Source organism: Macadamia integrifolia, chromosome 11 (assembly GCF_013358625.1).
Source record: "Macadamia integrifolia cultivar HAES 741 chromosome 11, SCU_Mint_v3, whole genome shotgun sequence".
Lineage (NCBI taxonomy): Eukaryota > Viridiplantae > Streptophyta > Magnoliopsida > Proteales > Proteaceae > Macadamia > Macadamia integrifolia.
In genome coordinates, this window is record NC_056567.1 from 23,419,087 (window position 1) to 23,478,518 (window position 59,432).

Here is a 59,432-nt window from a genome sequence, read left to right on the forward strand (position 1 = left end):
GCCACCTCGACCTCCATCTGCAGCGGGTCAAGTGCAGAGGGGCCCCGCTCCAGTTCCGACATCTCAGATTCGTTGCTTCAACTGCCATTCCTATGGGCATTATGCAAAAGACTGTCGGGTTCGACCAGCCTTGCCCTCCAGTCAGCCCTCTGCGTATCGACCTCCCTTACCTCGAGGCAGTCAACCGCAGGGAAGGATGTATGCCTTATCAGCCGAGGAAGCTGAGGCTAGTACAGAAGTTGTAGCAGGTACATTTTAAATTAAGAAGTTCATTATGATTAATATTGATGACCTGCTGAAATTGTATACATTGTTATATTAGGTGTCCTACCCATATCGGGCCTACCAGCCTATGTTTTATTCGATTCAGGAGCTACTCATTCATTCGCATCTAAGAGATTTGTAGGGAAGCTTGGGATGTCACCCAGGATCCTAGACCATGGAATGATTGTTAGTATGCCTACTGGTAAAATTGCACAGTTGAAGGAAGTGTATGGACCGTGCCCGGTGGAGATTAGTGGGAAGAACTTTGATGCGCAACTCATTAAATTCAATATGCAGAATTTTGATGTTATATTGGGTATGGATTGGTTGTCAGCTCATCGAGCTAATGTGATCTGTGCGGAAAGGCTGATTAAGGTGACAGATGTCGAAGGGAAAGAGTGGGTGTACCGAGCAGATACAATGAAAAGGGTGAGGAAGGTCCTCGTCTCCGCTCTTCAAGCGGTAAAGTTGCTAGAAAGTGGATGTCAGGGTTTCATAGCCTCGGTACTCGATGTTGATGCAAGAGTTACACCTCTAGAGGAAGTAAAGGTGGTCAAAGAGTTTTTCGATGTTTTCCCAGATGATCTGATGCATTTACCACCTGACAGAGAGTTGGAGTTTGCCATAGACTTGATTCCTGGAGCAGCTCCAGTATCAAAGGCTCCATATAGGATGGCACCAGCTGAATTGAAGGAGTTGCAGATGCAGTTACAGGAACTATTGGAGAAGGGGTTTATTCGCCCAAGTGTTTCACCTTGGGGTGCCCCGGTGTTGTTTGTCAAGAAGAAGGATGGTAGTTTACGTATGTGCATAGATTACCGAGAGTTGAATAAGCTAACTATTAAGAACCGGTATCCATTGCCACGCATTGATGATTTATTTGATCAGTTGCAGGGAGCCAGAGTATTTTCGAAGATAGACCTTCGGTCTGGCTATTACCAGCTCAAGATAAAGAGTAGTGATATACCCAAAACAGCATTTAGGACTCGATACGGCCATTATGAGTTCCTAGTGTTGTCCTTCGGGTTAACCAATGCGCCGGCAGCATTTATGGATCTAATGAATCGAGTATTCCAGGATGTACTCGACAAATGGGTAATTGTTTTTATTGACGATATCTTGATCTACTCCAAGACCGAAGAGGAGCACACTCAACACTTGAAAATGGTGTTACAGAGATTGAGAGATCAACAGTTGTTTGCCAAGTACAGCAAGTGTGAATTCTGGCTTGAACAAGTTGGATTCCTGGGGCACGTAGTGTCTAAAGCCGGAATCGAAGTAGATCCTGCTAAGGTAAAAGCAGTAGTGGAATGGGAAAGTCCCAAGAATGTTACTGAAATTAGAAGCTTCCTGGGTTTGGCTGGATACTACCGACGTTTCATCGAGAATTTTGCTCGGATGTCAGCACCAATGACCAAGTTGACTAAAAAGGGTGTAAAATTCGACTGGGCAGAAGAATGTGAGAAGAGCTTCCAGGAATTGAAAGAAAAGTTAGTGACTGCCCCTGTGCTGACTATCCCTGAAGGCACAGGTGGAATGACGGTCTATACCGATGCTTCCAAAGTTGGGTTGGGTTGTGTTCTCATGCAACGCGAGAAGGTAATAGCATATGCATCCCGACAACTAAAGGAATATGAGAAGAATTACCCCACTCATGACTTGGAACTAGCGGCAGTCATTTTTGCCCTTAAGATCTGGCGACACTATTTGTATGGAGAGAAGTGTGAGATATACAGTGACCACAAGAGCCTGAAATACTTCTTCACCCAGAAGGATTTGAATATGAGACAGAGAAGATGGCTTGAACTCATGAAGGATTATGACTGCGATATTCAGTATCATCCCGGCAAGGCTAATGTAGTGGCAGATGCATTGAGTCGGAAGACACAGACTGTGTCGCTTTCATGCTTAGCAGTCAGCTCACCACTTGTGCAAGAGGCGATGCTAATGGACGAAACCCTCTTGTATGAAGGGGTAACCCTAGAGCTTGAACCTCAACCAGAAAACCTTAAATGGTTGACGGTATCTTTATCGGCTCTACAAGTGCATCCGGCAATTAGGCAAGAGGTGATACTGAAGCAACCTTTGGATCCTGAATTGCAGCGGATCAGAGTTAAGGTTCAAGACCAAACAATGAACGACCCAGATTTTACTTTAGCCAGTGATGGGGCATTGATGTTTCGAGACAGATTGTGTGTACCCGATGATTTGGATATACAGGATAAAATCGTGAGAGAAGCACACAGCTCCGAGTACTCACTTCATCCAGGAATTACCAAAATGTACAAAGACCTCAAATAGAGTTACTGGTGGCCAAGCATGAAAGTCACCATAGCTTTGTATGTGGCGACTTGTCTTACCTGTCAGAAGGTGAAAGCTGAGAGGCATCGACCTTATGGTACCCTTCAGCCACTCCCAGTACCAGAATGGAAGTGGGAAAGGATTACAATGGATTTCGTCACCGGACTACCAGGTACACCTAAGGGAATGGATGCGATATGGGTGATTGTGGATCGGCTTACCAAGACCGCTCATTTCATTCCTATCAAGACCAAGTTCTCCCTGGCCAAACTAGCACAACTTTACATGGACAACATAGTGCGTCTACATGGAGTGCCAGTGAGCATTGTTTCAGATAGGGACCCAAGGTTCACCTCCAGATTTTGGAAAAGCCTGCAGCGTGCCTTGGGATCGCAACTGAACTTGAGTACAGCTTTTCACCCACAGACGGACGGTCAGTCGGAGCGAACCATACAGATATTAGAGGACATGCTCAGGGCATGTGCAATGGAGATGAGTGGCAGCTGGGAAGAATATATACCTCTTATGGAGTTTGCATATAATAATAGTTACTAAGCTACAATTGGGATGGCTCCATATGAAGCGTTATATGGCAGAAAATGCAGAACTCCTTTGTATTGGGATGAGGTAGGTGAACGACGAATGTTAGGACCGGAGATGATCCAGATGACTTGTGACAAAGTCGACGTTATTAGAGAACGGATTAAAGCAGCTCAGTCCCGTCAAAAGAGCTATGCAGACACCCGCAGGAAGGAGATTGAATTTCAGCCAGGAGAAAAGGTATTTCTCAAGATCTCTCCTACTAAAGGTTTGCAAAGGTTTCACAGAAAGGGGAAGTTGAGCCCAAGATACATGGGACCATTTGAGATCTTGTCCCGGGTTGGCTCAGTAGCCTACATGCTTGCCCTGCCACCTTCACTTGGAAATGTTCACAATGTATTCCATATATCCATGCTGAAGAAGTACGTGCATGATCCATCTCATGTACTACCCGTGGAACCAGGGTACCTAGAAGCTGATATGACTTATATAGAGCAGCCAGCTGAAATTTTGGACCGGAAGGTGAAAACCCTTCGCAACCGTTCCATTTCCTATGTAAAGGTGCGATGGGCTGGTCATTCACTTGAAGAAGCATCTTGGGAGGTAGAGGATGAAATGCGAGCCAAGTACCCTCATCTTTTTGATCAACCAGGTACGCAATTTCGAGGACGAAATTTTTCAGAAGGGGGGGTAATGTAATATCCCGCTTCTTAAACCCGGTCTGATTTCGCGGTTGAACCGGTTGAACCATGCAGGAACCGAGCCAGAGGATGTTAGAGCGGGTTCCTTATGGGCTATGATGGCACGGGTGACCTTAAACACCGGCTGGCCCGACAAGTCCGAGCCAGTGCCAGAAGAGACGGGAGTACCCAAACCGTGTACGTGCACCCACCATAAGGCTATGTACGGATAGAACAGGTATTATATCCGTATTTTAAGATTATGTACGTATGCTACATTGTATGCTTGGGGTAGGGTCCGAGCCGAGGTCAGAGCCCGGTCAAAATCCCAAGTTTTTACTCTCGGATGGGTATGACCGGTGGGTACCCCACCCACCTGTGTGACCCATCCGACACTATTCACTTAAGTAGGAATAGTATATATAAGACTTTATGATTTCCTTTTTTCCATTTATTACCCCCGTACGTTTGGGAGAAAAGTACAGAGGAGAGAGAAAAAGAAGGTGAAGAAGAAAGGAAGAGGAAGAAAGGGAAGATTTCAGCGGCGCCGAAGCTCGATCTTGCCATTCCGGTGCCGGAAGAGTAATCTTCAACTCGAGATCTACAGTTGGAGGTAAGAAAAGCTGGGTTTTATGAACATTAACCCTACCCACGCTTTAAACCCTTGATTCGAGTATGGTTTCTCAAGATCTTGTAAACACCCTTTGAAATGTTGAATCTAAGGTTTAATAGATGATTATTATGTTGATCTTGAAGGATTTGAAGAGATATTGACAAGGTAGAAGGAGCATTGTGAGTTGGAAGTGATTTGGAGAGTTCGAAGTCATTTTTGAGCAAAGAAGGTAAGATGGTTCCCCTCACTCGAATCTAACTTAGATCTAAGCTAGAACCATCATATAGGACTTTAAAGGTGTGAAGAATGGGTGGGGAAAAGCCCTATTTGGATCCCCAAGGAATGGAGGAAGTGGAGAAGAAACTGGGGTTTTTCCGCCAAAACCGGTGGGTACAACCGGTGGGTCCCTACCCACCTGAGACACCCACCCGAGAGGGCCAGGGGGTCCCTGGCCAAACCGGCGGGTAGGACCGGCGGGTCCTACCGGCGGGTCCCTACCCGCCGGTCCCAAACCGGCGGGTTGGACCGGTGGGTAGACCACCCACCTGAGTGACCCACCCGAGTGGACAGAATTTGATTCTTAGGTCCGATTGAGCCCAAATCGGACGTGGGACCTTCTTTCGACGTTCTAAACACGATTTTGACGTCGGATTTCATTAATTTTGATTCTAAAATGGTGAAGTACTAACCCCGCTCAATTTTGTTAGGTTCACCAAAGCATACCCGATTCGCTCCGGATCTCACCCGTACCGAGCGGGACTCCTTGTACGCTACAAGTAAGTGGAGAGAGAGGACGTTTGGCCTATTTCAAGGCATTTGTTTGGCATTCATATAACTATATCTAATTTAGTCATGTCATCATGAATATGCTATATAGATTAGTCATTTCACACATTGATGTGCATTTATGCTATGTTTACTTTTCAAATGCAAATTGAATGGGATTTTATATGTCAAATGTGTACATCATGTTGCATAATGCATTGATAGACTAGATGCCGTGGTCGGCTTGGAAACGAATGCATTGGTGGCCCGTGGTATGGGACACGGAGGCACTATGCAGTCGTACTACATATAGGAGCATGCGGTATTAGGATTCTCACCATCCCGTGCTACGACCCTTCTCAACAGGGGTTAAGGTGTTGGGTTGCCACTTGGGGGGAAGCAGGGGTCGCGGTTGTCGGACACTGTGGCGGTTAGGCATTACGCCCGGCGAGTCGTGTAGGACAGCCGGCAACCCCGGTGGTATTTCAAGAGGGCCAATCGTACTGCTTTTAAATTGCTGGAGTCAGCACTGTTATTTCATTTATTTACATTTCTGTTGAGAGCCGGTGGACGGCATTGTCTTTATTTTTCCGAGTACTCACGGTGGGCCTTCTCCAACAGCCCTATGGGCGTATCGTAGGAGGGAGTTCGCGGCTCGTACCCGGAGTATACGCGCACTGTGGTTGTAGTAGCACTAAAACCAAAGACTTAGTAATGTTGATTAGGTGTGTGTGATATAAAATGACTTGCATGGCATGTAGTGCATATGATGTGATGTGATGTGATGTGATGTGTGGACTGTTGTGTGTGGTCCACCTCTCTACTTACTGAGCTAGTGAGCTCATTCCACGTGTACACCCCTTTTTAGATGATTTTGCAGGTCATGCATCTGAGGAGCAGGGGGTGGGTCCCACAGTCGAGTTTCCTGATGAGGACTGGTGGACCCCTGAGGAGTTTGAGCACGGCGTAGACTGCGCGTGTGAGAGCTGTGTTGCGGGGCAGCGGTTCTGAGGCCGAGCTGAGCTCCAGCCTTGATACCGATGCCGGGCTGTGTACTCTGATGTTTTGATAATTTCCTGTATATATCTGATATTCAAACTTTATTCTTTTTGTGTATATATATCATGCCTTCGGGCCCAAATGTATATAATTATGGTATCGCCATTTGGGTATCAGGTATATGGGAATTATTACAGGTAAAACTTAGTCTTCCGCTGATTTGATGAGTTGATGTTAGTGTGTGTATGCTGTGGTGGAATACAGTATCTGATGATCCTGGCAGGTTTGGGTTAACCGGTGTTAACTCGGTCACCGCTCTGGTTCAGTGTGAACGGGGTGTGACAAAACTGGTTCTTCTTCTCCTACACCTTCTGATATGCACGAAGCAGGTATTCGGATGCTTCATTTGGCAGAAGAATCCAAGTTCCAGATTAATAAACGATTCCTTATTCAGGAATATCGTTCCCCAAAGAATGAAGGAAAAAGAAAATTATTTGAAGAGCATTATCCTTCTAATTCGGATCGTCAAATGCTTCATGAGAAATGGGTTTCTCATATGGAAACTCACCAAATTAATCTTCCTTTTTTCTCGTGGTTAAAACTGTATCTTCTAGAAAATCGATCCTCTAACACTTCTCAGGTTAGTGAGATTAAGAAGATATCTACCACATTTACTTCTCAGGAAGGAACAGAAATTGATTCTGTTCATCCTCCTTTTCAAGCCTTAAAAATAGGTGACCAGAAGTTTGCAGTGCCAATTAAGACTTCCAGCCAGAATACTAGACCTTTGACTGAAACTCAGCTTAGTCATGTTGTTGAACAAAACAACTACACTAATCTATGTCTCCAGTCAATTGGCAACCAAACTGATCGTATTGAGACCATTGTAAATTCTTTACATCCACATACCCCATCTACATCTCATACGAGAACCAAGTTTGACTGGCCAACCATTGCTTCTCAACCTAGAAGCACTCCTCCTAAAGAGTCGACTTCTCAAACTAGAAGTAATCAGTCTGTCTTGTTTAAACCACCTCCTGTCCTGACCATTCCTCCTAAGAAGAAAACTGAGTCTACCATTCTTGATGAAATTGTGACTAGACTCCAAAGACTCCAGGTCACAAAGGACAACCTTAAACAACTTGAAGACAGCCAGGCTCTAACTCTCTCTCTTGCTGATCTATCCGATTCTGAAATCGAAACAGCAGAAAGAGAATTCCAATCTATGCTACCTAATTAGGCAGCAGTTCCTGAGTCTCTTCCTCAGCTAAATCAAGTTATGGGAAGAGCTCGAAAAGTTATGCCTACCGCTCAGACAAATTATTATTATCCTCGACCTTCTCCTGCTAATTGTCAATTCGAACTTGAAAAAGACAATTCCAGTTTCCCTGTCGATGGTAATACTATTTTTGAGTGGAATATTGATGGTTTATCAGAATACCAAATCATCAATGTTTTGAAACGGATGTTAATGTATGCCACTGCTGCAAAGCTCAATCATTCATCCGATTCTGATGTTGCTAAAATGATAGCAACTGGATTTTTCGGCCAACTCCGTGGTTGGTGGGACTTTTACTTGTCTGAAGAAGTTAGACAACAGATAATCGGTGCTACAACCAGTGTTCCGCAACAGATGACTGAACAATTAGCTGATGGCAATTACGCCCAGCGAACTGTTTATGTTAACCATGCAGATGCGGTTAATACTTTGGTTTACACCATCACTCTTCACTTTGTTGGACCAGCTGAAATTCTAGCTGATCGAACAAGAGAACAATTAATGAATCTGAGATGTCCTACACTATCTCATTATAGATGGTATAGAGATGTCTTCTTTGCTAAAGTCTTTTCCAGAGATGATTGTAACAACGCTATATGGAAAGAAAAGTTTCTCTCTGGATTACCTCCTTTATTTGCTCAAAAGGTCAGGTATAGACTTAAGGCAAAACATAATGGCACTATTCCCTTTGAGCAATACACATACGGGGAATTAGCTGCTGAAGTTTGCAATGAAGGTCTTCAACTCTGCACAGACCTTAAACTTAAGAAACAATTGTCTAAAGAGAGACAAGCTGGATTCCGAGAACTTGGAGATTTCTGTGAACAGTTTGGATTTGAAAATGTTCGTCCTTCAGGTCCGAAGAAACCTCATCGGAAACTCTCTAAGTTTTCCAAGCCTAAATACCAGGCTAAACCTTATAAATCAAAGCCTAAGCGCTTCTTCAAGAAACCTTTTCTAAATCCCGTCCTCAAAACACTTTTCCCAACAAACCCCCTGTTTGTTACAAATGCGGAAAGGTAGGACATTATAAGAACAACTGTCGAACTAAAGCACGAATTAATGCTTTAGAAATAGATGATTCTCAAAAGCAAAATCTTGAAAGAGTCTTACTATATAGCTCTTCTGACCCTGAACCAGACTCTGAATCTAATTCAGATCAAGATATTGCTCAACTTGAGTTCGATAGTGATTCCTCTGAGTCTAAAGCCCAGACTCCTCACTATAGTTGTGATCCTTTTCAGGCTATGCTTAAGGAAAATGGTTTGATGGTTCTTTCTTCTGAAGAATCATTTCTTCTCAAAACCATAGATCAAGTTACTGATCCTGCTACTAAGGCTCAACTCTTACAAGAGTATATAACCTTAGTAAAGGATAATTCTCGGCCTAGCCCTGTTCCTGCTCAATCCAAGGTTCAAGATTATAGTTTCAAAACTATAATTAATCGAGTCAAATCTACATCTCTGTCTCGTGAACCTACTTTACAGGAACTTCGAAAAGATCTCAATGACACTAAGACTGAAGTTCAAAATCTTAAGCAACGTATTCAGATTCTTGAACTTTATAATACTCAGAACTTCGAGCCATATGTAGAAGAAGAAGCTTCCTTCAAGGATCTACTAGCAGCTCAACCAGTGGCTAGTACCTCTGCATCTCCTGCTGCAGTTTCTTCTGAAGATGCTCAAGTTTTAAGTATCCAACAGGTTCAAACTCATCGATGGCATGTTATGATTGACATTGTTGTAAACCATGAGTTTAGCCTCAAAACCATCGCCTTAATTGATTCAGGCGCCGATATTAATTGTATCAATGAAGGCCTTGTACCTTCAAGATACTTTGAGAAGACCACTCAAAGATTAGTTACTGCTGATGGATATAGAATGGAGATTGGGTATAAACTCCCTTCTGCTTCTATCTGTTGTAATGGACATTGCCTGAAGACTCCTTTTATTATGGTAAAAGGACTTGCTCAATTCGTACTTCTAGGCACTCCATTTCTATCCCAGTTGTATCCTATGCAAATTGATAATATTGGTCTTCACTCGATGATTCAAAATCATCCTATTACCTTTCATTTCATCGAACCTCCCAAGGTTCATACGGTGAATGAAATCAGGACTCAAGTACAGTCCAAAGAAAAGTTCATATGCTCTTTGTCCTCTGAAATCTACCAAAAGAGCATACAGCAAAAAATTAATGATCCTAGTTTTCAAGTTCGAGTTGAAAACTTTCAAGCTCAACTTGAAAAGGAAGTTTGTTCTGATATTCCTACGGCATTCTGGTCAAGAAACACTCATATTGTTACTCTTCCCTACACGTATTCTGATCACGCAGATCTGGTACAACTAATAAAACGTTAAATCATTGAAGAGTCATTTAAATCAGATATGGACCATTGCATTGGTATCAATACACGTGTCACCCCCTGAAGGTGGTATTGCACGGAATTGTACGAGATCGGAATTGCAGACGATTTTTTTCCATTTTAATTAGTAAGCCTTATTTCTTCTTTACTAAAAGAAATATTGCGAGAAAAATTATTGTTCTCCCAATGACAAGGATTAATAATTTTATGAGATGTCAAACCATTGATGTACCTAACAACAATAGAATTCTTGGTTGTTGAGCTTATGTTGAATTAAAGGAATAAAAAGAGATGAACAATATATTCACATGCTATTGAGCAAATATGAGATAATATCCCATTCGAAATTCGAAATTCGAAATAAAATTGTTCATAGTGTTGCAATGTGCCTTGCCTCGAATAAGAATAACATCTTACTCAACTTGTTCTTGGGATCTACCTCTTATTTGGCCTTTTACCTGGATCCAACCATCTAAAATTTGCCATGTCAAGCCTTGACGTGGCATCGGTTACAGTTAAATCTCAACGGTAAATTGAAAACTGAAAACTGAAAACTGAAAACATTTTTACTTTTATTCATAGAGACCTCTAGGCTCTAGGATCTACACAATACATATATGATCTACATCCCATCAGACCGCCACTCTACTACACAGTAATACTACATCATGGAAATGAGACTTATGGGTTCAACAGAGACGGTAACTGTGTCCTCAAGGTGTTCCCCCGTGGCCACCGCCGGAGCCATACCCTGACCCATAGCCAGAGCCAGAGCCACTGCCGTTGCCCGAACCACTACCACCACCACCGCCGCCGCCGCCGCCACCTCCACCACCGCCTCTACCACCACCGCTTCCATACCCACTACCACTCCCAGAACCGTACCCAGAGCCACTACCGCTGCCAGACCCATACCCGGAGCCTCCACCTCCGCCACCTCCACCACCTCTGCCACCTCCACCACCTCCGCCAATCCCACCACCACCACCTGAGCCGTATCCAGATCCATATCCAGATCCGCTACCAGAACCATAGCCGGAGGCACTGCCGCCCCCACCACCACTACCTCCACCTCCACCTCCACCTCCACCGCTTCCATCCGCCTCTCCTTCCTCACCACCGTAGCCAGAACCACTACCAGAGCCATAACCAGATCCATATCCAGAACCCGAACCAATGCCAGAGCCACGACCACCACCACCACCGCCACCCCCGCCTTCACCACCACCTCCCCCTCCTTTAGCAGCAGGTCCGGTGTAGATAGAAGGCCTAGCGGCTAAGCAGAAGTTCACAAGGAGTAACACCAAGAATGCAAGACCCAGTACTCTTGAACTCCCCATGTTGTCAATTCAAAATGGGTAACTAAGATTATCGACCTTTGCCTTTTGATACACTCAAAAGACTCCAAGTACAATGCTTCGAAGATTGCTATGAAGGAAAATTTAAGGTTGGGTCCTCTATATATAAGCACTTGAGGGGCCACGTTTCCTAAGCTCTCTCGACTGATCTAGTAGCTTCTTCATCTTTTAAGAGGGGTTTGGTGGAAGTGGCAGTGCGGCGGTGGCTATTAGTTGGTGGAGGTGGTGTTGGTGGTGATGGCGATGAAAGTGTTGTCTCTTCTCTTCTCCATGCATTTCTATATTCACAAATAAAGATTCTTCTTCCACTTTTGACTTGGGGAATACAAATTTCTATTTGGTCCACCATTCACATTGTCCATGCTCTTAAAAGAGGGAATAAAAATTAAGGCCATGGCCATACACTCACCAATCACCACCACCTACCTTCCCAATTCGTTATGATGAATCCATGGGGTGAGTGGTATCCACTTCAGAAATACTGACACGTAGAATCGCATAGTGGGATTGGCACTTTCTCCTTGAGCCAGTACTTAAGATAGGAAAACAATTACGTATGATTATATGATATATTTCTGACTCTGATTCCTTATCTATAGAACTCGACGAGTCAATAATCTGGCATGACTCTGGGAATATTGTGGAGGGTCCAATACTTAGGGAGTAGTGGTTCGTCATCTTAGTATATGGAAATCAAGACACGTCCAATGACATGATTAGGGTCAATATATAGATCGATTTTGATTTGATTTCATCGATTTTGATGTGAGAATGAATGAAATTGAAACACGAACTAATTAGGATGTATCGATTTTGTCTTGGGTTTTTCTCATAGCCTTATAGTATCAAACATTGGGCTGTGTTCGGTCATCAATATAAGAAAATAAAATAAAAAATTGTATTATTTTTATTTTTTTAAGAAATTCTCATTGTGTTTGGTATGTCCTAAACCAAGAGAAGATTATCTTTCTAAATTTCAAAATTCACCTTGAGAATGGTGAAGTTTTCTTCTATTATAAGAACTTTTTTTTTCTTCTTTTCTTTTCTTCGATTAGTAACCAAACGAAGATATTTTTTTAATTTGTTATCATTTCATTTTTTTTTCTATTCTTTTTCTCTTCTTCTCTTAGCTACCACACAAAGCTTGGGGCTATCAATCCCATAGGCTCATGGGCCAACTTATCACAAATGAAGGAGGGCTTGAAATGGGCTGAAAATTAAGTAACTGATTTGGTCCATTATGGACGTTTGGGTCCATGGTAGTAGAAACGAAGGCATGGGACGATCTATAGATGCTCGGCTTGGGCCTTCTATTGAACATGGGTTTGATTCATAGGTAGTAAACTCACATATGACACGTGGATTTTTGCCGTATCTGAACTTTTCAATAAAAAAATTTATAATTTAGCATATCGATCCAATATTATATGTGTTTTACACGCGTATAATACATTTTATTCTTATTAATACATTTAATTTGGGACAAAAAAAAAAAACACAACCCCAAAAGTCAAAATGACACTTATCACTTTCTATAGGTTTCTCGATTTTGAGAAAAAGGTGGATGACACACGTCTCTTTTTCTTATTTATTAATTCAAACTCATTTTTTCATATTGCCCTCCCTCTCTCCTTTATATCTTATATACCATTTATTTAACTTCATTTCAAGCTTGTCCAAAATCTATTAATCAAATGCCTTATGTGTCCACCGTCCTATTCTTATCCATTAGCCTATGAAGTCTACTTAATTATAATTTTATCATCTAATATAAAATTTTACCTTAATTACTAATCAACCGTTGGTTATTAAAATTGAATTATTGAATATCTGAATGGACCTATACGAGATTTGATTTAGTTTTAGAATACAAATCAGCATTAGTAGGGATTACTGTGGATTTTCTTGTTTGATAATATAATATCAATAATGATATTTTAATTTGTTAAATGATTATTAACATGCTATTATTATTATTATTTTGAAAAATATATGCTATTATTTGCTATGATAGAAAGTGGTTGATGGATCACCTATCAACATTAGCTATGAAAAACATGATTAAACTTAATTAATATTAGATCTAAAAATAAAAATAAAAAAATTGAGAAATGATCTCCAATTAGAAAGCTAGATTGGATATAGGTGTTTATGACAGAATGAGATATTAGAAGTAGTTGTGAACAACTAGTTTTAGTTCATTCTTAATACCAAAATAAATCCATATTTTTGTTCTCAGATTCTACATAGCAACCGTATTAAACACGTACCGTATCATTTCTGTACATGTTTTATTGTGCCGAACATTTAGAAAAATATTATTACCATATGGTCCATGTAATTACCGTACGTATCCGTTCCAGTATTATTGCCATCCACAAATTTACTAACTATGGTTTGATTAAGTGGTTCTTAAAATACCCACTATGTTCATGGGTTTACATGAGAGGGTTTAAGACCAACCCATAAGAATCTGGGTCATATGGGCCCATAAGCACTGATGTTCCTTTTATAGAACCATTGCTCCGTGAAGAGCCTTAGGTTGGGTTTGAATTAATGGGAAAATGTTGAGTATGCTAGCACATTAACTAGGAATAGAGCATGCTAGCATCTATTGGCTGTTAGATGATAAAGTTGCAATATAAGTCATTGGATGAAAAATGGCAATACATGTAATATGTCCAATGCAAATGGTAGGAGGGAGGAGGGAGGAGGGAGGAGGGAGGAGGCAGGAAGAGGGAAGGAGATGTTGAACTGGTGGATTGCAGTGGCGAGAGGGTATACGAAATACATACTGCGTAGTTGTACCCTCACTCCCTCACCTCTCGCCGCTGTGATCCACCAGCGGAACATTTCCCTTCTCCCTCGTCCTCTCTCTTGTTACTAAACCTACTACAACCCACTGACTCGTTATTTACCTCCTTTACCCCCCAACCCCGCCCTCACCAAATTGATGGTCTCTACCAGAAACTTTCTCCTCCCCTCCCACAAGCTTGATTGGTTTCCCATAGATTGTCCATGGTAGCACATTAATTAGAACCACCCCTTTTTAAAATAGCCACAACCAACCACCCCCTGCTGCCCTTCTAGCAACATCTCGATAGCCAACTCCAGCCACACCCACTCTTACGAACAAGAAAATGAAAGGAAAAAAAAATCTGAAATCCAAAATCCAAAATCCTTCGTATGTAAGAGTGTAAAGCCCCAATTTTGTTTTATTTTTTTTTTAAAGTCTAATTCGTTGCCTATGGGTTGACATTGTTTCAATTCTGTTTCTTTAACTAGAATGTGGCGAGATGATAAACCACATACCCCTCTCTCTCTCTCTCTCTCTCTCTCTCTCTCTCTCTCTCTCTCCCTTTGTGGAATGAAAGAAAACTAGTGTCCTAAACGGCCAAACTCAAGTCGTTAACATCCTTCCCTTAATAACAGAATCTTGTTGGGCTATGTCTCCAATTTCTTTTCTCTAGACTCTATCCTTGCTAAGAAGTATTTGCCTCTCATAAACATGAATCCACTACCCTTGCATCTCCCCAACTTTGGGTTCTTTGACCTTGGTTTTCTGACGTTGCTCCCAACTTATGCGTTAAGAAACTTTAAAGTGAAAGAGAGGGATTAGAAAATGAGAGAAAGAGGAAGGAGATGAGGGAGCCTCAGCGCAAGAGGTGGGCATAGGGAATGGGGGGAGCTGAATTAGCAGGAGAGGTGTGACTCGGGGTTGGGTAGGGGCTGCTAGTGGGGCACTGGTGCAGCAAGGAGAGTATGGGAAAGGGGAAGCCAGTATCGAAGCCAACCAAGGAGGGGGAGGGGTCGTCAGAGAGAGAGAGAGAGAGAGAGAGAGTAATCGTAGTTGTATATGAGTATTCCTCAAGAAAATCGTACCATAGCTGAGAATTTCTCTCAATGCATGTCGATAGGATTAAATATAAATCCACCGATTTAGATCAAATTGACAAAATCTAATGGTTAACAAACGCTAGCATACCTTATTCCTAGTTAACCCACTAGCATACCCAACCCTCTCCCTTAATTCTATGGGAAGTCTCTCTGTAGATGCGTAAAACCATGGCAGACTTATGTGAATCCACCTATGTAACAGACAATGCCTTCGACCTCAATTGGAAAACTTTGAATTGGGAATTTTTTGGTGGATTTATTTGATCGAGGACTGACCCATCTTGCTCTCAAGTTTCAGTCCCATAAGGGGTCAAAATATTTTTCAAAGTTCAATAATGCATTCCAAGAAATCATATAAACACAACCTTAATTTAAATAATCCCATTAGTATAGATGTATAGTTCAAAGGGTGGGATACCCTAGACCCACAAATGTTGAGATTGAGAAGCTGAGATGAAAAATATACGTTGAATAAATAGTGGGCCTAGATTCTTAAGATCATGGATGAAAGATTAAGGTGTTACCCAAAAAAGAAGGATGAAAGATTAAGACTGTCGATAATCAAGAATGCAGACCGAGTTAGAACTGATATGGGAGTTGCCCAAATTCATGATAAGTTCAGAGAATGTCGATTAAGATGGTTTGGGTGTATCCAAAGGAGACCTTTGGATGCCCCCAATACAAAAGAGTTATTAGATTCAAAAAGATGGAACTAGAAGGAAAACATAAATGACCATTGATGGGTTGGTAAAGAAAAGTGCAAAAGACAAGCTTTCACCCTATATGACATCTGATAAAACTACTTGAGAGGCAAAGATTCGGGTTGCTGATTATTTGTAAATGAGATGTCTAGATTTTTTTCCCCCTCCCCCTTATACCAAATTCATGTAACTGACCATTTAATTGGGATAAGACTGAACTCTTGTTGCTGTTGTAATCAAGAATGCAGACCGAAGGGTATTGTTGAATTGTAATTTGATCAAATGAAAGAAATAGGTGTGGGGTAACCCAAAAAAAAAACTAATGAGGACTGTGAAACTTGGAACCATCTATCACATCAATGATGGATCAAGATTTTAAAACCTGAACCGTCTCAAGTCTCAATCATAGTTAGCAAATTTGGATTCGGGAATTATTCGGGCGGAGAATTATTCGGAATAATTCGATTGATTAATTTAAGGATTCGGTCAAAAAAGCGGTCAAAAAAGCTTATTGGTTTTTTTTTTTTTTTTTTAATTGTTTTTTATTATTATTTTTTGTTTTTTTTTTTAAAATAATGTTTAAGTGGACCGAATAATTCGGTTTAATTCGGATTCGGTCCGAATTATTCGCGTTTTATATTCACTTTTGAAAAAATCGCGAATTTTACCGAATTTTATTTTTAATTCTGACTCGGTCTGAATTTTTGATAAAATTCGAAAAAATTTGGTTCGACCGAATAATTCGGCCGAATTGATAACACTGGTCTCAACCGCTACTAATCAAGATTGGACAGATTTACCCTTGTTTTTTTTTAAATTCTTCTTTCAAACCATTTTACCTTTACCTACAAGTAAGATTTACCCTTATTTGATCATATCGTTCAAAAAATTTCTGTTTAAAATCCGTAACATATGTTTATGTTTTTTTACCGTTCCGTTTTTGCTAACGATGGATTGAAATCGAATCTATTTCGGTCGACACCGATCCGAATCCCGTTTTAAAATTTTGTAACGGATGCACTGTAATTTGTGAAAACTTATCGAGACGGGGAAATCTAGAGGGAGAGCTTAAAGAAGTCAGAAGACGAAGCAAAATAAACCGCCGAAGACTTGAGGACGGTTGGACTAGCCGACGATCGTGGCGGACATTTTGGTTTCTTTTGTCCGTCCCACGACACGAATTGGAGTCGGGAAGTAAGTAGAGAGGGAAATTCCTCCTGAGTACGCAGATCTGTTTTTTCTGGTAAGAATTATCGATATTGACTGCCATTTATGATGGATTTTCTTCCATTTCCCCCTCTTTTTATGAGATCTGACGCCTTTGATCTTCAATCTTTATAGTTCTTAGTTTGCCTTCTCTTTTGGAGATCTTGAATCGTAAGTAAGACTTTGATTTTCGCACATTGTAATGCGAAACCAGCTTTTGTTTAGTTCTTCTTGCAACGTAGGGATCATGAGATAGGTTTCTTATTTCAAGAGTAGTATAGGTTTTGGAAATGTGGTTGGAATTCTGAATTATAGGTAGGACAATCTGGAAAAAGTTAAAATCTTGATAAATATGAGTTTGGCCTGAGAAAAGTACTGGAATTAGTGCCTTCTTTGCCCTCGAATTGAGTTTATTTAACCAAACTCTCTGTTCTCTGCATAAGTGAACTGTATTCTCTCAATGTCTGTCCTTACCCATTTCAGCGAAGGTAGTAACTATAGGTAGTTTAATCATGTTCTGTGAGGATCACGATCTGAAAGAAGCATTTTTTTTTTTTGGTCTTGTGCTGTGCGTCGTTCCGCTTTTGCGTTTTTTTTACCCTCTGAATTTGGTGTTTTAATCTCCACGATTCTTGCTAGTCTTTCACTATTCATAATTGAACCTTGTGAACTAATGAATTTTGAACCGCAATGACACTCAAACAGCTGTTATGGGAACTGAAGAGTTGAAAAGCGACTTAGATTCCAATCGTTGGCCTTCGGATATGGCCTATGACCAGTGGATAGCACTTCCTATATCTGGGTCACGCCCAGCAGCTCGCTACAAGGTAAAATCTAGTTCCGGATCTTATCTATGAGTTTGTAGTAATAGTAATTCAATTGGGACCATAAATTGGCATTGAATTGTTGAACTTCACTTTTCTCTTTCTAATATGCCTATTTGCTGACTACATTGATTGCTTCACTATTGTAGCATTCGGCAATAGTGGCCAATGAGAGGCTGTATATTGCTGGGGGAAGTCGTAATGGTCGACACCTCTCTGATATTCAGGTAAAGACGGACCTTTTCATTTCTATACATTATTATTGTATATATTAGTACATTCCATTAATGTAAGTTGTGTTGCAGGTTTTTGATCTTAGAACTTTGGTATGGACTGCATTAAAACTTCATATGGATCCAAATCTTGATAATCTGGAAGACAGTAGATCACAAGCGATCCTGCCTGCTACCTCTGGACACAGTCTGGTAAAGATTTGGATGTATGAATGTTCCATATTTACATCTATATCCTGTGATTTGATTCCTCATTCCTTTCCATTTATCTATCAGCTCTAGGTCTTTTCTCATGACTGTGAAGTCAATTAATATTGCTTTTGATTGCTTTTGACAGGTGAAGTGGGAAAACAAACTTCTTGTTGTCGCTGGGCATTCAAAGGAATCTTCAGACTATGTAACAGGTTTGTTTATTCAAGAGCTGTTTGTTGTACTGTAACAAAAATTCTCTGATCTCTTTATGTGCTTGTTATCGTGTACTTGTGTTTCTTGTAGTTTGGTCAATTGATCTGGAAACCCACCAATGCTCTATTGTGAAGACATCTGGAAAAGTCCCGGTAATTTCTTTGACAGTTTATTTTTTACCTCCATATTTAGCTGTTGAATCTGCTTAAAACTTTTTTTCTTTTCCTTTCAATTCATCCTTGTTTAGTGACTGGGGGAATTATCACTCCAATCTAAGCTTCATAGTCACCCCTGTTTCTACTCATAAGGAGTTGTTCATCTATTTTTATTATCGGAAATAAACGTCATGGGCATGTGCTTTTCAGAGATCTCGTGGAGGGCAGTCTGTATCACTGTCTGGCTTTAGATTGATAATGTTTGGCGGAGAGGACACCAGCAGGAAGTTGCTGAATGATATCCATATTCTTGATCTGGAGACAATGACATGGGATTATGTAGAAGCAATGTATGTATTTACTTCTTTATGTTTTTGACATTCAGTGTATGTGCTCTCAGGAAAGTTGTAGATCCCTTTCTTGTGTTTTCATAGGAAGACACCTCCTGCACCAAGATTTGATCACACAGCTGCACTGCATGCAGAACGCTACCTTCTAATTTTTGGTGGCTGTTCTCATTCAACCTGCTTCAATGATCTCCATGTGCTGGATTTGCAGACTGTAAGCATTCAAAATTTGTAGCAATGGATTTCGGTAGCATTAGAAGTGTCACTAATAGCGACTTCATAAAAAATTTCAATTTGTAAAGTTGGGAAATGGATTGACTGTTGTTCTGATTTGTAAAAGTGTTTCTTTACTAGATCAATGGAACAGGTAAGTCTGATTATAATTGCCTGAACATTTGTTAGCAAGTTAGTATTGCCTCCCGCTTTTGATTTCTGAATATACTAGATATCATATTCCCGTTGCTGGGTCAGGTTTTGAATCTAGGTTGCCTGAGTTTGTTTTGGGGCATTCAAATAACCCCTTCTATGAGATGTTAACGATCTACATCCTATAAATGGTATATTAGCATCAACAACTTCTTGGTGAGCTAGTTATTTTTGGAAAAGAGTATTAAAGGAGTTATGAAACTACCAAATAGTTTGAGAAGAAAAATGATGAATTTTCTTGAGACGTTATACACTGTATGGAAACTGGAATTACAATCTACATAGGTCTAAGGACTGTGGATTGAGTCGATTGGACAAAATTGTTGAATGAAGATTTGCATATTAACCAACATGATGAATAATTGAAGGGAGAGGGTTAGGAACGCCGTTTCCGTAGGCTAGTGGCACACACCAATCAAGGCCTGACACTGGAGGGCAGGGGGTCTTTTCCAAAGAGCGAGGAGAGAGGTGACACATGCTGGGAACCCTGGTGGTGTGCCCAGCCTTTTACCATAATTGAATATAGATAATTATGACATTATATTGGATGGATATGGATTCAACCTGATTATAAATAGATGTCATGTCAACATCCCTATTCAGTTACATGGTTCAGACTGTATTCAAATCAGAATCAGATCCAAATCGCACACCCCCCCCCCCCCCCCCAAAAAAAAAAAAAAAAAAAGAAGCATCCAAATCATTCCCCATTCTATTCACAGCCCTTGTTGTAATTATTTTGTTGTCATCCCTGGTCAGGAGCATGAGGAATGTGATCCATCAATAAAGCTTAACCCAACTATTTGGGGTTGCCTACAGGAATCTTTTCATTTCTTTCTCATTTTTTGTTTTTTCTTGAACTTTTATTTCATGGTTGCACCTTTCTTTTTAAAACATTTCACCATAAACAAAAATTATTAATCAGAATATCTGTTCTATCTCGACCTAGGACAAAAATGGAAGTCAAGCAAGCTTGAAACACCAGAGTAGCAGAATGTATACTATATAATGTAAAGTCTCTGCTTGTGAATAGTGATGCTTGGGAATTTCGTCTCTTTTACAGAACAAAGTTCTCTTGCTGCCTGTGTACATCAACACTACTTTATAGTATACCAGGTTTGATTTGTTCAACGGAGTGTACTGCAGGTTAATGCTCCGTAAGATAAACTTTATTAGCCTTAAGAATGAAGTTATTGTTGGCTTTTAACTCCGGAATCCTTGGTGAAACGTGTTAAAAGTCCAGGATTTACTGAGGCATATCTGCAGCTATATTGGGTAGATCTTTACATATATAGATTCATGAGGTTTTGCTTCCAATGGAAAATAAAATCACCTATTGAACCTAACTTGTAATTCCATCAGTTTTATGCATGACAGCTATTGCTTCCAAAATTTCCAATCGGCTTCTGACTTTTTCATCTTCAATTGCACATATTTATGAACATATGAAAATATTGAATCAATTCAAAGCTTTCATGGTCAGGGAACTAACCAAATAACTTGGAGAAGCAATGGACTGATTAAGGTTGTCCAAACACTTAGTACATAGTAGGTGGTAATAATGAAACAATCACAAATAGGACCGTTCTGTTGACAACACGAATGGCTGAATGTGAGCTTTTGTATGTTTTTTGGGCGAATATCCATGTAGTTTTCTTTTCCATTTCATGTTGTTAGTGTGTCGTGTGTTGCTGTGTACTGCGGGATAATGGGATAATATTGAGTTATAGACTTATAGTTTGCTTTTAGTTATTTACCTTTATTGTAATTAGACTTAGAATTGTTTAATTGCTTTCTATTGCAATTAGACTTAGATGCTTAGTAGGTTTCCTACTAAGAGTCGGTTGCTTGATTAATACAAGGGAGTGGCTGTCCACGATAGAGGCATTACATTCCATTCCAATCGTGTTCACTGTCTCTCTACTTCTCCATCTCCATTCTTCTCTTCCTCTTCACAGTTTCTGGTTGTTGAGGTTTTGTCATACGTCAATGTGGATATGATAAGTGTGTTGAAAAGTCCGGGCAGCCTAGTTCAGAAAGTAATACTAGATTGGGTGTTTTTCCAGTATTATGCTTAGCAAAAGGTGCACTCCACGAGATTCAAGCAGTTGTAGCAAAACCAGCCATTCAGTCTTTTTTTTGCAGAGCTGCCTTTAACCCATCACCTGAATGCCATGGCTGGAAAGGGAATTTGTAAACATATCCTCAATCATAGAAACACCCAATCTATTATACTGTATTACTTCGTATTTTTGGTTTGTCAGTTTTGCATCATTGTGTGACATGATGAGACATCTTTACATGCAGTTGGAATGGTCTCAACCACAAATTCAGGGTGACTTGGTGACTCCAAGGGCTGGTCATGCTGGTATCTCTGTGGACAACAACTGGTATATAGTTGGTGGTGGAGATAATAAAAGTGGTAGGCTGATAGTCATGACTATTAAGTTATATAATATGATTATATTCATATTTCTGCCCAGGTTTCTACTGTTCATGGATTTATGACTACATTTGTGTGTACAGGTGCATCGGAAACACTTGTGCTAAATATGTCTAAGCTTGTGTGGTCAGTGTTGACACGAGTAAATGAACGTGATCCTCTTGCCAGCGAGGTTGTTTTCTTTTTCCTTACATGAGATTCTCCCTGCAGTTCTCTTGTCAAGTAGTATTGGGCTAAATTCTATGATTTGAGAGTTGGATCTTGTTTTAGAAAGTTGAAGACCATAGAAGTGTGTAGATTTTGTGACAACCTATCCAGTTAGAAGCTTTCATGATTGCCCACTTTCTATCTAAATCAGAACCTTTTACACTTGTGAGCAGCGCGGAGATAGCCTTGAGATTTTGATTTGCTTCTATTCCAATGGTTTCTTATTTAGACAACCATTAAGAAAAAAAGGCAAAGGGTTGTGCATGGGAGGTTTTATCACTTTTCTTCTAACGGAGCCTAGAGAGAGAGAGAGACTGGACTCACTTTTTGTTGGTTGCATGCTTTGATTGTTCACAGCCATATTTCTGGTTTGGGTTGGGACACTGTTCTCCCTAGGATTGTATATGGCTTTTGAACTATGTCATGATGAGAAGACTTAACGATGACTACTCCCGAATTAGGGAAACTCCAGTGGGAGAATAGCTCAGCCATTGCAGGAAATAAGAACTACAATCAGAAAAAAAATAGAGAATTTAATAACTTGAGCAGAGCAGTTCTGGTGGGTTTGTAATTGTAATCGAAGGGTCAGTCCAACCACTAGAGAAGGCCTATGAAGTTTGATTTAATTCTAACGATTGGATCCTGAGTTATAGAGTAATTCTACTGCAACTAGGAAACCCCAAAACTGCAGAATCGATGGAATATTTTAAGGATTTGAAACGGAGCTCAGTTAAGGATTGATTTCAGAGTGAAACAGTGAACTGAGAATTGATTCAACAAAGTTTAGGGTTTTGAAACATAAATTGAATCCGGAAACAAGAACACAAACCAAAATCGGAATACTGTAGAATCACAGGTAAACAGATCAGAAACTGGAACTCATCTAGAAAACAAACCTGAAATTGAAAGGTCTAGTAGAACAGTATAGCCACAGGAATAGATTATAGAATTCTGACCTGAAATTACTTGGATGATAGAGAATTAATAGAAAGAAGGATAGAAGAACAGATAGGATAATAGAAAAATGGAGCAGGAATACTCCTAACCTGTGGTTTTGGAATTCGACCAAAACCAGTGAAGAGAATCATCTCTTCAACTATGGAATCCACCAAGTTATGCCACTGATTCCACAACAGTAGGCACTCAATCCACAGAGCCAAAATTCAGAAACTGAATATCTTTATTTCATAAATTTGTGTTACTGAATTGCTAGCTGCCTCTCAAAATCTGACTCCTACATAATTAAAAATTGTCTAAATCAACTAATAATCAAACTAGCTACTTAATTGACCAATAAAAGACTTTAAACAACTATTCTAACTAGGATTCCAACTTAAACTAAATAAAGTGAATTCTGTATTCTAATCCTACCCTTATTTTAGGCCCGTTAAGTGGCCTATTACCATGAAAACCTATTGGACCATGATTCACACATATGTAACCCAGTCCAAGGTTTATTTTTACACATATGGAACTCGTCATGTTTTCAGAAACATCTCTACCTCGGTGTCTGACTACAAAGCCTATCTGATATCCAGCTAAGGCTCTAATTCGATAATCAATGTTACTCTAGTGGAGGAAGAGATAGCTGTTGCTATGGACCTTAATTCCCATATCTGCCAAGAGGAGGCTTCCTTAGGTAGAACCCCAGAGTCAAACGGCTTGAGATTGAGATTGTAAATTTGGTTGTTTCCACGGGTCCATGAAAGCTAGGTCCATGCTAATTCTATCACCAAGCTTCTGGCCAATGATGGGAACCCCCCCCCCCCCCCCCCCTTCAAAGGTTGTAGAGTTTGAGGCTGTGGACTACTTCCTGAAGATTTTCAGGCCTTATTCGTCTCCTCTTGAAGCGATCCCAGATAATCTTCTTCTTCTTGGCCCATTCTTAGCTATTCCTTCTGAGGAAGATATCTTCTCTGCTGTCCACTCTTATAAAGCCAACAAATTCCTCGGTTCGAATGGGTTCAATATGAAATTCTACCACTTCACATGGGACAGTATCAAAGTGGATCTCATTAAGGCCATCCAGAGCTTCTTCTTCAAGCTTGGTCAGATGAAGGAATCAATCACACTTTTCTCTGTCTCATCCCCCAAAAAGGTGATTCTTCCATGGGTGATTTCAGGCCTATCTCCTTTTGCAACTTGCTAAAGTCCTCGCTAACAGGCTCAAGTTGGTGGTCGATTCTCTGGTCAGTGACAAAGATTATGTGTTCATTCTGAGTTGGAGTATCTTAGGTAACATCCTTCTTTGTAATGACCTTTTTGAAGGTTTTGACAGGAAGAACCATCTCCCTGCTGCTCTCATGAAGATTGACATTCATTAAGCCTTTGGCTCCATGAGATTGGACTTCATAATCAGCATCTTGCTTAAGATGACCTTCTCCCCTCGTTTGTTAATTAGATATGGATCCACCATTGTATCTCCTCAGTCCACTTCTCAGTGCTAATCAATGGTAGTCTTGTTGGCTACTTTGCCTCTTCGGCTGGTATTTGCCAAGGATGCCCCCTTTCCCCCTACATCTTCAACTTAGCCCTTGAATTTATTTTGGGAAACATCCAATCCAAAATGGACTGGAAGCTTATTTCTCCTTTGCCGGAACATAAAGCCCTTCGAATCTCTAATGTTGCCTTTGTTGATGACCTTATAATCTTCTCTAAGCCTACCTCCCATTGATTGATGCGATCATAGATTGCTTGAGTATTTTCTAAGACACCTTTGGTCTTCGTATCAACTTCTATAAATCTCTTATGCCCATTGCTGGTGTTCCTGAGACTATCAAACTTTCTTTGAAGGAGAGCATCGAGTTTTCCTTAGGCCGCCTCCCAGTCAAGTATCTTGGCCTGCCTTTATCTCCTCCAGGTTGACGGCTCACCATTGTTCTCCTATTTTAGATCTTTTACACAAGAGGCTCTAACTCTGGAAGGGCAAGTTTCTCTCCTATGTCGGTCGCCTCGAGTTGATCAGATTTGTGCTTCGGTCTTCTTACATTTACTGGCTTGGTATTTTTGGGCTGCCCCAATCTTGCAATCAAGGAGATTGAGTCCCTTATGTGTACCGTCCTTTGGAAAGGGTCTAACCATGCCAACTTCCTTCACCATCAGCTAGGCTTTTGTTTACCTTCTCAAAGAGGAAGGGGCCTCAGTTTGAGAAGAATAAAAGATGTAACGTCTTTGGTCTTCTCAAGTTGTTTTGAAGGTTTGCTGCCAAGAAAAAACATCTGAGTTGATTGAGTATACTCTTGACAAAGTCCACTCTTGATTTCTTCGTCATGAGTCCATTTGGACTGTCCCTGCTTCATCTGATTCCTCCTGGGTCTGGAGAAAGATCTTGAAATTCAGGCCTCTTGCTTCTGGGGCTATTTGATCCCTGATTGATGACGATGCTTCCACTCAACTCTGGTTGGATAATCAGTACCCCTTGGGAATTCTCATTCACTCAGTCGGAGACGAAGCTAGATACAACTTGGGGTTCAAGAGACTGGCCATGGTCCCGAATGACCTCCTTCACGATGGGTGGGCCCTTGTGCCTTCCTTTTTTCCCCCTCTATTAGCTGTCTAGGACCATCTGCAGAAGAACCAGAGGCAATGGAGATTTGGTTGTTTGGTCCCCCTCATCTTTGGGGTTGTTTAGCTCCAAGTTCACTTGGGACCTCATTAGGGCTCGAAGGCCCATCATGCCTTGGTGCGAGCTGGTCTGGTTTAAGAGATCCGTTCCTCGCCACGGGTTCACTGCTTGGTGTGCTCTTTACCACTGCCTCCCTACGAAATCGTTATTTATTCAGAGGTAGATTCTAGCTTCTCCAAATTGCTACCTTCGTTGGAACTCTGGAAGACGTGGATCATTTCTTCTTCGCTTGTCCCTTATCTTCTTCAATTTGGAAAGGCCTTTTAGCCAATGCTGGCCTCGAGGAAAGAATCTTACCTTTTGATGGAGAATGGATTTGGGTCGACATGACATTTGGTGGTGGCTTCTGTTGTGACTATGTGGGTAAGCTTGCCTTTGGTGCTGCTATTTACCATATTTGGTGGGAGCGTAACCTCATGTGATGGACCACAACTCTAGATCCTTCCAGAAGATTTATCTTCCATTGCTTTCGATATTAGTTGCAAATTCTCTTCTACCTCCTTGTGGTTCATTGATTCCCCTTGAAATAGATCAATTGTAGATTCTTGAGTCTCCCCATTGATCTGTCTCCTCCCCATGCATCCTCTATTTGAGAGCTGGGTTTTGCTTTTATTGTTTTTGTTTTCTCCTTTTTCCTTGGTAGTCCTTGTATTTCTTTTTCTTTGGTAATGAATTATTTATTCACCCAAAGACACACTGCTTTAATGGAGAAGGGGTTGGTGGCTGTCATTAACTGTTTCTTCAATAACAAGGGTTTGCCAGGAATGTGCACTAGGCTGCTTACTGTAGGTTTCTGAGTTTTCTGTTGATGCCTGGCCACACCTTCTCTATCGACATCAACTTGGCAGTTTGGAACCCATCCCCACTAATCTGTTTGGAATTCCGATATGACTTTTTCTATCTGCATTTCAAGGAAAGACAACAATAGAAAAAATTGAGGAAAAATAGTAAAAAAAAATTACGCTACCAAATTCCTCCACAGATTTTTTGTTGTGTATTTTGGTAATACTAATCTTTGACTTGGGTAAGTCGATGGTCCAAAAGTTTGGCAAGATAATGTAGTAAAGGATCTTTCCATTTTAGGTTATGTGGTAATTTCCTTTCCCTTCCCCACAACCCCCCCCCCCCCCAAAAAAAAAAAAAAAAAAAAAAAAAAAAATAAAAAATAAAAAATAAAATAAAATAAAAATAAAATAAAATAAAAAGAAGAGAAAATGCCTGCATGAGGAAGACCCTGCTATTTAGTTATTCTAACCCTGTTTGCCGTCTTATCATTGTTATTTCAAACTGCAATGGTTTTGAGCACAGCAAATGAGGAAGATCCCTGCTAGATGAACTCCAATTTCTGTGTATAAATTAAAATCCTTATCCCTCATGTGGTTGATTGCATTGTTTGCTACATTAACCTTCAGTTTGCCATATCTATGCTTTTGAATATTTGCTTACATATTTAAATATGTACATTCATATACAACACATACAAACAAACTTTGTAATTTTGGTTTTTTCACAGGGTCTCAGTCTTTGTTCCGCATTAGTGGATGGAGAGAATTATCTAATTGCCTTTGGAGGCTACAATGGGAAGTATAACAATGAGGTTTGTAGTATATACAGTAGTTGTGCTCTCGACTGTAGTTTATGAATTTGTTAAAAGAAAAAAACAAATTTGTGAGATACGTACTGGATAAACTCTGGAACTATTAGAATCATTTAATTTTTTAGTGACTGTTTTTATGCTCTTGGTTCTTTTTCTGCTTGTTTACTGCTGGTAATAAATATTTGTTGCATGATCCACGATATACATGGAAGTCTCCAACCTTGAAATCATATAGTTGGCTAGCAAAAGTACTTTGCTTTTCTGACAATGTGGAGACTTGGGGTTCATTTAAACATTACAACCTTGATCCACGATATACATGGAAGTCTCCAACCTTGAAATCATATAGCTGGCTAGCAAAATTACTTTGCTTTTCTGACAATGTCAAGACTCGGGGTTCATTTAAACATGACAACCTTGTTTGGCTTGCTGATAAGATATGAATTAGATTTGCACATGAATACTCAAATTACATGATTCCATGAAGTTATTTGACCATGTTATGGAAGTATAGTGATTCTTTCTTCCCCATGCAGTCTCATTGTTGGGTGTTGGCTGTCTTGGTATCACCATTGTTTCAGATGGCATGCTTATTGATGCGTTTATCTAACCTGTTAGGACAGATTTAGGAAACTAAACCACGGAGAGGACTGTGCAGTGATATCCATTAGGTAAAAGAGGTCAGAATAGGAAGATGATTAATAACTCAAGATCCAAGTTCTTGATTTAGACCAAAAGCTGGTCGACTGTAGATTATTTCCTGCTGACCTTTCAAAACCCAAATGGTTGGATCAGGAATAACAGAGGTGAGGTTAACAGAAAATAGAAACTAGGAGGAAACACAAAATAGTAAGGTAGAGAAACTGCAATACTCCAGATTTGCCAGTTTGATGTACTCCCAATTCTGGTTGATTGGAGTCTCTCTAGGATGAAGTGTCTTCAATGTTTAAGCCCAATCGAAAGGTTAGATTTGTGGTTATAGCAGGGCTGTTCTGGAACCTAACTAAGGGAGAAGCTGGAATCGCAGGGTGCTGTAACAAGGCAGGAACCGAAAGACCATATTTATAATTCAACAGGAACCTCTCACGCAAGCTTCGCAGTTGCTGGAACTGAAGAAGGTAAAATAAGAAGATGTAGAAGAGAGAAAGGGATAAGGTCAGGGCTTCCCACACTGGCCTGCGGCAGGCTTCAACACCCACCAACCAAGGAATCACCACCTTGGGTTGCCACTGCTTTACCACAGGATCTGTTGCCTCTCGAAGAAGTATATTTTCCCAAAATCAATCGGGCTGCTGTTACGTCTCTTTATTTATAATAAGTCATAGCTACATTAAAAACTAGGGAACTCTCTAATTTTCTGGGAGATCCTTAACATCTAGGGAACTATGAAATTTTAGTAATTATCTACGAAATAGGAAATCTCAAAACAGGAAACTAGTGAGTAGTACATTGCTTACTGTTAATGTATACATTGACACTGCCATTCTGTAACAGTTTGAGCTTTTAGGTGAAGAGGTAGTGAGTGTGGTATCAAGCAGGGAGGTTGAGTGTTGGACTCGTGGGAAGTACAAATATCAGGTGAGGGCTGACAATTCTTCTCCCTCAGTGCCGAGCAAAGAAATCCCTCATGAGCTCCATGTGCAAGGACCAGAATGGGATCTTGGCCTGCACTTGCAGGGGAATGTTAATGTATACATTGAAACTGCCCTTCCCTAATAGCTCAAGCTTTTAGATAAAGTGGTAGCGAACGTTTACTAACCAAGTAACTACTAATTTATAATAGAGACAATTACTAAAATAAATAGAAGCTTTCTAAAGTAGCTTTCATAAGCCTGTAAGGATCTTCCCACAACAACAATGCTTCAAACCAGGGTCCACACATGCAAAGGACGTGTTTGGTCGATACCAGGCTCTGTCGACGACCAAGAACCAGAACCAGCAGAACCGTGGATGATTCAAGTGGCCTGGTTCTTCTCTTTTTTCCTCCTACTGGTGGTGTACTTCTTCCCCCTTGCTGAGAACTGCACCTCTTATATAATTTTCTCTGATGATTTCTACATTCCTTGACCATCCCAACTTGGTTCTAGAGGCTGACTCCCAAGTCCCAGGGCAGTTGCACAATGTTTATGACCGTAAATCCCATAGTATCTACAAACCTTCTCCTGAAAATGCTTTTCAGAACATTATGTATGACATTGAGTGCTGAAACAAATATTCTTTACCAGCAAGAAATGAGGAGTCCTCAGTTCTCATGCTGATGACTGCACATTTATTTATCTTCATATGACAATGGAGGGTTTTTTTTTGGGTAGAAATATGACAATGTAAGTTGAGCACTATATTTCAATCACTAATAAATTTAATGTACCTTGGTATGGTCAGCACAGAAGTAGCAATAAGCTTGGCATCCTAGCCACACAATGGAAATCTTGTTCAAGATGCAGCAACTGTTGTTTTACCTGTAACTCATAAAGCCTTTCCGTCGAGTGCAAAGGCGTAATCTTTGCATACTTTAAATCTTTTTTTTTTTTGGTAAATACCTTGAAGCTTTGCATATAACATTTATTGAATCTAAGGATGGACAAGATCTGAAACACAATTTCTGCGTCATTTCTAACTTCTAATGATCAAAGAATCTATTGATTCAACATCGGAACATGCTTGATGCTTGCATACTTCTGGAAGAGCTGAAGTGTTATTCAGATGAGGATCAATCAGTTCCAAAGATCACAGCATAGATGAAAGGATTGTTAGACTTGTAGCTCTGTTTTTGCTTCTAGGTACAAACTTTTGTGCAAAAGTTCTGCACATGAAATATTGAGTCATGAAGAGTCTTCCAACACTTCATGCTTCCTTATTCTTTTGCCTTCCTCAACTTTTTACTCGGAGGACCTTTTCCTTTCTAGGGGATTGTAAATTTGGGCATGGGACAGATATGATGTTGGATAGATTCAGGTATAATTTGGCACAATGAATGAAAACAGGGAGAAATTTGGCATATAAACTATGGGTGCATTTTTATCAACTACTTTTGTAAATTAATGATTTTCAAAAGACTTGTATATATCCTTAAATGTAAATAAAGAAAATTCGGAATAATCCTGAATAATGGGGACATTTTTGCGAATAATACAACCAACCCATATATATGCAAATTTTGTTGTATCTTCTTTAATTATGTTGAAAAAATTCCATTAGGTTTACATTTTTCAGAAGTTCGGTACATATGCGATTTTGCTATGTTTCAGGGCATCTTGCTTTGGTTCATCACTTGACACTTTTGTTGAATTTGGTTTTAGTAGATGGTTAGAATGATTTGAATTTAAAATATGTAGGATGTAACTGAAATACTCGCATTGTGATTAGTGATTTATTATCTTAGGTTATTCAGCTACATTGCCTTTTACTGTGATTAGGTATTTGTGCTGAGACCCAAACCAAAAGACTCTGCACGCCCAAAGATTTTTCAGTCACCGGCAGCAGCTGCAGCTGCAGCTTCTGTTACTGCTGCATATGCTGTGGCCACCAAAACTGAAAAGAAGCCAAATTTCACGACTACAGAAGATTCAAATATTCAGGAAGTGCAAATAAAGAGCCCTCTACAGGACTTGACAGTGGAAATTAATTCAATTACAGCTGAGAAAAAGACACTGGAGTCATCACTCACAGAAGTGAAAACAGAAAATTCAAGGCTCAAAGGAGATCTAGAGGAAATGAACAATAACCTTTCTGAGTTATCAAAGGTACACTGGTTTGTGATAAATAAGGATTGCTAACGAGTGAATGCTTAACTTATCATTTTCTTCTACTATTTTTCATCAGGAACTCCATTCTGTCCAAAGTCAACTGAATTCTGAGAGATCAAGATGTTCCAAACTTGAGGTTTCTCTTTTTAGTCTTTTCCCTTTTCTGGTTACTTATTGTTTCTGAATTCCTCTTTTCCTTTCATGGATGAGCTGGGACTGAATCTGCAAATGACATGGTGACCATTGAGAATGGTCGTCCAACAATTGATACAGGATTGACCTCATCTAGAGCCTCATTGTTTTTAGATTTGTTTGGGTGGTTCTTGAATGTTGTGGCTTTGTTTCAGAATCAAATTGAAGTTCTACAAAAGATGCTGGAGTCACTGCAGTCTGTAGAGGATCAGGTACGTGTTCTTCAAAACCAAAAGTTTGCTTCAGACCGAGAGATGGAGCTCGCGTCTGCTCGGACCCACGAGAGGCAAAGTTCAGGTGGTATTTGGCAGTGGATTGCTGGTGATGCACGCAACTGATGACAATTCAGAGGCTAGATTCTTGAAATGAGAATAAAGCTGTAAGGGAACATCATGTAGCAAGAAGCATATTTAATCTCCTATAGCAAAATGACGGGAAGCTGAAACAGTGCCTATAATTAAGAAAAACTTGCTGTGGTTGAGTCTATTCAACTTCTTGTCCAGTAAGTATGGACTAGCCATCATGTTGCTGGAAGTCTGGAGACAATTGCCAGGGTAAACCATGACGGTACTTCTTGTGACATATTTGGGAGTGGGACATAAAGAGGTAACAAATACTTGTCATTAAAAAAACTGTTTTTTTTTTTTAATTGTTAATTATTTGTGAGTGAAAAGTCATGCGGATGGTCACATGGTGTCTGAACATTATTTGAAAGAAAAAAAAAATTCAATATAGTTTTTGTTCAGTTTTGCAAATTCTATGCGTTGTTCTATTCCATATGCTGGTGCCTTTGAAATTAATTGAAGTATAGAATCATTATTCCAAACGGTTTGCCAATATTTTCTTTCGGGTGCATCATGTTGTTGTTGTGACTAAAGTGGTGAGCGGAGAAGTTGTAACATTCTTCTGATTATTTGTCCCAAAAAAAAAAAACCTTCGTTTGATTGCCCTTTGTCTGATTTTTTGAAGTTCTTGAGTAAAGTTAAAACATGGGTTTATCATCTTGCATGCGTTACACATGTGAAAGGACAATATTGTACCCACAAGTGCTATAATTAAACGGAAAAAAATAAGTTTACTACTTTTTCACCAACTTGGTTATAACATATATTTTTTTTAATCACATGTATTTATTGTCATGCCCTGTTCACATAGAATCGGATCGGTGACCGGATTCCCTCTGAGTAACCCAAACCACCAAGATCATCTGATACAATAACCACAGCATAGTAAGCCACAAGTGATCAATGGAATACAATAATGTGTTACAGCGGAATTCTTGTCATAAATGATTAACTGGAATTTTCCATATACTCTTGATACCCAAATTGTTATATATAGTACAATTATATGTGGGTCCGTAGGCATGGTATTTGCACAAGAAATAACAATTTAAATATCGAGAGCACAAAAAAGAAATATACCAAAAGAATAAAAAAGGAGTATAATCAATAGAATCCATCATTGTTGCCCTACAACACAACCCTCACACGGATAGTCTTCACCGTGTTCAAGTTCTTCGGGGATCCACCAATCCCCCACTGTGGTTTCGTCAGTGGAACCCGGCATGGGTTCTTCTATAGAATATCTTGTAAAATCATCTAAAAAGGTGCGTACATGAGGGGTGAGCTCACTAGCTCATTAAATGAAAAAAAAGACGCACACAAGCAAATGCATTCGAATGATACTATATGCATGAGATTTATTTTAATTCTAGTCCACCTAAACAAATCATTCGAGGTCATAGGTAACGTACTACTCGCAAACAATGCACGTATGCCACGGGTTCAAGAAGCGTTCTCCATCCCATGATACGCCCATAAGGTTGTTCAAGAAGGCCCATCGTGAGCACTCAAAAAAGTAAATCGTGGCCAAACCATAACAGAAATTAAAAGCAGTAAGATTGGCCCTCTGAATATATCACTAATGTTTTCAATTGTCTTAATGATCAGCTGGGCGTACTAACCACCACGGCAGTTTGCGACCGATGCTTTCCCCCAGTGATAATCCAACACGTAAACCCCTGTTGGGAAGGATCGTAGTACGAGGGAATATGAAATCCTAACCACCTGCTCCTACATGAGATAGTACAACTGCATAGTTCTTTTGTGTCCCATTCCACGGTGAACCAATGCATTTGTTTTCAAGCTGACTACAGCATCTAATCTAGAAATTTCACACATGATCGGCAAGTCGGCATCATAAATATTACATGATATTCCATTTCAAGATTTCAACATATAACAATGTATATAGAATTTAAGATATACATGTTCAGTTCTAATGCATCACTTCATTCATCAATTATATGCATGAGTATGGCAATTGGAATGTCAATATAGTCCATGCATGCAAAGGATGCCAAAAACGTTTCAAAATTAAGAATCAAAGTCCTCTCCCCATTTACCTATTCTTGTTGAAGAATCAGCACTTGTGGTATAGGTAAGATCTGGAGTGAGAAGATGAGTTTTTCGAAACCTAGCACAGATAAAGGGTTTAGAAATACGTACAAATCGGGACCATAAACGACATAGGATATGGTCACTACGCATATAATAGTGTGAAGAAGATTTTCAGAGAGTTTGGTTTCAATCGGAGCTCATTTGGGCTATAGGTGGGTAGGAGAACCCACCTGTGAATTCTGCCTAAACCGACGGGTTATACAGGCGGGTCAGGAACCCATCGGTCTTACCCGTAGGTAGAACTAGAGGTACAGGAATGATTGGTAGGTCACGCCTGACCCACAGGTCTTACCCGTCGGTAGAACCAGAGGGGGCAGGTGTGACTGGTAGGTCTCACCGGTGGGTCAGGCACCCGTCGATCTTACCCGTCGATTCTCTCGAACTTTGCTGTTTTTCTCCTTTCTCCTATTCCAACTCTTGAAACCCCAACAAGGTGATTCCCATATCATTTCCCACACATTCTAAGCTTTATCTACTTGATTGTACCATCGATCTAAGACAACAACAATATTTGGGGGAGGAAATCGTACCTTTACTTGGAAAAACCCCAAATCTTGGAATCCTCTTCTCAAACTCAAATGCTACTTCAATAACCTCCTATCTTTGTTTCCTTCTTCAAATACTTCAAGGAAAATTGACCGTGGCTTCGTTAACCTCTAGATTCACACATACTCAAAGAGTTTCATCAAATTTTAAGGTTCATGGTGTTACTTACCTCAAAATGAAGAACTCAAGTCATCGGTCACTATTCCGGCAACAGAAAGGCAAGGTGCGGCTCCAGAATCAAAGGGGTGAGCCTCTTTCCCTTTCCTTCTCTTCTTCTTCATCTATTGTCCCTCTTCTTTACTCCCTTCACCAATCTTGCTAAAATTATAAATGGGAGAGAGAAAAGGGGGATTTAAGTGCTATTTATTCTTAGGATCATAAAGATCTTGTAGGGTCTGTTTGGTTTTGCCCATTCATGGACCAAAACACATTAATCTTTTTTTTCGGACGATGTAGCTGACATCATCGGGTATACAAGACCTCATTATGACGAGGATGTCGAAACACACATGCTCATCCAAGCCGGGCATGCTGAGGTCCACAATACCCCAACAAGTGGGTCACACTGGTGGGTCTCGCACCTACCAGTGACACCCACCAGTTGGCCAAACAAACCAATCTTGCTATATTTTGGAGGAAAATGGGGTCATAACATGTACTTCACTCTCGCCACGTGTTGTGGATTAAGTTCCTATCATTCAAATACGATAACTTACATTTCCTACTCATACATGGCCTTGTGATATGTGTAAGGGCACGGCTTAGGTGTGTGGATCATCTCAGGTATTGGCTCAATCTCATCCGGCCACACCGTATTCGACATCACTCTTACCGTTATGTACTACAAGGCACCGGCATCAACCTGTTTCAGTTCAGACCCTGCAAGACCAAACCGAAACAACCGATCAATAAACTGAGTTTAAAAAGTAGGGCTCTACATTTATCGTTAGGGGGAGGGTTCTGCATGCTGCTAGCGTGCAATTTAAGCCTGTGGTATTACAAAAAAATGTTGAAATAGAAGGGGTTATATATGACATTTTTACAGGGGGTTTGTTACAATAATCTAAGTCTTAAAAGGATGCTCGCATGCAATTTCAAATTTTTGCATGTGCAAATATTTATCCTTATTATTATTAGGGCAAGAAAATGTTATCTTACTGGCGCAAGTATATGCTAAGGCATGGGCTAATGGGAGGAAATGCAAGAGCATCTTCAACGCAAGGACAATACTATCTTTCCGCACCTGTTGTATCTAGGTGTATACACACAGGCGGGTAGCTTTTTTTCTTCCTTATTGGTAATAGTTATTGTTTTGCATCTTTTTGTTTGAAAAATATTTTTTTTAATAAAAGTTTTCCTCACGCCGGAGTGCTACATTGGGAAAAGGAGAGGGCTGGGTTACAAATTTTACAATAGGGGTTTTGGAGGAGGAGGAGGAGAGAGAGAGAGAGAAAGAGTTGTGGGGTCTTCTCTTTTTGTGAGAGGGCATGCCAACGAATCGACATTATTTTGTCGTGCAAATATTCCCCTCCCCCCAGACCTTGTTGAATGGCACTATATCGTAGATAGGTAGACCCAAGGTCTCCGGTCACACGTCAATTTCCAGCTCGAATGAAGCTGATCAAATGGTAAAATAAATTCTTGAAAATCCAAGTTCTCACGAGGGTGTATTCTAATGAATGGACGGCTAAAAAATAGAATATTATGTCGACATATATGTGAGAGTGTTTGATTGGTTTAGAGTCTTCTTTCTTATTTGACATGTGTTCAATCCAAATCATCCCTTAGACATTGAATTGTTGCATATTACACATAGCATAATTGTGTATTCATAAGATAACGTTTTGACCATGCTAGGAAAAAATTTCCATGTCTTTACATGTAAAGTTCAGTTGCATAGACATAATGGTGTGAGGCTCTGAGCGAAGCTAATAATATTCAAATGTTGTTGGAATTGAATGAGACCACACTTTTTATCAACACCATAGATTGATGTGTAAATTTTGCTATGGAAAAGACTCCTAAATTAGAAAGTAGACACCAAAAACTCTCCAGAATAACAAACACTTAACAAATAAATTTGAGTAATGAGAGAAATAAGAAAGAATAAATATGACTCTTAAGGAGAAAAAAGAGAGAAATGGGAGAAGAGAAGAAATCCCAAAGATGATGAAATTACAAAGTTATATAATATAGTTTATGAAAGGCCACATATCTTGTTAAGATCATGGTTTTAAGTATCTCCGATACCGATACGATACCCTCCGATACGTATCTTAAATTTAGCCGACCGATACGATACATGAAATTTTTAAAATCTTTTCGTATCGATATATATCCTACAATACATACCGATATGCATCAATACACCACCAATACACATCGATACGATACGATATGCCTCGATACGACTATGAAAATTATAAAATTGAGGTAAAATATACGTTTCGGTATGTATTGATACGTATCGGTGAGTATCGGTATGTATCGATCGGTACGTATCGGTATATATTGGCACGTATCGGTGAGTATCGGTGAGTATCGATACGTATCGGTGAGTATCGATATATATCGGTACGTATCGGTGAGTATCGATACGTATTGGTGAGTATCGGTCATATAATGGCCAAGATGGGTAATTTTTCAGAAAACACACGATTTTTTGAAGGGTTTTTGTTCCAAAGTTGCTATTAGCCATATTTCTCTCTAACTAAAGTGGAAATCAAGGTTGGGAACACGGATTTTACATTTATGGGACAACTACAAACCTTGAATTCTTAGTACGATACCCTCAATTTAGTGTTTATGCATAATATATGTTATCAATAGTTTTTTTTTAACAAATTCTTTATGCAAAAGTGTTTAAAAAAATGTTTCCTATCCATTTATGTGTGTATCTTTAACGTATCTTAGTGTATCTCCGATACGATACGATACTCTCCGATACGTTCTTAATTTTGGCCGACCGATATGGCGACCGATACCGATACTTTAATCCTTGGTTAAGATTAAGACATGCTTAAGGAGTGTTTGAATGACACCCCATAGGTGCATTTTAGAATTTTTTTTTTCTGTAAGAAGGTGTATTTAGAACTTGATACCTTTGTTTAATTGCCTCTAGTTTGTATTATTTCCAAGAATCTTTTAAGATAGGGGGTGCAAAAAGGTTTTAAAAAATAAGTTGAAAATGACATATCATTGTGTCATCAAAATGCATCAATGTCATGCACATTTTTGGTATGTATATGAAATAACACTTTTACCCCTCATTGGGAAAAAAAATTAAATGATATGCTAAAAAGGCAAAAAAGTAAGGTTCTAGATTATTTAATACATAAGGATGTTTCAATAAGAAAATTGCTTCTTTTTTATTTTTTTTTAGAAGAAATCCCTTCTTTAAAAAACTCTTTTTATGTCTTGAAGATGGGGAGTATATATTTGGATCTCATTTATTAATGAAGAGATAGAAGTATCAAGAACAATAGACCGTAATGTAGAAATATGGCATCAAGTTCTTATGTCTTGAAGAGGGGAAGTATGTACTCGGATCTCATATATTAATGAAGAGAGATGTATCAAGAAAAATATACCATAATATAGAAATACGATATCAAGTTTTTATATCATGAAGAGGGGGAGTATATACTCGGATCTCATATATCAATGAAGAGAGAGAAGTATCAAGAAAAATAAACATAATGTAGAAATACGTTATCAAAGAGGCCACAGAGACCAAGTATCCTGTATTGTATTTCCATATTCAATGCAATATAATACAGGATCCCTTGGCATATAAGCTCAATATAGAGCCTTAACTCTTGACTATGCGAGATATGATTTTGGTTGGTAAAATTTGTAAATTGAGCTCCAATTGTTGTAGAATTAGCAATTCGGATTCAGCATTTTAAAAATTATGAGATTGGATTTCTGGCACGAAAAATGTGGTGGGTTTTTCAAAAAAAATTGACTAGTTTACCTTTTTGGGATGGAAAAAGTATTGAGTAGATAGATATGAAATAGGCAAAAGAATTAAAATGGAAAGATTTGCAATGAGATAGGAAAAAAAAATGTTGACTAGTAAAATAAGAAAAAAAAAACTCTATCAAATTCCTTTCACATGAAGAGGAGAGAGATAGACAAATGGAAACACTGTCGTATGCCAGGTTTGTAGACAAGAATCATTTCTCTTAAATAATTAGGTACTATAATATTAGGAGTCTTTACCAACCAATATTATAGTGCTAGCCTGGGATCTCCTGTTCAATGGACCTTTGCAATAGTATGTTCGATAAGGTCAAGAATTTATACTGGAATCGACCTGATACAAAATAATACAAAGGATTTGTATTACAATTGGTATTGATATTGGTGGCAATCAATATTGATACTGATACCGTGAACTAAAACCTTGGTTAGAAAAGTAGACTTTAGGATAAAGATGGGGTGTGCTTGTTGAATGAAGATTTCCTCTGCTACTAGAAATAAGTTTTTACTGTTTTAGTAGATTATAGAGAAAAGATATTTTGTTCTTTTCTTTTTTGGTAGGAGAGAAAAGATATTCTCGATCTTCTTAAGATACTACTCACCAAACAAAATATAAAATGTAGATCTCATTAAGATATGATACCAAATATAACATACTTTGAATCGTTTATCAGTAAAGAGTGTGTGAGAAAGAAAACTATATAAAGGATGTTACTAGAAGGAAGTTTTTACTGTTTTAGTAGATTATAGAGAAAAGATATTCTGTTCTTTTCTTTTTTGGTAGGAGAGAAAAGATATTCTCGATCTTCTTAAGATACTACTCACCAAACAAAATATAAAATATAGATCTCATTAAGATATGATACCAAATATAACATACTTTGAATCTTTTATCAGTAAAGAGTGTGCGAGAAAGAAAACTATATAAAGGATGTTGCCCTATACTAGAAATTGTGGATATTACAAACAATGGAGGAGTCAAGATTGAGTTTGAGTTTGATAAACTTTTATCTATTGGTACCGTTGTTTCTTGCAAGTGTTCATGGATCTATAGGTTTTGAGACAAATGCTATAGAGCCTCGTCTTATGCAGACAAATCCATATATTCCAACAAGTTTTGGGCTTAAAGGTAGTGTTCCAAAAGACCCAAATCCTGCACAACCTCCTATAGATCTCGCATCAAGTTTTGGGCTTAAAAGGAGTGTTCCCAAAGGCCCAAATCCTGCACAACCACCAAAGGATCTCGTATCAAGTTTTGGACTTAAAAGAAGTGTTCCCAAATGCCCAAATCCTGCACAGCCACCTAAAGATCTTACATCAAGTTTTGGGCTTAAAAGGAGGGTTCCCAAAGGCCCAAATCTTGCACAACCACCAAAGGATCTTGTATCAAGTTTTGGGCTTAAAAGAAGTGTTCCCAAAGGCCCAAATCCTGCACAACCACCTAAAGATCTTGCATCAAGTTTTGGGCTTAAAAGGAGGGTTCCCAAAGGCCCAAATCCTGCACAGCCACCAAAGGATCTTGTATCAAGTTTTGGGCTTAAAAGGAGTGTTCCCAAAGGCCCAAATCCTGCACAGCCACCTAAGGATCTTGCATCAAGTTTTGGGCTTAAAAGGAGGGTTCCCAAAGGCCCAAATCCTGCACAGCCACCTAAGGATCTTGCATCAAGTTTTGGGCTTAAAAGAAGTGTTCCCAAAGGCCCAAATCCTGCACAACCACCTAAGGATCTTGCATCAAGTTTTGGGCTTAAAAGAAGTGTTCCCAAAGGCCCAAATCCTGCACAACCACCTAAGGATCTTGCATCAAGTTTTGGGCTTAAAAGAAGTGTTCCCAAAGGCCCAAATCCTGCACAACCACCTAAGGATCTTGCATCAAGTTTTGGGCTTAAAAGAAGTGTTCCCAAAGGCCCAAATCCTGCACAACCACCTAAGGATCTTGCATCAAGTTTTGGGCTTAAAAGAAGTGTTCCCAAAGGCCCAAATCCTGCACAACCACCTAAAGATCTTGCATCAAGTTTTGGGCTTAAAAGGAGGGTTCCCAAAGGCCCAAATCCTGCACAGCCACCAAAGGATCTTGTATCAAGTTTTGGGCTTAAAAGAAGTGTTCCCAAAGGCCCAAATCCTGCACAACCACCTAAGGATCTTGTATCAAGTTTTGGGCTTAAAAGGAGGGTTCCCAAAGGCCCAAATCCTGCACAACCACCTAAGGATCTTGCATCAAGTTTTGGGCTTAAAAGGAGGGTTCCCAAAGGCCCAAATCCTCGACAATCTCCTGGAGAGCCTCCTGTAACATTCAACTAAGATCAATATACTCTAACAAGGGTTAGAGTTCTCTGATGTCCAATTCATATATAAAATTATCTGTCTAATCTCACTAAGCATGTTCTTAGTGGTGATCTAAATAAAGGTGCATCTTGTTGTAACCAAAATGATGAATTGAGAAGTTCTAATCTTCTTTTAATTGCACCTGTGTCATTTTTAATTATTTAAAACCATACCGACTTGAATCAAATAAAAATAATTTTGGTGTCAAGAAAATAAATCTTATTCGGTATAGCGTGATTTGGATGGATATTCAAGGCAAATTGGATTTTTTCTTTTTTTGGGTGGAAGGCAAACGGTTCAGTACAAACCAAATTGTATTGAATTACTTATTCACTTTTACACCGTTTCTGAAACCTAATATAAGGCATACCAAAATATATTGAACCAAAGCAGTATGGTTTCAATATTGAAAATTTATTTGAATTCTTGGTATGGTAAGGTTTTGGTTTCTCCTTTCTATCTCCTGCATCAAATTACTAAAATCATACCGATTGATAGCCTTACCTGTAAGTCCCAATATCGAACTATTCACATCCGATGTGAAAGTATTACTTGTGCTTTCAACGTGAAACCCCAACAGGTTGAACATGAACTATTAATCTGTAAACAATATGGGAATCAGTGTTCCCAACCACTCCAGCTTCATTATCAAAATGAACTATCTAGTCTTGAAAAATCCATTACTCAAAATTGGATTATTAATTTTTTTTAATAAAAAAAGAAAATAATATTTTGTAAGATAAATCGTCTGATATCACATCATCACCACCCTGAAGGTTTGAATGCCTAACTATATCACACATACTACATCCCATTGACACTTCATCATAGGAGTTAAAATTGGATTTGGTTTTACCAAACTACCTACTCAATTTTTATTTTTTTTCTAGTAGGAAAACAACAAGAATTCATTAACAAGAAAGGCGGGATATTTACCTACTTAGTATTTGGTTTTGCTATTACCCAAAAGAAGATGACGGATTGAATTCAAAATTTCCGATGAGTGTATCAAGAAGATGACGGATTGAATAAAATAAACATTAGGGGTAAAAATGCCAAGGGAGAGGGATATACACACCCCTGTGTACAGCTGTCATATAGGAGAGGTAGAGAAGTCATTTTCAAGGGGAAGAGAGAGAGAGACAGTGGGTTCAAGTTAGCTTACAATACTTCGATGGTTTGCCTAGTCTTTCCCAAATATGAAAACATTTTGTAGATAAAGTAGATACACTCTTTAAAAGAAAAAAGAAGAAGAAGATACACCATTTTGGTCAATTTTGAAATAGGCATCAATCGGATCTGGCTCATCTCCTGAGCGTTGATCACCCAGGTCAGCCCATAGCTACCTGGGCATAAGGGTGTCAATCAGTCTAGAACCAGGTATTTCGTCAGTTTTTTATTTCAGTTTCAATGAGTGTTAGTGTGATCTAGAACCGGACTAGGTCCCGTCTTAGTTATGAAAATCAGTACTTGTACCGAACCTATCCAGTTTCTGATATGGTTCCGGTTCCTACTTATTTGGTTACAGTATCTAGTTTTAAATTTGGTTCTGCTATGTAGAAGACAAAATACAAAAACTCATTCATTAGGTTTTTGGTTTTCCCCAACAAAAGAGGATTTTAAACCTAGACTATAACTATAACTCCATAAGACAATTTAAGTGATTAATTACGTTAGGTTTCTATTTAAGTTAAGTGTTTAGTTTTTAAAAAGAGGAAAAAGTTGCATCAAGTTATTCTGTTCGGTTTCAGTTAGAACTGCCGGTTCTTGACATAGATTCATATCCTGGCCGAACCAAATTGTAAACACTCATTTCAGATCCAGGTCGTAATAATCTTAAGGGTGTCAATTCCTAAACCGAACCGGTAAAACCGGCCAGACCGAATTGATAACAACACAGACCAGACCGAATTGAACCGAAGCCTTATTGGTTCAGTTCGGTTTGGAGTATTGCAACCCCAAAACCAAACCGAACCGCACCGAAAACCAGATGAACCCGAAACCAAACTGAAACCGACTCAAAACCCGGACCGAAACTGAAACCAAACCGGTAAGAAACCGAAACACTCCAAAATTCATTAAAAAAATCAAAATTTGTATAGTTTTGTATACATTTGTATGGAAAGTTGAATCCAAACTAGACCAAAAACCAAAATCAACCCGGTTACAAATCGATTTAAGAAACCAAAGACAAACTGAAACCAAACCGCACCGAAACCGAAACCAGAATTTCCTTATTGGTTCAGTTTCGATTTCAACTTTCCCACACCGAAACTGACTCAACCTGGACCAAAACCGAGTCGGACCGACCGATTGACACCCCTAAATAATCTTATAATTGGTTTGATTTGGTTCAGGGTATTCGGTCTAGAATTGGATTCGATTTTCGATTTCGATTCTGATTTGACACCCTTACTTGGGCGATGGACACATGTCCAAGCAGTAACCCAATGACTATACTTCTACCAACCAAAACAGAGGCACCTTGCTAAGAGCTGTTGGATAACCACTTAGACACGTGTCGATCGCCCAAACAACTATGGGCATGACCTGGGTGAAGAGCGTTCGGGTGAGGATCCCGATCCATCTTTTGGGTATTGCAGGTAGTGTGAAGCCAAACATTGAGGCTATGTTTGGAAGCCAAGAAAAGAAATCAATATGTATCTTACACTTTTCTTTTTTTTTTCTTGGCTTCCAAACATGAGGTTATTTGATTAAACCCAACTCAATTTTGTATCGATGGTGCAATATCCTACGGGAAAAAAAAAAAGTGACGACGAGCTACAAGTATTTAGAGTCGCCGGGTTGAATCAACCGTTAGTTTAAGGCTCAGCAGATAAGAGAGAGAGAGAGAGAGAGAGAGAGAGATTGCAAAGTATCAATGGCGTCAACAGCAGCACTGTCATGGAGTTCGACTCCTTGGTTGCAGAATGTAGGCGGCGGTATTAGAAGTAACGAAAGTTGTAAAATCTCGGACAGAGGGACTGCAATGGTGGTGGTAGCTCAAAAAGCAGCCAACAAGACCAGAAAAGTACTTCAGATTTCGAGTTTTAATGATAAGCCCATGGAAATTCTGAGTTTTCCTTTTCTTTCCGAAATATATGAAGTTTTCATCATTTCTGGTATTCATTGACGCTTCAGCGTGTTTTCCTAAATTTCATTTTTTCTCTTTTATGGGTTATTGTTATGGCGGGCAGATAATCCTGAAGGAGGACGTAGCAGATTTGGGGAAGAAAGGGCAACTTCTAGATGTCAAACCTGGATATCTCCGAAATTTCCTGCTCCCCACGGGGAAGGCCCAAATTGTGACTCCCCTTCTGCTTAAGTAAGTAGCTTTAAAGTGAAACCTATATTTTCTTTCGAAATTTTCTATGATAGTCTTCTTAATGAGCAGAAATTTGGGGAACCATAAAGCCAAGGGAGTTATAGCTTAGGGCATCAAAAGAAGGGGACCCAAATTGTCACTCCCTTTCTGCTTCAGTTTTTGCGGCACAAGCCTATTCCAGCTGAACAAATTCTTGAAATTTCACTTAATTTAGCTCAAATACCTTGTCTTTTCTAGATTTAAGTGTCTGTAACAAGAGAGGCAAACTCATGAACTATTCTTCGAGCCGGTGAGATGTGAAATAGATCACATAGCATGGGAGGTTGTTATACATAAGATGTAGTCTTTAAATATAGAAACCTCTGAATGGCATAAGAATTGGGGTTCATTCCCAAAGAATCAAGCACTATTCTCCTTGTAAAAGGTGTTGCTTGAGATGATCAATAGAATTAACATAAATTATGGGCAGCCAAGAGAAATATGGATGCATGTATGACTTCTTCAGATAGGTGGATATATGTGCTTCTCTTGGAGCTAAGGATGATTGCATTCTTTTGATTCTGTCCTACAGGGAAATGAGGATGGAAGAGGAGAGAATTGAGGCAGAGAAAAAACGGGTAATCAAATTCTGCTCATTTATGAGTTTGATGTTGTTCTTTATCAAATTCTCAAGTTTGACAACTTCAGTATTTTGTGTATGCTCCCCACTGTTTGATTTTTATGAGTTTGAATTCCTAAACTATGTCTTGGTTTTCCAAAACCTGCCTGGTTTCAAGTGTTTGATATCTTAGAAATGGAGGAGGAACAGATATTTGAAAAGAAAGGAAGTCCTACACACATTTATGAATTTTCTCTATCAATTTCTCAAGTCGTTGTCTTCAGTACTACATGTATGCTGCCGCTGGTTTGTTTTTCTGAAGTTTAAATCCCTAACCTAGGTCTTGGTTTTCTGGAACCCTACCTAGTTTCAAGTGCTACCTGTCATAGAAGTGGGGGAGAAATATGTATTTAGATAGAAGGGAAGTTCTCAACAAATTTTCAGTATGGACTCGGGCTTTAGTTATTTAATGTATCATTACTATCCTGTTGAGGTGATGTCCAAACATATTAATTGTCCATTTTCCTATTGATATTTAAACAGTTTTGTAGTATTCCACATAGTTCTCTTTTTTGCCTGAGACAATCCTAAAATTCTAACAATGTGTTGAGCCTGCATTGTGAAAAGAGTATAATAGATCTTTGGTTTGTTTTTCTGATGGGCCATAGCTATATTCTAGGACTATGGTGCATTTCTATATTCCTGAAGAATGTGTTGTAATCCTAACACTATTTATGTTGAAATCTCTTCTTGTACAATCATAAATCCGGTGATAACCAGTAGTAAATATGTTGTACTTAACATATTATCACCTCCACTGAAGGTAAAAGAAGAGGCACAGCAGCTTGCTCTAATTTTTGAAACAGTTGGAGCTTTCAAGGTGAAGCGAAAGGGTGGAAAAGGAAAACAGATATTTGGAACGTATGTAGGTTGCAGCACAAGTTTAAGCAGTTAGTTTGAAATTTATCCCCAGATATGTCTAATATATGTGCTCATGTTTTGCAGAGTTACTGCTCAAGATCTTGTGGACATAATCAAGGCACAACTTCAGAGGTATACCCGTCTATGTAGTTTGCAAACTCATATAAGTGTCACAGGTTGCCCAACATGGTGATCCATCCACACAGATAGCTGAGTTAACTTGGCCCGAGAAGAATTTTTGCAGATTGTTTACATTTATTGGAAGTTAAAAACAAGTTATGTACAAGCGTGAAGTACTGGCATTGGGAATATGAACTGCTTCACTGAAAATTGAATCCATTGACCACCAGCTTAGGATAATGTGAAAAAATTGACCATTCAGAAACACATCTAATCCCATTCCTACCTTGGCCCAACTGTTAGCCATAATATTTTGTCAAGTTTCTAGCTCTAAATAGGAAGGTGAAGATAACTACGAAATTTATTGGTTTATATGCCATATTAGAGGTGAATACCCATCCTTCAGTTTGTAGCATAGGTCGTCTGGCTGCAAAGATGGTACTTGTTTGTTCTAACAGCAGATAAACCATATTTCTGCCCTCGCACCCAACAAGGTGTATGAATCATAAAGCACTCACATGTCATCCTTCCATATCTTGATTTCATATGTATGTTCTCTCTCTTTTATCTGCAGAGAAGTAGACAAGCGGATTGTTTCTCTTCCAGAAATACGTGAAACTGGGGAATACGTTGCAGAGTTGAAGCTTCATCCTGAGGTTACTGCTCGAGTGAGGTTGAATGTTTTTGTCAACTAGTGAAAAGTATTGTCTGCACTCCCACTTTGGATGCAAAAAATGTGAGGTGAAGGTAAGTGATCTTATGTTATTGGCTTGTTAATGGATTCCTTAGGAACAGATATGGTGTAAAAGGATGCAAACAGTAGTTGGTAAAGCCATTTGGTTTGATGATTAAACATGTCAGGACCCATACCCATCATTGTACAGAATAGTCATAAGACCACACACAAAACCAAATTCATTACATGCTTGAGGTTTGGGAGTTGTTGCCTCAAGCACTCTATTCTCTTCTGAGAGATTGAGATCGGGGTTCAGTTAATTGATAGTTTTGACAGCTAGCATCTTGAATCGTAGAACCATTTTGGGCTATCATTTTTACTTACATTTTTGAGCATGGATGGACTTTTATAGTCAGTTTATTGCTCTGTTATAGGAGGAGAATGCTCATGAAGCCACATTGAGTTTCAGAAGATGCGTCCTGCAGAAAGATGCTAAACATATGGAATTTTGGTGCAGGGATGCAAATTAGTCATGGCATTATGATTTTTAGTGTTGCTTCCAATTGATCTTCCCTCTCCTAGACTTAAGGAATTACCATTTTCCCATCTGCAAACTTAATGGAAATTTCTTTATCTTTTCTTTGTGGAAGTTATCACTAGCTGCTTTTGGGGAGGGGGGGTTATGAAAGTTGAAATTAATTTCTTATTTGTATCAAGTTATCCAATGCTAATTTTCCTTTTCTATATGCATCTCCAAGAGGCATCCTCTAGTCAATTAAGGCCTGTTAGTGCCAATTTGCAGGCAATCACAAAACAACAGAAGGCAGAACCTCAGCCTTGTTACTGACTGGACCAAGATATTTGGCCATAAGATGAGTCATTAGGAAATGTAACATACACTACATGTGTGATCATAATGGAGAAACATTTCATAATCACAGTAAATGGCGTATCCAGTGCACGAGGCTCCGGCATGTGCGAGGTTGGGGGACGAGACATTTCATAATCAAAGTCTCATAAATAATTTTGTAATAGTGGGTTAAAGGTTTGCAATTAGGCCATCTTACCTAATAGGATTTTCTCCTTGAATAGTCTTTGTTAGATCCGATATGCTTAGAGATTATAAACGTCCAATATGCGTAGTCTCAATCTAGAAAACCTGTAATACCAAAAATAAAATCTAGAAAACCTGTTGGATGTGTCTAAATAGCAGAATGCACTAAATTTATGATGGTCAATATGCCTTGTATGTTTTAGATTAGTAACACCTATTGTGTTTGATTAGTGCATTCAATTATATATATGTGCTCAGTTGGCAACATAGCTGCCTAGGCGTCAAGGCGGCTTTGGGCTTTGTTTTGGACTGGCACTTGGTTGGTGTCACCTTAATTTTGCTCTTCTCAAGCATCTTAGTTCGTCTAGGCATAATGACAGCTATGATTGACATATTTATGCAGCTTTAATTTTGAAAACAGAAAAGATGAAAAAATCCATAACTCAGGTAAGAATTCATTCACTGCTTTGTTTTGATAAGTTTATCAAAGCGGTCCAATTCTCATTGTCATATGGACAAGTGATTGTGGTTATTTTGACTATTGGATAAAGAAGACATGGTCTAGATTAATTAATGCTATAGTGCTCTTATTGTACTAATTATTTGGAGCTCTATGCCACTTGACAAATTTTTTTCAATGAGGCCCTTGGGATATTCCTATTGACAAAATTTGGGCTTCATCCGATTTGCACCCAAAATCCTTGCCCCTCCAACGGTGTTGTGATAGCATCGTCCTTTGTAACGATCAAGGCTGGTAAGTCCATCGGTCCACACAGTTGTCCATGTACTAGTAGAAGATTCGACAGCTACTGCTGCCCCCGCTTCCTCAAGCGGAACTCCAGGTTGAGGAGTTACTCGAAGTATCGCTAACCTAGCTCAACCATCTGAGTCCTTTTAGGCTCGCATACCATCAACCCAATTGGGATTGTTTACTAACATTTTGCTGACGGAGGTAAGATCGACGCGAGAACGCCGGTGTTCTGATCAAAGATCTGCACAGCTCCTCCTGCTTTCCATCTATTCGCAACAAAATATTTAATCGCCGCAAATGGAGGGTGGTCGTAGATCAGACACAAATATGTTGGTCTAGCAGAAACAATTAGGTGTTTTAGAGGAGACTTAAAGTGACCTTCGAATTTTCAGAAGGGGTGGGGGGACCTTTTTGCCCTTTATCATCATTTTCTTAAGAATTAGATATTTAGTTTCAACGATTACAACTATTGTTGCAGCATTTCAAGTGCTTAGGATTCCTCTCCATGGAACCCAAGGAACAAGAAGTGATCTCATAGCTAGGGTAATATAGGGACGCGTGCCCGGGTCCTCTAGACCATGGGATGGCCCCCTGTTCCCTCCATGGAGCCGGACCCATTTCAAGCTTTAGAAACCTTTGCCCGTCCCCCCACTCCCCACTCCCCACTCCCCACTCCCCATTCCCAAACCAAGTGAATGAGCCATTAAGTGCTATATTACTATTCAAGAAGTTGCAAATAAGGCAATAAAATTAGGTTTACCAAAAAAATAAAAATAAAGCGGCAAAGTGAACTAACGGATTTTTTTTTTTTTTTTAATTTAATTGAGAACAAAATAAATATGATTAAGAAAGAAAAGAAACAAGAACATCCATAACATTCATTGAGGCATCCTAGAGAAATAACGTGATTAAGAAAGAAAAGCAACAAGAACATCCATAACATTCATTGAGGCCATTCTAGAGAAATAATGTACTATGTTAACAATAGTTCTAAATTTTTTTAGACGAACTACACTTTTTAATAAGAAAGTTAATATCAAATAAAATATGAAAACATTTGCATGGCCATATAACCTCATCAGATTTCGTGAACAATTGAGTTATGAATCAGAGTCAGACCATGCTTCTATGGGTTCGTAACCTCATAATAATAATGCTCCTTCAAGTGGAGAAAACCCCTGACTTTTATCTTAATCGCATTTCTTGTCTTGCCAAAATCTAGCCCAACAAATAAACTGATCTAGGGGCCGTTTGATAACGTTTCAAGAAACTTGTTTCTGCTGTTTTTGTGTCAAGAAACGACAAAAACGGAACAAAAAGTGTATGACAAAACTGTTCCATTTCACCTAATTACAGAAACAAAAATAGCAATTTATATCTATTTGTGGTTCAAGAAACAGAAACGACAGAACAAGTTCTACTCGTTTCGTCGTTTCTTGAAACAACCAGAAGCTAAATCAGGGCATATTTTTCTTCTTCTTCTTCTTCTTCTTCTTCTTCTCTTTCTCTCTCTCTCTCTCTCTCTCTCTCTCTCTCTCTCTCTCTCATCGAGAGCCATGGCGAAGCCAACCTCTCATTCCTGGTTCAGACCCATAACCACCCTCCTAACACCACGAGAAGAGACCCTCTGGTACTTCCTCGCCCTCCTCTCCGTCCTCTCTCTCCTTGGCCAAGAACTCAGCCGCTACTCTGCCCTCGCCATTTCAGTTGACTTCGAAGGCTTCGGCGACGAAGCCGTAGAAGAAGAGATCTTCGATTCCCCCCAAATTTCCGATCTACCCTTCTGTTCACCTGCCCCTCCTCCTCCCGTCACCAAGTCCGACTTCGAGATTCATCACGGCCATCCACAATCCGCTACGTCACCACCCTCACCTGCCTCCTCTGATCCCTCACCTAAAGGCTTCGAGTACTGGGACGAAGATGAATTCGAAGGTCTTCCAATCACCGAATCCTTGCAAACGCCGCAAGAAACCACCACTCTATCTTCCCCGACCGAGGATCCCAAACCCAAAATTTTGCCGCCAAAGCTTCGGTCTTACACTATGGGAGTTTGGTTTCTCCACCGAGTATTCGGAAATGGGTGTTGGAGGATTTGGCTGTTATCTCCGAGTCTAGGGAGGTTGCTGGAGATTTGATCACCGAAACTAGGGTTTATTTTTCTCTGTTAACCGCAAGAGAACAAGAAAGAGAGAAGAGAGGGGAACCAGGGATATCAGAAATGGAACAGAAACAAGGTTTACCAAACACCTTCAAATCAGTTTTTGTTCCCAGAAAAGGGAATTTATGTTTCTGCCGTTTCTTGAAACAGAAAAGGCAGAAACGTTATCAAACGGGCCCTTGGAAATGTATTAAAAATTCCATTAAAAGTTTTGAAAATCATAAATCCAGAAAAGGGGGAGGGGGAATGATTTCTGTCTAGGAGTGTAGCCACCTCTCTCTATCTCTCCGCTCCCCTTTTGAAATGACCTTTCTGCACCTAAAATGATCCCTTTGGGGACCCTTGTTAGGTGTTTCCTACCAACATAGGTTACACTCCTAAGCAGGTAACACTTTTCAGAAAAAAAAAAAAAAAAAAAAAAAAACAAATGTTTATGTCGATAATAAATTAATAAATTCCTGATTTGAAGCTTCCATTGCTTGATGTGAATTGTAGAGGACAGATCTGAATGCAATAGTAAGGTTCCATTGAGACCTAGTGATCATAAGTTCGAGTCAGACAACAATCTCTCTGAAAAGCGAGGGTAAGATTGCATATATTATAATCCTTTTAAAGTGATGAGAGGCTTGTATACTGGGTACGCCCTTTTATTGCTTTATGAGAATTGTACACCAAAATGAGGGAAACCATCATGAATTGAATTCTGAATAGAAAGCTCCTTCAAAACTTAGAACCACAAAAAATGGTAAAACTGAATCATGAGACCAGACAAGAAAACCAACAAAACAGCTAATTTCAATTTCTACTTATGAACCTGTTAATCATGCCTAAGATCCTTTGTGTCGTTGGATGACATCCAAATGTCACATCAACGGTCATGAAGACTCATCAGGCGGAGTATAAGATAGGAAAAAGTTCTGGCTTTGCATCGGAAAAAAGCTTAAAAAGTCCTCACTTTATTAGACTAGACTTGCCGGCATGGCCAGAATATTTGTTTGGATCTTCAGTTCCATAAAAATGAGATAAGGCCCATGGGCCCCAATGATACGATATTTAGTTAAAAAGCTCGGGGCCATTGCTCACACGAGACAGGAGTCACGAGACTCACGACTGCTAGCGTGGTGTGTAGATTCCAATCGGACGGTCTTCAAGGGGTAGCTGCCTCACCGAACGCTGGTCCCAACACATCATTTTCCACTATCTGATGATGCTCAGTGTAAGTTGGCACATGCATTTCTGCCATATCAGATTGAAGAGAAAGCAATAGGCACTGCTGCCCTACCGTCCACGAGCATTTGCTGGCTAGCTGCTAGACAACTACTGTACACTTTCAATCCATGAGCTGTGTTTAAGTTGTCCAATGAGCTTCACATCAAGTAGTTTTTTGACCTGAAGAAGGCCATGGCCATGCTCGTTTGGGGAATTTATTTGTTTCCGTCTAGCCGATTTCATGGTGTTGGAGGAAGTTTTCCTGCACTCACACTCATCAATGGTAGTAAATGTCTCTCCTCGTATATTATAGAGGGAAAATTACATGATTACTCACTATTGAGTTTGCTTTTACATAAATACCCATGTTATGTTTCACTCAACAGGTTTACACAAAACAAGTTTCCGTATTACAAATGTACCCGAAATAGTGCTTCCATATACTTTGTCCTTTGTATGCCTATAAATTGGACACTTTTACCCCTAACAAACTTCTTTTGAAATCGACCCCAATTCAAACCATCCCATTCCAACTTTTAAAAGTCTCAGAGGGAAAGGAAGAGGAGGAGGAAGGAGATCCAAAAAACTTCCGTTGTAACATCAACAGCTGAAGAAGAAAGAGTTGTAGAGAAGTTGATATATATATATATATATATAGGATTTTGGCATTTAAAGCCTTTTGGAATATATTCTCTTTTTCTTTTCTGCCATTTTTGGTAAGCTCTCCATACATCATTTGTTCATCCAAGTATTGGGATTTTGATTGATTTTTCTGAAGAGTTTTGGCGAGGATTCTATGCATTTGGAATTTTTTTTTTTTCTTCTTCTTCCAGGTTTCTGTGAATTCTTGGTTATCGTTTGTGCGGATTTGGGTAAAGAATCGTTTGTCAATCTTCTGATCACAGTTTGAAAATTGGGTTTCTGAAGCAAAAGGTATGGAAGGTTTTACATGGATACGGAAGTCTTGGAGATTTGGTGCCACCCTTTTTATCTTGCTTTCATGGACGTTTTAGATTTGAATCACTTGATTAGGAGACTGCAAAGAAATATGGCAAAGATGGCGTCACCCGCTCCAAGTACTCCAGTCGTGGCTGCTAATCCTCCACCACAAGCTTCGGCTTCTAGCTAATCCCCACCATCACCCAGTAAGCATTGACCAAATGCTGAGCTCAATTTCGGTGATCCATTCGAACCCTGACGCCATATGAGCTCATCTGCTTGTCATGGGGCTAGATTACAGTGGAGAGTGGGGTGGGGATTGTGGGGCATGAGGATGAACATGACATTGGTGTGAAGATAGACATCAGACCTTTTAGGGCCGATTGGAGGAGAGAATTAAGACTTAAATTGGTAATATTATAACCGATTGTAGAAGAATACATGCCCAACAGGTAGGCATACGATAGAAGGAATACGAAAATGACTATTGTGGGTATATTTGTAATAGCAAAACTTGAATTGGGTAAATCCGTTCAACAGAACATAACATGGTTATTTTTGTAAAGACAAACTCAGTAGTGGGTAATCATGTAATTCTCCCTATTATATATAGGGTTGATAATACTGTTATATTGTACCTGACACCTTCTTAGCCATGGTTCGAAGATTGGAGCGGATCAGATTGGTCAGGAGATAGGACTGGTCAGATTAGATTAAAATCCAGGTAGATCAATCTTGATTCTAGCTGATACCCTATCAATGAATCGATAAAAATGTAGGGTATAAAATACAGTTTTTTAATTAAAAGGAGTATTTCTATCTGATCTAGCTAATCTAGATTGATTGTGGTTCAACATCGGCCTTAACCACTCCCATTATGATACCAAGTTTGCAAATCATTCTCCTAACACTATCCAAATGCCCAAGTCAAAGAAAATCCCTTGACTATGGCTGAAGGAAAATTGTCTCCTATAATGCATGTAGTGGTATCAATTTGGAGGCCGAATTGAAAAATCCAATTGAATTTAATCGAAAAATAAAACAAAACCAAACCAAATGGATGGAACAAATTTTTTTTACTGATAAAATTCATTATTTATATATATATATATATATATATATTAAATTATGGTTTCAGTTTAGCCCAATGATCAACCCAACTAAAAGTGAACCAAATACACCGTTTGACACCCCTAGGTATAGGTGTGGGTTGTACCTTTGTAGGTTGTACTGCATCCTCTCTTTACGAAATTCTCTACTACCCATATGAGGTGGGAGGCAATTTCCCCACACCCACAATTAATAAAGAATCTCTTACCCATGAGTTTTTATATCTTAGAATGAATATGAATGGTTAAGAATGAATCTAAATGGATTGGTGAACCCTATTTCGAGGATGCCTGGATAAAGGAACTTTCACCCATGTGATATGTTTATTTGTAACAAGAACCAAGCTGAACCAACTCCTCTTAGAGAGAGTTATAGCAGCAAGCAAACACCCCTTTGCGTCTGGATCTCATTTGCTCCAAGGCTTTCTTTCCTTTCCCTATTGAGTCCGTAACTTTCCTTGTAGATAGGCCCAGCACGTGCAAGACTGTTTGCTTTTCAAGAAACCATGGAAGACTTCCTCTAATAAAATATCTTGTATCCATGTGAGTCGGTAACTTTCCTTGTAGGCTAATATATTCTCATGATTGAATGTAGATCCTCCACAGTTTCAGCCTTTCTGGGGTTTAGGATATAATGGGTACGTAACATGGTTTTAAGTATCGGTCTTGGATTGGCTGTATCGATTGTATTGAATCGGTATCAGGCTATCAGTTGAGACTGATCCCCGATCCTTGATCGATTCGAATCCTTGACTGATCCGGATTGTTTCAAAGGTAAAATAGTAAAAAAAATTAGTACTTTTTATTAAAAGTAAGAGAAAAATTGACTGATATCCATTGATCCGATCCAATACCATCCCCTAAATCCTTGGTACGTAAGGGAAAATGCTTCCAACCTAACTCTTTTCTTCATGCTGTGGCATATATGGTTTGACTGGTGAGAAGTTCCCTAAATCCATATTGTTTGAGATTTTTTTTTTGGTTATTTTTTTAAAAGGTCATTAGCATCTCTAAACTTTTCAAAGATTTTTCAAAGAGTCGTAAAAATATTTTTTGTAAAAATATGTTAAAATACCATGAAAGAATGAATAATAGCAGTTTTTTTTTTTTGGTAAAAACAAACTTCAATTAGATAGAAGACATGAGTTACACAAGGTCTCAGTGCTCAGAACACGAAACCAAGGAGTGGAATATAGCCAATCAGTTGTATATGTCATTAACGGGGCCTTCCAAGATAGAGGATGGGCGAAACCAATAACTTTCCTAGACATACAGTTGTAAACACAACTAACATAAGCATGGACACATTTCTCTTTCACATAGAGTGAGAAAACGATGATGGGCAAAGAAACGGCATATGCCAGACACCAAGTATCACAGTATGCATGTGGTTCTACGCATGCCAGACAAAGCTTGTTAGAGTATGTATGCGGCCCAACCATATGGCCCGAAAGAATGTGAAGGTTTCAAAGGACCCACATCTTCCCACAAACCAATTGACTAAACCTACCTAGAATTAGAAAAGCCAAAACACAACTGGAAAAATGTAAAAAAAACCAAAACACAACCGACTAAAATAAGAAAATGGCCATCATAGATGGCCGACAAAGCAACACAGCCGCATGGGTTAGCCCAAACCGTCAGAGTCACGTCGTACATCCCTGCATCATTATCTCCACGCACCGTATACCCTCTCCGGCGAACAAAAATTGCCCGTGCTCCGGTCCGTAGTTCATCCATGGTCACACCGAAAGCTCGGCTGTAGATCTGAGCCAAGAACTCACTTCTGACGATGATACAGAGGCTGATCTTGAAGGCCTGAAGCGCAACCATGGTTGTAGCATAGGAAAGCAATAGATCTGATCTGCAGATCTATTCCAAACAAAATGGCAGCAGTTGTTGCTGAAACATCGCTTGGGGCGGAGCGACAAGGGGCTGCTGTAGAGGGCAGAGAGATAGGGGGCTGGCGCAGGTATGCAGCCAGGGCTAAGGGTTGTCGTCGGCATCATCGGCAACGTCAGCGTCTTCGGCATCTTCACCAGCATTGCCGCTTGCATGGGAGGAGAACCTCTCGGAGGGTACCCACCGATGGTCAGGCTTCCCAATGAAGGTCTAGATCTTGGAAATGGTAGGAGAGAATGCTGAGCTGTGATCCGAAGCAAAAGAGACCCGATGAGTCAGATCTCGGGCGCCAAATAACTTTCCTGAAATGGAGCGGTAGTCCTTGGAAGGTTTCCGGTGACGAGACACAAAGCAGATAGAGAGGAGGAAGAGTATGGGACCGATGAAGGCCCCAACGTAGGTTCTGATCACAACCCATATGCAAATACCTCAGGTTGTTTTCGACAGCAGCTACATGTCGTCGTCGTTGTCGTTGTCTCCATCTCCGCCTAGAGGGGAACCAAGGGTCATGGCGGAGATTGGGTCAAAATTACTCACACGGAGGAGAAAGGGAAGGTTTAGGTATACATGTCACTGGGACGAAGGGTAACACGCCATTATTGAGGAGGTTTTAGAAACGGCCTCTTTTAGCCGTGGAATTTAATATGGAGTATTGTCAAATGTGTGAGTCGCTCCGAATAATAGCAGTGAAAGTTCCATAAATGTGCATGGATAGATATGAGAATTCAATTCATGAAAATATATTTGATTGAATTTGAATATAAAATTTGACAAGATGTTAATTCAAACCATATCCTTTGTATATCCAACAATATGAATTGCCACATTATCTATCCATGTGACACAAAATAGTGGATTAAGGTCGTGGAGTGTACTTTTCTTCTATCTAATATTCCTATAAAAAAATTTAAAGATGAGAGATTGATTGAAATTTTAACTAGAGTAATATGATAATGTAGTCAAAATCTCCACCAAATTTGATCCTACTAAATTGCCAGATGGCACTATGACAGTAATTAAAAATGTGATGGAAAGACTACAATTACCGTGATGAAAATCGACTCCAATAGCACAATAACAATAACGGAGCTTTACTCATTTGGAAAATAGCTATAGACGATTGTCTACATTTGATGAATGTGATTGGGATTTTTCCAGGGGTGTCAATTTTGGTCGGGCTTAATTGGGAGTGATTATTGCCTGCCGTGAGTGCGGCGATGTTGTGAGCATCGGATGGCCAAGACAACATCGGGGCATGTGTCAATTCTGGTCTGGCTTAATTGAGAGTGATTATTGTCTGCCGCGAGTACGGCGATGCAGCGAGCATCGGATGGCCAAGACGACATTGGCACGTGCCCCGATGTTGTCTTGGTCATGATGCTCGTCGCACCGCCGCACTCGTGGCAGAGGATGTTTTCACCCTAATTGGTCCCAACCATTCTATTCTCCAAGTCTGAGACCGAATCGTTTATCCAACTGATTGACTAGTTGACAGTATTTAACCGGTCTCATACCAAACAAGCTGCTCGGTTCATATTCAGGCCGATTAGGTATGCTATTCCGGTCCATAATAATGCCAATCGGTAGTTAATTCATCTCTTACGTGCAATAGTGGGCTCCCTTTGAAGGTTCATAAATTTCTAAAGGATTTATGGACGTACAATGGCCTATTAAAGCTTTATATATTGTATGAGAGAGGGTTATCTGAGCAAGGGTATAGAAGAGCACACTAATGAGGTGTGAAGAAACAATATCGAAAGGTTGCGAGATCATTTCATATATAGAGATAGATAGCATACCTTGACCCAGCAGCTCAGAAAAATGTTATCCAATTATATGGGAGAGGGTTTCTTCCACACCACATCAATGGTGATACTGGAATGATATCATCTATTGGAGCTCACATATCAAAGGAGGAGAGGGAAGATTTAAAAAATCCCATGTGATAGGGTATATTGGTGCGTGGGAAACTTTTTCTCCTGATATATATGTGTGGTCAACAATGTAGTGTAGGTTTGTGGAACAAATATGTGGGTTTGATTTGGTTTTAATCGGTCGAATTTTCAGTCGAATGCTTATAATTAAAGGATTGTCAAGCAACTCAAGCCTGGCCCAAAATCAACAAATTTGAGTCAAACCAATCGAAACCGATATGGGCTTATTGGATTATTTTTTGGGCTGAGATTTTATAAGATCAGAATCAAATCAGACCGCATCAAAATCGATAACACACCGAATCTAACTTTTTGAACCATTTTAGAACCAATATAACTCGATAAGAAACTGATAACAACTTTTTTTTTTTTCATATTTTTGAATATATTTACATGGTAAATCAAAACGAAGCTAATAGTAAATCGAAAAATAAAAAAACCGTTAAGAACTTGAAACTGAAAGAAAACCGATGCATTCTTATTGGTTCATGTTTGAATTCATTCATTTTCAAATAAAAATTGATTAAACTAAATCAAAAACAGTCCAAACTGACTGTTTGACACCTCTACAAATGCTGATCAGTCTATGGTCAAATTCGAGACATTAATCATTAAACATATTAAAACTATGAATGGAACATTTATTAATTTAGGGTTATTAATTAACTACCCGTTATCAATTTGAACGGGTCATCTTAGGATCAGTAGTCACTGTCGGTGCCGACTGAATATAGGGACCACTAGAAACAATATAATCAAGCCTGTTATTTTCGCACGCACTTGACAGCAATATTAAAGAAACTTGGAACAATCTTGTACTAGATTACAAGACCACAATAAACCCTATGGTACATAATTAGGACCCACCACCACTAGAAGAGGGTTTTTTGTCGAGGAGCGTGGCATCTATATTAACACAAGGATTAATAAGAATGTAAATAAAGTATCAATAGGGACAAAATTTTCACATTTCATTGAGAGTGGGATGATCATTTTATATAAGCACTTTGGATCCTCTATGACACAACAGGGTGTCTGGCACATTTCCAATGCCCAAAAATGCCTTGGGCTTTGTGCTTGAGTGTTCCTAACCATTGGATGCGCGCTAGGCGCCTTGCTGCGCCCCAGAGAAATTCATTCCGACTTCCAAACACAGAATTCCTTTTGCTAATTTTTTAAATATTTCAATAACTTATCTTGTTATTAAAATTTCCACTAATTTCCACCATCACCAGATGATAAATTAAACAAAATTGAATGGTGGAGAACTAGAGACGTCCCACTTTCTTCTACGGCCACCCATTAATGTTTAAGAGACAGGATTAGAATCTTTGTCATGTTCCACGTGTCATAATAATATCCTCATATTCTTCTAGAAATTTAAAACTTCTGGAACATTATCTTTAGTATTTAAAATAGGGAAAGATAATTAAAAAAAATATTTAACCAAAATAAATTAAACGGCGACGGTGGGATAGAACTGGTCGGTTGCCGGCGCGAGATGGGAAAACTTAGTATGGGTTTAAAAAAGATGGAATATTCGAAAGACAAAGCACTTGTTTGATGATCTGTTATTTAAACTATATCATAGTAGAAAGGTCATCCACGTTTCCTTATGGCATTTCTCTCACTCTCTCACACATGAAAGATACAAAGCTCCCAGAGATAAAAATAAGTGGGTTCCAATGTTCCATTGCAAGCCAACATTTATGGTCTTTCTTTTGGCTTTTAATCAAAATTGAATAATGCTATATCGAGATCTTTTTTGAGGGATTTTTTTTCTATCTTCGGAGGGATAATAGAGTCGTTACATTTCAACTTTAATATCATATGTGTGAGTTAGGGTCCGTTTGATAATGTTTCAAGAAACACGTTTTTGTGTCTAGAAATAAAACAAAAAGCGTTTGATAAAACTGTTTCGTTTCACTTGTTTTCATAAATATAAATTGAAATTTCTATCTATTTATGGTTCAAGAAACGATTCAGGCGAAACATTTCGCCGTTTCTGGAAACGACTCGTGGCCATTCTTTCGCTGGTTGCTATCGACTTCTAGAAACATGACTTTTCAAACACCTTCAATTCCGTTTCTATTTCTAGAAACATAAATTTATAAATTTATGTTTCTGCCGTTTCTTGAAACAGAAACATTATCAAACGGGTCCTTAGTAGAATTCATCTTTAAAAGCTAACTATTATGTTTGGTAGTCATCTAGAAAAACATCAAAAACATTTTTTCAGTTCTATGAAAAAAAA

General features: G+C 39.3%; 4 protein-coding genes across 10 annotated transcripts; 3 read left to right on the top strand and 1 right to left on the bottom strand.

Annotated features, from left to right (window-relative positions):
* Window positions 1–10,467: 10,467 nt before the first annotated feature.
* On the bottom strand, window positions 10,468–11,146 carry LOC122093001 (putative glycine-rich cell wall structural protein 1). Its single transcript, XM_042663280.1, has 2 exons — window positions 10,795–11,146; window positions 10,468–10,670 (listed from the first exon to the last, which is right to left on the bottom strand). Exons 1-2 carry the CDS (start codon window positions 11,144–11,146, stop codon window positions 10,468–10,470), a joined length of 555 nt encoding a protein of 184 aa, XP_042519214.1.
* A 5,668-nt stretch (window positions 11,147–16,814) lies between these two features.
* LOC122093652 (acyl-CoA-binding domain-containing protein 5) lies at window positions 16,815–31,923 on the top strand. 2 transcript variants are annotated; one of them, XM_042664015.1, is made up of 14 exons: window positions 16,815–17,005; window positions 17,674–17,795; window positions 17,942–18,019; window positions 18,098–18,217; window positions 18,363–18,429; window positions 18,521–18,582; window positions 18,796–18,935; window positions 19,020–19,146; window positions 21,666–21,780; window positions 21,885–21,973; window positions 27,147–27,230; window positions 30,647–30,973; window positions 31,053–31,112; window positions 31,324–31,923. In XM_042664015.1, the coding sequence occupies exons 2-14, from the start codon at window positions 17,679–17,681 to the stop codon at window positions 31,504–31,506; spliced, it is 1,569 nt and encodes a 522-aa protein (XP_042519949.1). In that variant the 5' UTR covers window positions 16,815–17,005; window positions 17,674–17,678; the 3' UTR covers window positions 31,507–31,923. The 2 variants fall into 2 exon arrangements, with proteins under 2 accessions (XP_042519949.1, XP_042519950.1); XM_042664016.1 differs by lacking the exon at window positions 16,815–17,005 and adding an exon at window positions 17,118–17,139.
* Window positions 31,924–39,098: 7,175 nt separating this feature from the next.
* LOC122093364 (formin-like protein 14) lies at window positions 39,099–40,618 on the top strand. Of its 4 annotated transcripts, none has more exons than XM_042663696.1 (2): window positions 39,099–39,275; window positions 39,552–40,618. In XM_042663696.1, exons 1-2 carry the CDS (start codon window positions 39,130–39,132, stop codon window positions 40,456–40,458), a joined length of 1,053 nt encoding a protein of 350 aa, XP_042519630.1. In that variant the 5' UTR covers window positions 39,099–39,129; the 3' UTR covers window positions 40,459–40,618. The 4 variants fall into 4 exon arrangements, with proteins under 4 accessions (XP_042519630.1, XP_042519627.1, XP_042519629.1 ...); XM_042663693.1 differs by having other exon boundaries at window positions 39,100–40,348; window positions 40,418–40,618; XM_042663695.1 differs by having other exon boundaries at window positions 39,100–40,279; window positions 40,418–40,618.
* A 2,670-nt stretch (window positions 40,619–43,288) lies between these two features.
* Window positions 43,289–47,081, top strand: LOC122093160 (50S ribosomal protein L9, chloroplastic). Of its 3 annotated transcripts, none has more exons than XR_006144371.1 (7): window positions 43,289–43,513; window positions 43,680–43,807; window positions 44,379–44,424; window positions 45,229–45,326; window positions 45,411–45,458; window positions 46,021–46,193; window positions 46,925–47,081. XR_006144371.1 is itself a non-coding variant. In XM_042663439.1 (6 exons), the coding sequence occupies exons 1-6, from the start codon at window positions 43,364–43,366 to the stop codon at window positions 46,139–46,141; spliced, it is 591 nt and encodes a 196-aa protein (XP_042519373.1). In that variant the 5' UTR covers window positions 43,289–43,363; the 3' UTR covers window positions 46,142–46,301. The 3 variants fall into 3 exon arrangements, 1 of the variants encoding a protein (XP_042519373.1); XR_006144370.1 differs by lacking the exon at window positions 46,925–47,081 and adding an exon at window positions 46,557–46,866; XM_042663439.1 differs by lacking the exon at window positions 46,925–47,081 and having other exon boundaries at window positions 46,021–46,301.
* The last annotated feature ends 12,351 nt before the right edge of the window (window positions 47,082–59,432 follow it).

What these genes read in the sequence shown, in the direction of transcription:
- LOC122093001 (XM_042663280.1), bottom strand. Translation starts at nt 11,146, where the DNA reads ATGGGGAGTTCAAGAGTACTGGGTCTTGCATTCTTGGTGTTACTCCTT. An exon ending in TGGATCTGGATACGGCTCAG is followed by an intron (nt 10,671 to 10,794) that starts GTGGTGGTGGTG and finishes TGGGAGTGGTAG; the next exon opens with TGGGTATGGAAGCGGTGGTG.
- LOC122093652 (XM_042664015.1), top strand. Translation starts at nt 17,679, where the DNA reads ATGGGAACTGAAGAGTTGAAAAGCGACTTAGATTCCAATCGTTGGCCT. An exon ending in GCCCAGCAGCTCGCTACAAG is followed by an intron (nt 17,796 to 17,941) that starts GTAAAATCTAGT and finishes TCACTATTGTAG; the next exon opens with CATTCGGCAATAGTGGCCAA. An exon ending in ACCTTTCTGAGTTATCAAAG is followed by an intron (nt 30,974 to 31,052) that starts GTACACTGGTTT and finishes ATTTTTCATCAG; the next exon opens with GAACTCCATTCTGTCCAAAG.
- LOC122093364 (XM_042663693.1), top strand. Translation starts at nt 39,130, where the DNA reads ATGGAGGAGTCAAGATTGAGTTTGAGTTTGATAAACTTTTATCTATTG. An exon ending in GGTTCCCAAAGGCCCAAATC is followed by an intron (nt 40,349 to 40,417) that starts CTGCACAACCAC and finishes AAGGCCCAAATC; the next exon opens with CTCGACAATCTCCTGGAGAG.
- LOC122093160 (XM_042663439.1), top strand. Translation starts at nt 43,364, where the DNA reads ATGGCGTCAACAGCAGCACTGTCATGGAGTTCGACTCCTTGGTTGCAG. An exon ending in TTGAGGCAGAGAAAAAACGG is followed by an intron (nt 44,425 to 45,228) that starts GTAATCAAATTC and finishes CCTCCACTGAAG; the next exon opens with GTAAAAGAAGAGGCACAGCA. An exon ending in GGAAAACAGATATTTGGAAC is followed by an intron (nt 45,327 to 45,410) that starts GTATGTAGGTTG and finishes CATGTTTTGCAG; the next exon opens with AGTTACTGCTCAAGATCTTG.